This window comes from Manis pentadactyla, chromosome 2, assembly GCF_030020395.1.
Source record: "Manis pentadactyla isolate mManPen7 chromosome 2, mManPen7.hap1, whole genome shotgun sequence".
In the NCBI taxonomy this organism is placed as follows: domain Eukaryota; kingdom Metazoa; phylum Chordata; class Mammalia; order Pholidota; family Manidae; genus Manis; species Manis pentadactyla.
The window spans coordinates 103,627,948-103,700,036 of NC_080020.1; the positions used below are offsets into that span (position 1 = coordinate 103,627,948).

The window sequence follows — 72,089 nt, forward strand, 5'->3', positions numbered from 1 at the left end:
CATTCATCATTTATTAAGCACCTATTATGTGCCAGAAAATGTGCTACTCGCTGAAGACAAAACAATATACTATACAGACATCTTCTCTACCCCTGCAGAGCTTAGATGATTGGAGCATTTAAGAAAAAATAGGAATAAATTATAATAATTGCTATGAAGGAAAGGCAATGGTCTGAGAAAAAAGGTAGAGAGTAGTCAGAGAAGGACTTTTACAGGTGGACCATTAAGCCAGGACCTAAAGGAAGAGTGGGTCCCATTCTGGCGACATGCGCTGGGATGAACTTTCCAGGTGGAGGTGAGAACATCTACAAAATCTCTGGAGAGAGAGAGAGCTCAGATCTTTTGAAGAAGGAAAGGTTAGTGGAATTGGCACCTGGCAAATGAGGAAGAGTGGTTAGGCATGGCTTGGACCACATAAGGGTTTTTAGGCCTTGGTAAGAAGTTTCAATTTAATTCTAAGTACAATAGGAAATTACTAAAGGGCTTTTACAAAGAAAGTGACATGGTTCTATTAACATTTTGATAAGGCCACTTCTCTTGCCAAGTTGTAATTGTATTAGAAAAGAAAAGAGCTGGTGAGGACAGAATAATGGTGGTCTGGGTTAAGGTGACAGTAGTGGACCTGGAGAAAAGAGAATGGGTCCATATCTCTTCTGTAGAGAATATAAGCAGGATTGCTCATAGAGAGAGTAGGGCACAGGACAAGAAGGAAACCAGTGTTGACTCCAAGCATCTGACTTCAACAGCAAAGTGGTGGATGGTACTATTTAATGAATCAGCATTGCTAGGAGAACTAAATGAAATGAAGAATTAAAACATCCGTTTTGGACATATGAAGCTTGAGGTGATTGTAACCCATCCAAAAAGAGTTACCAAGTAAATGGTAGAATGCATGTGATCCATGTGACGTCTAGAGATGTAAATTTAGGAGTCACCAGAATAAACACGTATGTAAATGTATCAGACTTAATGAGATCATCTAGGTGAGAAATGTGGAGAAAAAAAGAGAACCCAGTGCTGAGCTTGAAAGAATGTCAGTATCTGTAGTTTGGTAGAGGAGAAACCAACAAAGGAAGCTGAGACAGAAGGGTTAGTTATGGAGAAGGAAAACCAGGAGAGAGGTGTGTCCTTAAGGCATTTCCTGTAAGCCAGCAGAAGACAGTATCTCAAGTAGGAAAACACTAAATTGAGGACAAAGCGGCATCTACATATGGCACGTGCAAATTATTAGTGATGTTGACAAGAGCAGTGTGAGTGTAGTAACTAGAGTAAAAGTGTGAAAAGTGAATGAGCGGTAAGAAGGCAAAGCCATGTAGACAGTTCTTTGGGGAAGTTACTCAGCATAGGAGGGAGGCTTAGATTTTTTTTTCAAGATGGGAAATACCACAACGTGTTTGAATGTTAATGGTAATAAGCCAGAAGGAAGTTAAGAGAAAATGATGCAAGAAAATTCCAAGGAAGGAAGAACTTGAGTTGGAGGCTAGAGATGGGACCCAGATATTTGGTGGGAATAGAACATTTTCTTCCATTTTAACAAAAGTGAGGAAGGAGAGCACAGACGGGAGAAAGAAGAGATCTGGTCGGGGGCAATGGTAGTTGGAGTGCAGCACAGAAACACTGTGCCTTGGCGCCAGGCAGAGGGGAGTCAGGGCAACATTTTGTTGTACCCCCTCATTCTAAATGGCAAGTGCAATTAAATGGTAAGAAAATAACAGTTTTATTTCATGAGGCATACATGCTAAAATACATAAAAATGTAAATATTTAAATAATATATCACTGTGGAAAATGGCCTTTAAATCTGTTTGTATTTAGAATATAAAGCTCTTATTTAAAGTTCACTCTAAATCTATAGCATGAGGGAAAATTACTAAATTTTTGAAATTGCTCTTTCTGTCAAAAGATGATAGCTGAGGGGCTGATTCTACTGTCTGAGTCTGCCAAAAACAAATCTAACACAAGGATTACAGCATTTTATTCATGATTAATGTAGCTTTTGCTGTATTGTGTGGCTGTATGATCTCTCTCTCACACACACACACACATACCCCACATACACACACACATACACATGCACACACAGACTGAAAAATATTTTTCTTCAGTTTTAGTGCGGTTTGTTTGCTGTGCTGCCTCCTAGCAACCAGGGACTCTGATCATGGAGTGCTTCAAAATGTCTCCTTTGGCGTCTTATTTCTCCACCCCATTGCTGTCCCTCTTCAGCTCTCTGTCAAGAATAGGATAAATTTGTATAGGGCATATTTTCATTATTCAGCATCATAGTAATATAATAAAAAATGGCAATGATAATGATATAATATTAGTAAGTCTACATAACCACATGAGATATTGCAAAAACAAAGAAATATTCAAATGCACATACGCTTTATTGAATCATCTATACAATTTAGTCACAAGCCAAAGTAGAGATAGTACCTGCATTGCCTGTATAACTGTCCAAAATTCCTCATGTCTCTTTTATATGCAATTTGACTCAAGGTGTTCATTCCACATTTGTTGGAGATTAAATTTCCAGTATATATATAGGAATTGTGGAAACAGCAGGAGAAGAAGGAAACCCCCTCAAGATTTATCCCTCTCCTATGACACATCTAATAAGGAACTCTGCCTTTAACACAACAGAGGATCATCTTTGAAGGCTACAATTTATGTATTGATATTCCTTGAAGGCATCACACTTACTTCAGTAAAATATTCCACTAAAATTGGCAGAAGTTAATATACAAAGATTATAATGACATTCAATAGGCTGACTTAAATGCATGTGCTTCCTGAAAGGGAAAATTAAGAAAATATCTGAACATAGTATTATTGTAACTTGGTATTCTTAAATAAAAAAAAACATTCCATTGGTTTTAATACTGTTCCTGTTTCAATCCCGTAGGTGTACACCACACACTGCCTAGCCATTAAACTTAACATATGCTGTAGCGTAATGTTCAGACATCAGTCACAAATAAAGAAACCAAAACTAATATTGAAAAAAAGAGAATTTCCACAAGTCAGTGTTCTTTCTGAATTCCTGCTGTCTCCATTCTGAAATCAGGACACAGGTAATAGATTTTTTGTTTTCATGTAAAGCCGACTGTAAACTTATGGATTTTTTTCTTATATTAGGTTAAAGACACTTGAATTAGTAATTCAAATAAGGAAAGATTTTGTGAATAATCTTCACTAAATTGTTGTGAGGTCTTTCTCAGAACCTTAAAAGCTAAGTGAAGTAGTTTGTGTTAATATGCTAAAATTATCAACAATATGAAATATTTTAAAAATATGTAACCTAATTAACCATTATGAAAAATATAAATATTTCTGCAAATCCTATGATTATTACCACTATTTGGTAAAAAAAATCATTATTCCTAAATTCTAAATTTTTATAATAAGCATGCATTGGAAAAAATTTATGGCAAAAGAATTTTAAAGGCTTTGTCATTGAACTGAGAGACACTGTATCATATTAACAAGTTAACTTATATTAAAAAATTAATAGTGTCCTCTATGAAGTATTAAGAGTGAATTTGTTAAAAAATAATGACAATTTTTGGTGAAAATACAGGATACTAGGTGGCCATATGTGATTGTCACAACTATAAGTTGGTACATTTCTAGAAGGCAATTTGACAATAGAGATCAAAGATTTACAACCATATAAATACTTTGATTTAGCAACTACAAATGTAGAAAAGAGTCCAAGGAAATAATAAGATTGGTTTGCAGAAAATACTCAAAGTAGTTTATGTATAAAAATGTCCCAACAAGACACTCTTAAGAGAAATTAAAGAGGTCACTAACAAATGGAAACTCATCCCATGCTCCTGGCAAGGAAGAATTAATATTGTCAAAATGGCCATCCTGCCCAAAACAATATATAAATTCGATGCAATCCCTATCAAATTACCAACAGCATTCTTCAGTGAACTGGAACAAATAGTTCAAAAATTCATATGGAACCGCCAAAGACCCTGAAAGGCCAAAGCAATCCTGAGAAGGAAGAATAAAGTGGGAGGGATCTCGCTCCCAAACTACAAGCTCTACTACAAAGCCACAGTAATCAAGACAATTTGGTACTGGCACAAGAACAGAGCCACAGACCAGTGGAACAGAATAGAGACTACAGACATTAACCCAAACATACATGGTCAATTAATATACGATAAAGGAGCCATGGACATACAATGGGGAAATGACAGTCTCTTCAATAGATGGTGCTGGCAAAACTGGACAGCTACATGTAAGAGAATGAAACTGGATCACTGTCGAACCCCATAGACAAAAGTAAATTCGAAATGGATCAAAGACCTGAATGAAAGTCATGAAACCATAAAACTCTTAGAAAAAAACATAGGCAAAAATCTCATGGACATAAACATGAGTGACTTATTCATGAACATATCTCCCCAGGCAAGGGAAACAAAGGCAAAAATGAACAAGTAGTACTATATCAAGCTAAAAAGCTTCTGTACAGCAAAGGACACCATCAATAGAACAAAAAGGCATCCTACAGTATGGGAGAATATATTCATAAATGACAGATACAATAAAGGATTGACATCCAAAATATATAAAGAGCTCACACACCTCAGCAAACAAAAAGGAAATAATCCAATTAAAAAATGGGCAGAGGAGTGAATAGACAGTTCTCTGAAGAAGAAATCCAGATGGCCAACAGGCACATGAAAAGATGCTCCACATTGTTAGTCATCAGAGAAATGCAAATTAAAACCACAATGAGATATCACCTCACACCAGTAAGGATCGCCATCACCGAAAAGACAAACAACAACAAATGTTGGCAAGGGTGTGGAGAAAGGGGAACCCTCCTACACTGCTGGTGGGAATGTAAATTAGTTCAACCATTGTGGAAAGCAGTATGGAGGTTCATCAAAATGCTCAAAATAGAAATACCATTTGACCCAGGAATTCTACTTCTAGGAATTTATCCTAAGAATGCAGCACTCCAGTTTGAAAAAGACAAATCACCCCTATGTTTATCGCAGTACTATTTACAATAGCCAAGATATGGAAGCAACCTAAATGTCCATCAGTAGATGAATGGATAAAGAAGAAGTGGTACATATACACAATGGAATATTACTCAGCCATAAGAAAAAAACACATCCTACCATTCGCAACAACATGGATGGAGCTAGAAGGTAATTTGCTCAGTGAAATAAGCCAGGCGGAGAAAGACAAGTACCAAATGATTTCACTCATATGTGGAGTATGAAAACAAAGGAAAACTGAAGGAACAAAACAGCAGCAGAATCACAAAACGCAAGAATGGACTAATAGTTACCAAAGGGAAAGGGACTGGGGAGGACGGGTGGAAAGGGAGGGATAAGGGTAGGGAAAAAGAAAAAGGGCATTACGATTAGCATGTATAGTGCATGGGGGGCACGGGGAGGGCTGTGCAACACAGAGAAGACAAGTAGTGATTTTACAGCATCTTACTACGCAGATGGACAGAGACTGTGAAGGGGTATGTGGGGGGGACTTGGTGAAGGGGGGAGCCTAGTAAACATAATGTTCTTCATGTAATTGTAGATTAATGATACCAAAATAAATAAACTTTTCCTGAGGAAAAGCAAAAAAAAAAAAGTCCCAACAATGAGAAGTCAAATAAATAAATGACTAATTAGTGAGTGGAATACTATGTAATTTTTTTAAGGTATTATTGATATATACTCTTATGAAGGTTTCACATGAAAAACAATGTGGTTACTCGCCCATATTAGTGAGTCCCCCCATGCCCCACTGCAGTCACTGTCCATCAGTGTAGTAAGATCCCACAGAGTCACTATTTGCCTTTGCTGTGCTACACTATCTTCCCCGTGCCACCCCCCACACCATGTGTGCTAATCATAATACCCCTGAATCCCCTTCTCCCTCCCTCCCCACCACCTTCCCCAACCCCTCTCCTTTGGTAACCACTAGCCCCTTCTTGGAGTCTATGAATCTGCTGCTGTTTTGTTCCTTCAGTTTTGCTTCATTGTTATACTACACAAATGAGGGAAAATATTTGGTACTTGTCCTTCTTCGTCTGGCTTACTTCACTGAACATAATATCCTCCAGCTCCATCCATGTTGTTGCAAATGGTAGGATTTGTTTCTTTCTTATGGCTGAATAGTATTCCATTGTGTATATGTACCACATCTTCTTTATCCATTCATCTACTGATGGACACTTAGGTTGCTTCCATATCTTAGCTATTGTAAATAGTGCTGCAATAAACACAGGGGTGCATATGTCTTTTTGAATCAGAGAAGATGTATTTTTCGGGTAAATTCCAAGGAGTTGTATGCCTGGGTCAAATGGTATTTCTATTTTTAGTGTCTTGAGGAACCTCCATATTGCTTTCCACAATGGTTGAACTAGCTTACATTCCCACCAGCAGTGTAGGAGGGTTCCCCTTTGTCTGTATCCTCAACTATGTAATTTTTAAAAATGATGAAAATCTATACACCAGTGTAGGGAAGAAACAAAGTCATTAGTACTTAAAACTTGCAACTGGGTTTTACCCTCACCCTGAATAAGCCAGTCCCTAATAAGAGCTCTGGTCACATTATGCCCACTAACAGTCATAGCAAGAAAAAAAGCATTTGCTCAGTAATGTTACATTGAAGTTTGTCTGCAGGAACAGTGGGGCAATTTCTTTTGGAATTGTACAAAGGTCTTACCAACTTTGAGAATTTAGGGCAAGGGGCTGAGGACCTTTTTACTTTCCAGAAGATCCTTTGTGTGGAACTGAGTGTCAGGCTCCATCCAGAAGAACTGTTCACTCTTCCTTCATGAAAAGAATATAGCTCAATGTTATTAGAAATTTCATTATCAAAAGTAATGTTGGGCATAACCTAATCTAGCCTAAGATGGAGAACAAGCTAAAGGGAACCAGTATTACAATACTTAAGAATTGCCAATCTAGACAATTTGCTATTGTTTTAATAATAGTTTACTTTGAGACACTTAGTGTCCAATTCTAGGGACTTTGTGAAGTGATACTAATATCCATACATATATACACATGTGTATATACAATTTAATTTTTTGTGTACTTAATAGATTTAAAGCATTGGTGAAAAGAGTCATGTGACAGTTTGTGCGAGCTAAGGAGGAGATTAAGAGTCATGGTTCTGCAGTTCTATGTGAACAATGATTTGTGGTGGGATGGCGGGCAAAACGGACACATCAGAAGAGGATGGAAATCCCTGGAAGCTTTGCTCATGGAGGAATTGCATTTTTTTAAAACATCACTTGGAAAGAACACATGATGACTTACAGTTTATCCAGAGTCTCCCCATAACTCCTTTCCTTTGACCTCTCCTCCTCCACTATGCAGTCCAGATAAAGCTAACTTCATTTGCTAAATATGTGCTCTGGGATATGCATGCTAATGTAATTTTGTCAGTGTCAGCATATTTTTCTCATTTTAATTTCAGATTGATCTTTCTTACTGCAGAGATTCATAAACTGGAATTTAAATTTCTTAGTACCCAGTCATGCTGTCAAAGAGGTAAAAACTAAATTAAAAGAAAAATACACAAGGAGGTACTGTAATTAAGTATGCTTTAGGAAAATGCAGCAATCTTTTTGTGATAGCAAGAAAATACTTCCACATTTATCTGGGTTTTCAACTACCATAATGAGCCTTCTAAAAACTGATTTGTAAATAGTAAGTGTCTCAAAAATCACCTTTTAAGATACTTCACCATTTGTATTATTTTAATTAAACAAAGGCTGTCTATTTAATTTTGATATAACACTTATGGCTAGTGGGATATATTAGAAATTCCAATGGTAATGAACATCCACAAAAATTAAGATCCCAACAATCATTAATATTCTCAAGTAGGCTAATTACTATGTACCAGAAGACACACCACAAAATGACTGAGGTCTTTGATTGGAAGAATACTGTATCAACATGGGCTTTTAATACTGTCAGGAGCTTTACTAAATACTAAAAATGTGAAGATTAATAAGATCACTTATCTCATGAAATTCAAGGTTTGAGGGGAGAATAGACATGAACAAAGAACTACAGCAATGAGATAAATGGTGCAAGAGCATGAACAGGTGCTTTCAAATCATAGCATTTAGCCTTAACTGGTTATCTAGAAAGGCTCACTGAACTAATGATGGTATTTTAGTTAACAACTAAAGGATAAGACTTTTCCAGGCAAACAAGAAGCATAAAGGTGTTCAAGGTAGAAAGGTCAGCATGTGCAAGAAAAAGCACGGCCCCTTTTGAGAACTCCAAGTACTTTATAATTCCAAGAGACTAGATCATGAAGGGTAGAGTATGTGAGCTAAGAAGTTTTATCTGTCCTGTAGGTAATGGAGTGAGTACTTTAAGAGTTTTGCATAAAAGTAAATACCATACTTGCATTAGCCAGGTATCTCCTGATATCATGTATGTATATGTATGTATAAATAGATAGATGATAGATGATAGATAGATAGAGAGAGAGAGAGAGAGAGAGAGAGAGAGAGAGAAAGAGATATAAGGAATTGGCTTACATGATTATGAAGGCTGATAAATCCAAAGTTTGCAGGGTGGACCAGTGGGCTGGAGGCCCAGGAGAGTGGATGTTCCAGTTTGAGTCTGAAAGCTAACTGATGTAGAACCAGGAGGAGCTGATGTTGCAAATAAAGTTCAAAAGCAGTCAGCTGGAAAATTCTTTCTTGCTTCTGGGAGGCCAGTCTTTCTTTTCTAGTCAGGCTATCAACTGATTGGATGAGGCCCACCCACTTTATGGAGGGCAATCTGCATTACTCAAAATCCACCAATTTAAATGGTTTGTCCAAAAATACCTCACAGAAAAGCACTAAACAATGTTCAGCCAAATACCTGGGCAATCCATAGTCCAGCTAAGTGACACATGAAATTAACCAATCACAATACTGTATCACAAATCAACATGGAATGTGTTATAATACCATGTGAAATAGATCACCCAGCATATTTTATTAATTTATTAAAGCTAGAGGTTAAAATATGTTTCTCTTTATTTGGGCAAAATAGATGTAGACCATCTAAATCTAACATGGAATGGCTGCCTGGCTTGGTGAAAAGAGGAAATTAGGCCTCTTTTTACCACATTAGCAACATGTTTTTTCCTGTCATGGCCATAACTTCATGGAATTACAATCTGAAAATACGTATGGATTCTACAACCCTATTATAGAAGAAATAAATATCATACTCAATAGCTTTATAAGATGAGTGCTTGTGACAACCTCTGTGATCTAAAGTAGAAATCCCTTAATGTTCAGAATAATATTTTTGGACTATACAGAATCAATATTACATTTTAACAAAGGTCAACTAATAATTTTTGACAAACTACAATAAAATAAAATATAAAGATATAGCACTTTTTAGATTTTGTTTAAGAACTTTTACTTAGAATTTTTGATATTAAGATATTCTCAGTTGTTTTTAAAAGATCAGTTAACTTGTCTCAGAAATATGATCCTAATTATTGTGAATGAACCTAAAAGATTCTCTGACATAGAGTGAGAGGACATGTACTGACATAAGAACTCATATGTATGAACTCTTTTAATACTCACAGAAAATTTAAATGCTAGCTATTATTGTGGTCTCTGTTTTACAGTTGATAAAATTAGAGCACAAAGAGGGTAAGTGACTTTCCCAAGGTTATACAGTACAAGCTGGAGCTAGGATTTGAGGCAGGCAGACTGCCACCATCTTCCATGCTCTTAGCTACACTGTTATACTGTTTTCCCTTTTTGCTGATAAGAACATATGAAAAAATTAAAATAACAAACTACGTGAGCAATACGTGGGCTTTTGGTTTGGTTTGGTTTGGAGGGAGAGGAGGGTGAGGATTGCAAACAATGTTATACCTGTAGTGAAGTATCAGCTTAACCCCAAACTGGGAGTCAGATCATATTTGGCTATGTCTGCCAAATCTGTGGACCCACAACAGAGGCTAAGAAAATGGTGCTATTAGCTTGGCATTCAAGATCTGACAGACTGAAGACCCCACCGTGGGTTCAATATTAGCGAGCACTGAAAACCAGCGTGACAAGAGAGGTGGGTGCACATGGCATTAGACTGGCCAGATTACACAGCCAGGGTGATCAGAGCAGACAGTCAGCAAGAGCAATCAAGCTATAGACTAAATCAACTGTATTAAGTTTAGATCTTTGATTCTAAGCCCTTTTAGATGGTTTTCTGATCACAGGTACTGATTATGATTTTTTTTAAAAAAAACAAAACTATCTTTAATGAATTGAGCTCCTGACTGGGGAAAAGACAAGTAAGCTCTAATCACCACATAATGATTTTAGGACATACAGATCATTTTTTCTTTGTAGAATGAAAAAAAGACTGCAAACAACTGAAGCTGAATTATTCCACTGGTGTGATAATTCCTGCTTCCTGGACCCTGAAATCTATCCTAATTCATTTCCTCCCAAATAACTGATTTTTCAAGACTCTGCTTTCTGATCTGGCAGCCAATTAGTATTTCTTTTTAATCATGATTGATTCAATTTTGTTACTTGCCACCAGAAGCCAACAACCAATACAATACCCCAAACCTTAGGTGAGAGATTTATCCTTCATTTTCTATCAAAATCTCACCTTCATTTGTAACCCAAGGTCAGTCTTACTTTGACTTCCATTAATCTCTCTCAGTTTGGAACCCACTCAGGAATAAATCTAATACATAAACGCACATGTGCATATTAATATTATTCTGTAAAGTGTAGTGATCCAAAATATTAGTACTCTTTCCCCAGTGACATTCCCATTTCCCCAACTCTATCATACAGAATGGTGCTGAGTAAAATGATAAGCATTCAACAAGTCCATATTGAATTTAATCATCAGTATCAAATATTATATTATTATAATAATCTATAATTTACTCTATATAAACATTTTCATCATAATAGGAGTCTTATTTTGTAGTTCACTGCAAGTTTCTTTAGCAGGGGTCTGGGTATTTGTTGTTCAGCACGATAAGAGCACTCTCAATCTAGATAACACATTATGGCATTAAATTCAACCTTATTTTAAAATGCATAGATTTTCTTTATAGCTTAAACCACAGAAAAAAATTTTGGACACATTCTATCTTTCACGTTCTCCAGTCCAATCCCTACTACTGAATGCTGAGATACAGTAACACTTCAGTTATTTTAAGATTATTTATCTTGCAACCCAGCCTAAGATCAGCAAATAGAGTTCCAAACAGAAGTCACAAACTGTGTAACAGAATCTCAAGCAAGTTAGTTATTTTCTTTGAATTTCAATTTCATCAGCTGTAAAATGAAAATGGATAATAATTTCAATCTTGCAGCATTGTATTAAGGACTAATTAAGACAAAGTTGCTAAAAAGATTGTTGCAGATGGTGACACAAACATCAATAAATTTGAAAGTCAGATTGAGATAAAATAAATGGCAATAGAAATTACTAACAGAACAGCTTTTCAGATTTGGCTCAAAAAAAAAGTTGTACTCATTTTTTTGTACATAGAGCTTACATACCCGGTTGTCTAGTTTCCATTCTATAGCAGATGAGGCAAATTAAAACACTGGTAGGGGAAGCTCCACGCAGCCATTGCCGTGGCTGGCAAACAGAAACTCGTCTGTAAGTATCTGTTACTGCTGCCATCGTCAGAAGCAAGGAAGCTGAGACCAGAAAACATTTCCACATTTCCAGCTACCCTGTTGAAACTGAGGAACCACATATAAAAACTATTTTAAAAGAAATAACTTATTTAAAAGAAATGAACCCAAAAAGAAGGTATCATGCAAATACAGACCTGCACATTTCTATAGATTTGAGAGCCCAGAATATTACCACACAACAGAAGTATAAAAGCAATGGGTCTAGATTTTGGTTCAAATCATAGATCTACACCTTATAAGCTGTGTCTCTGATTTATTATCTCTGTAACCTCAGCGGTCCCAGCTATTAAAAAAAAACAGTGACTCCTCTGCAAGGTTATATTTAAAGATAAATAAATACACACACACACTCACACTCATATATATATATGCATATGTGCCTGACATATAACTATATTAAATACAGTTTGCACAAGGATGTAAAGAGGTGGATAATACAATTTAGAAAGATTGTTTTCACTTAAAAATTCTTGTTTTTCAAATTTTGCTTTAAAAAAGGAGGCTCATGGAGAACATAGTCAATTGGTCTGTCACATCTTTCTGTGTTGACAGAGGAACTAACTGCATCAGTTAGAATGAGGACTTAATGTAACTGCTGAATCACTGTGTTATATACCTGAAACCAAGATAATAGTGTATCAACCAAACTTCAATTAAAAAAATAAAAAGAAAAAAGAAGACTCAATTATTTGGAAATGTTACTAAGATAGAATTCCTCATTCTTTGACAATGCCAGATAAATAAAGCATTACTACCTATGAATCATAAATGCATACATCATTTTTACAAGTATCATAAACACAATTTAAAGACAAATGATAAAGTGGAAAAAATATATTTACAACATATATTACAAGGGATTAATAACCTTAATGTGTAAAAATCTCCTAAAAATTAATGAGAAAAAGTTGGACCAAAGTCATGAACAAGTAATTTTAAAAGAAGAATTACCACTGGACTATATATTTTTTAAGTGCTAAAAATATTTTTATATATATTAAAAATATATTTGTTAAGTGCAAAAATATTTTTACCTATAACCTTAACAAATATTTTCTAAATGATAATGATTAGAATGTGGGGAATCAAGCACCTTTACACACAAGGGAGAATAGAAACTGGCAGTCAGCCTGGAAGGCAAGTTGGTGATTTATATCAACAGGCTCAAAATGCTGTTTACTCTCTCATCCAGGAATACTAGTGAATGTACACCAGGATTAATAATAGACAATATTAATTTCTTTGAGATATTGGAAAATCTTAAGGTTTTTTTCAACTACTAGGGAAATAATTAAGTAAATTATAAATTATGTTCCATTCACAACATATATATATTAACTTATGCAATCCTATAAAGTACATGTATTGTACATAAAAATGTATTGTACAAATGTATTGTACATTGTAAAGTATGTAAAAATATGATCACATTATAATATTAGGGGAAAAGGGAAAAAACTACATATTGAATATTGTACACTGCAATAATAGGTATATTTTTAAAAACTACATACAGAAGTAAAAGTTCAGGTGAAAAGGATATAAACGAAATAAACAATTAATTGGAATGATGACAGGTGATTCTCAGTTCCTTCTTTTTCGTTTCTTTTGATTTTCTGGTTTGTTTTTTTTTTTTTACTTCACCATGGATTGCTTTTGCAATAAGATAATCAAAATGAATGCATATTGATTTTTATAGAACCGGAATATAAACAATACCATTTTAAGTAGAACGTATATCTTCAATAATCTACACTTACATAAGATAAAATTTGTGATACTTTTTCATGCAATGTTGTTTTAAGCCTCTGTGACATATCAATTATCATCCCAATTTTAAGGATGAAGAAACAAAGCTACTTCAGTGAAGTCATACCACTGCCACATGTTAAATGCAGTTCTTCTGAGTGTAAGGCCACAGCCCTTTCCACTGCACAGAGAGCTGCCTCCCACTTAATCATTGCATGGCAGTAAAAGAAGCCAACTGTGCATTAAAATATAGTATCTTTAGTACTTTTATTCCAGATGCTTGTAGGAGCAAGCCAGCATATCATTATTTTTCATTTCATTGAGTTTTTTTAATGACAAATTTTGACTGCCAACTCTTCTTGGAGTGGAGAGTTCAAATTAAAATGTCAGTTTTGATTCAGTGAAGATGCTTTACTTTCAAACTATTTAAGGAAAATATTTTCATTAAAATCAAGATGATTGTATGTTAGAGTATATAAATGTCATGATAAGTTCCACCATTTAGTAAAAAGATTTCAGGCCCTATTAGACAAATCTTGAAACTTTTTAATGCAGGAAAACATTCATTTCATTAAAAACATACATGTGCATATTTACAGAAACATTTAAAACCTATGCAAAAGGTCAAGATCCTTATAGTGTAGTTTGTCAGTGTCTGTGACAATCCAATCTGTTGACAGTCTCCAACAATTATTGACAATGATAGTACCCATTAGACTTCTGTAATACTAATAGCTTCCACTGATGAATTGCTATGTATTTGCTAAGCCTCATTTCTTTCCATATATACATGTTAACTCCTTTGTAGTCCTTTTCCTTTACAGGAGATCAATGGAGACTTTTGAGGGTCACTTTAGTCTAGGTTGACAGCCTCCAGACAAACAAAACAAAATTTCCACATATCTGTCATTACTCAGAACAACTTCACAATTCATGATACCTTGACCACGCTACCCCACATAGTTTAGCATTTCACAAATAACTAGTAGAGCTGGATCTCATAGGCAGTTCGTATTTTATTTTAATTCACCCATAGCTGGGTACAAATCTTTTCAACCATGGTGCGAAAACCACTCCTGTTTCAGCGAAAAGGCTTTTACACAAACTCCATTTCGCCTCTCCTTCTTTCTCTCTTCCAAGAACTAGCTGATCCCCGCCCCTCTCTCTCTCAGCAGCATCTTTCTTTGCCTTCACTCTTCCCTGAAATTTTCAGTAAGGATAAGAAGGAAAGGGCTTCTTCAGGACTTCCTCCCCTGAGAATTCCTGAGTACTTTTCCCAGATTACAGGGAGCTAAACCAGAGCCAGACATAAGTTGATATTGAAGTCTTAACATTTTGTTACTTTTTCTCCTCTCTTCTACCTTTCTTCTTAGCCTTCATCTTTATTTTTATGCCTCACACAAACACCACCAGCTCTCCTTGAGATCTCCCTGATAGATCTTTTCCTAAAGGAAATTGAAGGAGATCTTCCAATGACATACTCTAGATCATCACAATCTCAGTTGCTTGTTTTGTTTTCCATACTCTAGGCCACTCCAAGACCCCTCCTCAGCCATGCACATGCCTTAGCAAGGGTATTGTGTGTGTCTTACTTATAAGTCGTCTTATGCACATGTAAAGTAATGCAAAAAACACAATTACAAATATTTTCTCTTTGATTCAAATTGCTAAAATACTTTAAAACAGATACTCAATGCAATTTAACCAGATTTCTTTAATCACTGGGTTTAGGCATGATAAATCATGATTGGACAGCTCCATTGGAAAGCAAAGAGGCTTTTGGTAATATCTAATTTCAGAAGGGTTCTCTTTGTCAATCCAAAATTCAAGTAACAATTATTTATAGAGTACTTAGATTCTAGCACTATTCCAAATGCATTGAGCATTACAATAGAAAAATAAGACAAATTCATTGAAAACTCAGGAGACACATACACAAAAAATTCAGAGGACAATGCAAAAAGATAGTGTAGAATTAAAAAGCAGTCACCAAGGTAAAAGCCAGAAGTACTAAAAAAATTCTCTTAAGTGAAATATTAGTAAGAGAAGTTTTGTGGAGAACATAGAAGTCAAAATGGGACATGTGAATGAGAAATATTTCAGAAAAGAACAAGAGAAAGGAAACAGAGCTGGAAATAAACCACCAAGTGAGGAAACTAAACCTGTAAGAAGTAGATGAGTGGATTCACCTATCTTTCACACACATCCCTCAATGTGGGAAATTCAAAATGGCCATAAATTCTTCCCTTTTTATCAACCTCTAGAAGCTCTCTCTCTACCCCCTAAATCAGGGTTGTGATAGTGACTTCCGTTGGACAATGGGACTTTGTACTTTGGTGCTTGCCTTCTGCTGCCCTTGGTATGCTCAGGCCACCATGGATAGGAAACGCCCAAGCTAGCCTGCAGGAGGGTGAAAGTCCCCAAGGACAAGTGTGGTGACATTGACAACTGGACAGCCCCCAAGCCGAAGCCTGCCAACGGCCAGGAATGTGAGGGGAACCAACCCGACAGCTGACATGGACACAAGGAGACCCAGCAGAGAGCGGTGGAGCCAGGCCACAGAGCTCCTGTGCATCCACAGAGTGCGCACGTGCACACATACACACACACACACACACACACACACATGGGCTTCTTATTTCTTCCTTCAAAATTACTATCACACAGTTAACCAAACAAGTCTCCAAACTGATCACTCAGCTTTTGGCTTTTCCCTCCAAGATATTTTAACCACTGCTATTAGATTAACTTTTCAAAAAGCACACTTTTGATTTTCTCATTCTGATTGAAATCTCCTAATAAGTCTTCATTAATTCATTTAACTCCTATTTATCAACCATCTGCTAGGTGCCAGCCACTAGTCTAGATGGAGGAAATACAGACTTCAAAATATTGTATAAAGTCCCTGCTCCTCAAGGTTATCATTTTCTACCATAAATGCTCTCCAGTCTGGCCAATGAACAAATTTTTACTCTGAAAAATGGCAAGTAAGAGAAAGATTCATGTACTCTTTCCCTTTCCTATGTAAACTGTGCCACTTCTTAAGCAACTAGTAGATGAGAGGAAATGTCTCTACATAACTATTCCAGCAAATAAATGAATAAATGAAGAGAAGAGAGACTATCATCATTTTGCAATTTCTATTAAATTAAGGGCTCTAGTAGTTGATCATCAGTGGTTACTAACAGTTCAATAAGAAAGGCACACGTCACTACCTAAAAATTAATCGCAAAAACCAGAACCCAAATCTTACCAAAATTCTAGATCGAACTACCTATAGATGACTAGAGAATATGTGAAATGATATAGGAATGCAATCAGTAAAATGCAGGGGGAGGGAAGCTCTAGGACAACCTAGTTTCTTGAACAAGAGAGAGAGAGAAAAAAAAGAGAGAAGTAGAGAGGGAACATATAGATTAAAAGAGCCTTATCAACCCACCATAATGTGTGGGCTTTGTCAAAATCCTGATTCAGACATCCTGTAAAAACACCGTACACATACACACTCCCATTTATGAAACAGTAAAAATTAGAAGACAACTGGTTATTTCATGATTATCAAAAAATGATTGTTTTTCTACGTGTTAAAATATCATGTGGCACTCTTACATCCTTACTTAAGAGATAGATACTGAAATGTTACAAATGATATTTTGTAATGTCCAAAATTTGCTGCGAAATAATGTAGAAGTTGAGAAGGGTGATCGGGACACAAATGAAACAATGCTGACCATGAGGTCACAACTGTTGAATTTGGGTGATGGGTGTGTGGTGTTTGCTACACTGTTCTGCCTACTTTTATATATTTTTTAAACTTTCCATAATAAAAAGTAAAAACTATCCACACCAATGCAAAGGTCCCACCCTCAGAGATTCTAATTCAATTGGCCTGGGGCTCAGGTATGAAGGAAAGAGAGAGACAGAGAGGGGGGAAGAGGAGGAGGAGGAAGGGAGGTGGGAAAGTGAGCTCCCCAGATAATCCTGGTGGGCAGCCTGGGCTAAGAATCACTCTTCTGCCCTCCAGCTATTTCACTGTTTCAGTTACTTAGCCATGTCTGTGCTTCTCAGCGGTCCTATGGAATTAACTGGATCCATGTTATACACCCGCTGACTCCTGGGCCTCATCCCAAAGGGATTCTTGGGAGGTTGGGCTTCACAGGCAATTCTACTGCCAACTCCAGGTGAAAAGCCCCCTCTGGGTTTCTCAGAGCCGAACTTCCCATTGTTCCCTGCACTCAGCCCTGTCCGCTTTATCACTCTCTTGCCTTTGTTCATTTTATTCCTTCCTTCTTCCACATGAAATGTCTTCCCCTTATCTTTATCTGTATCATATCTCCTCTATTACCAAGTTCAAAAATCACGCATCTGTGAAGCCTAATCCCTTGCTCCTGTGAATGCAGCTGCTGACCCAGCACAGGCTTATCTGTGTTTATGCATAATGCTTCAGCTCCCTTACTCCACAACAAGCTGCTTTAGGTCAAAGGGGCTTTTTAGTACAGATCTTTATAATTTCGCCAAATTTAGACAATGTTAAGAGTTCAATAAACATATGCTAAGTCAATGAAAACATAATAGCTGATGGTGTCCAGAATACTTACCCAGGAAGCTCTCTTAAGGACTGGTTTAACATTGCCATTCCACCTGCAGTGGGGAGAGAAGACCCTCTCCAGGAAAGGTAGCACTGGGGTGAAGGCAGTTTAGGACAAAGGATTACCAGCGTTTCTCAAGAATCAGCTAAATCAGCTATAAAAGTTTAACTACCATCTAAATCAAAATGCCATGCTTACCATTTTTACACGCTAAAGAAACTGGTTTAAAGAAAAATATTCTGAAGTACTATTTTACATATAACTGTGTCCAAAAATGTTGAATATCCTAAAAGGCCATGTTTTATAAAAATGTAAGTAAACATGCCTTTATGTATAAATGCGCCTCGATTTTATGAGGCTTCTAAAGAAAAGGGATATGTTTTTATAAAGACCTCTACTTCAGATTCCTGAAGGAAAGAAAAAAACTTTCAAACTTTGGGGGCTTTATCATCATAAATTAATGCAACGCGCTTTTCAAGAGCCTGCTGTGCTTAGCAGTTTATCAGATGTTCTCAGTCTCTGTGAGTGAGGCTTCTCCACGGTGTGTCAGTGAGACCTGGAGAGGTTGGGTAATTGCCCAAGGTCACTCCAGAGGCAGAAATGGGATTCAAGCCACTGTATGCTAGATTCTTTCTTTTTGCAGACCTTTGCTTCCTTAGAACTCTGCTACTATTGAAAGTAAAACCGCAAATGGCTGGGGCAGGGAAGAGGAGGGAGGGTGGATGAGAGGATGAGAGACAAGACTGGAGAGCAGAGCGAAGGACCAGGCTGTCTGATAATCGAGGTTCACATCCTACTGCCTTCCCTCTGCTGGACCTCTCTGATGCTCAGCTTCTTTCTCTATGATATGGCCCATTTGGAGATGTTGTGAGGAGCATGTAAGATAATGCAAATAAGAACCCTGACTCAATAAATGGAAGATATTGGTAAAAAAAAAAAAAAAAAAAAAAACAGCTGGTGTGGTCGACTTTGGTCCTGTCATGAATAGGGAGTCCTTGCAGATTTCTTGTTAGTGGGTCATCAGCTAATTCAGTGAAATGAACTGACTGATTTTTTGCCTTTCACAGATTCTACTGAAATCACACTGACACCATCTACTTTGTTGTCATTCTTTGGGGAGTTGTCTTGTCAACTATCTTAAAGCAATATATAAACTAAGTGTTCTCAGCAACGTCACCTCCTGTGCTCTGTCATATAGGAAGAAGCCTCTACTCCGTGCACAAATCTTGTCCAGAGGGATGCAGCCCAGGAAGGGTCAATACAGCACACCTGTCTCAATTACTTCTACAGCAGCCTTTCTGCAGCCTGCTTTGCTTCACCCAGGGATAATGATGGTCATTATTTTGTCCTCGAGCAATCCTTCCTAAAGGCTCAGAGCTGGCAGAGGGAATGGTGCAGGGAAGGCACTGGGGCTCACAGCATACCATTCCTCTCTGTGTCTTCCTAATTTAACTGGTTTTATCCTAGATCAATGAGTAAGTTGACATTTTAGGATGTCTAAATTAGAAAAAAAAAATTGTTTTCTGGAATCTATCTGTACCATCCACTCAGAAAGTACAGAAGGGATCTTATCGAGAAGTCTGAGTCCATGGTTAAATACTGAGGTGACCAAAACTTAAAGATGCAAACTCTTCCTCCTTCAAACTGGTTCGAAGTTTGAGTGATTGAGACGATAGTCAGAGGTACCCGGAGAGACTGAGTATTACTGATGAATGAATTTTTGGTTGACCAATTATAACCACAGATACTATTTATAGAAAAATGTTTATCATCTCTACATTGTGAGAACATAAATTGCTAACCAATATAAGTAATTTGCAATTTGCTTGTCTCTGTGCACAATTATTTTGTCATTAAAACAAGGCTAGCACCTTTCTGGACCTGAATTGAGGAAGAAAGTAGTAAAATTGTCTAGTTATAACTTAGAAATAACTTTACAAATATTTTGACAGAATGATTGAGATCCCCGTACTAATAAGCATACGTAATTTTTTTTCTGGCAAATATGTGGCTCTCATGCCTCCACTATGGCTGAAAGTCTTGCTCTCTGGAGAAATCTTGCACCTACAAATGTATTCTCCCTTTATTCACAGAGAGCTAGGATTGAAGAGTCTACCGTTTTAACGTAGTACAAGCATTTTGTAAAACTTAAGATCATCTATATTTTTCTAAAAGGTATGTTCAGATGTTTATACTTTTAATAATGTAGCTATTTTTTACATGAATACAGAAGATGTAAGACATAAATACAATATTAAAAGTAAAGTCTTGCTATGAAACCAGCACTAAAAAAGGATTTTTATTGTTAAAATCTTCCTGAAAGCACTCTGCATTTACGAGATTAAGCTGCTGTGAAGTCTGTTTTATCTATCCCTGAAATTATTTTGTCAGTCTCTTTAACTATCTAAGTATTTTTTACAGTTAGAATTAAAAACCCAAACCTATCATTAGTATTCTTATAAATCCTTAGTAGAAAATCCATTTAGCAAAGAAAAGAAACAGAAAATGTCTTCTTAAGCAGAGAATGTCCTACAACCAGAAACTCAGCATAAAATAATGTAAATTACACATTTTTCAAAATGTATATTTTTTCTATTAGAATGATATAGAAGAAAAATTATAACCAAATATGCACAAAGAGCTTGGTCATACTTCCAGTACAAGGACTTAAGCTTCTTCACTGTTCCTGTCTACTCTACGCTGGTTGCTGAGTAACATTAGCATAATCCTGAATTATTAAGAAAATGAGAGGTCAGATTTACTTTACAGAAGAATTCAACCTATCTGAATCAGGACTGAGAGGGTCATAGCATTCCAGATGTGAGCTTGGAGGTAGGTGTAAAGTGCACCACATGTAGAGAATGTTCACAGTAAGGAAAAAGACAAATTACCCAGAGCTATTACTGTCATTAGTTCCATCAGCCTGGGAAGCCCTCCCACGGCATTTTCAGTGGAGTGTGTGGAGCAGGCCTGGGGCTTATCACATCTCGCAGGGGGTCGTCTTCTGCCAGGCATAGTCACATAGCTTGACATTTTGGTTTAAAAAAAAAGACTGGGCCGTCATTCTCCATGCAGGCTCCTGTTTCTCAGCTCTACAACCAGTAGCTGAAATAAAGGGAGCTAGCCCACTGAAGACTGCAATCATTTATCTGATGGCAGAATCACTAGCTTGTCTAGAGGTGCACACTCTTTTTTCACATAATCAGTTTTAAGTCCATGACAATAAGTCTCTGCTACTATAGTGTACCAGAAGCTCCTTTAGGGGTGGTTTCATTAACCTTCTGACTACTTTGCCATAATTAAAAGGTTAGGAATCAAACATACACAATAACGTTAGATGGAATTTAACGTTTGGGTTGTGCAATAGTAACCAATGGAAAGCCTTCAGGGACAACTGACATAGCAAAGGCATTTTCCCAAGATGTTTTTGATTCTGAAAGTGTACATGGATAATACTTATTACAGATTTTTTTCTCAAAAAGATCAGAAAACAATATCTATTACATATATATTGTAATATATATTATATTTATACAGAATATATATGTTGTATTCCATATATAATATGTGTATACATTATAATCATAACTATAAAAATATGGTGCAAGTTATATGCAAAAAAGAAATGGGTTGTGGCAAAGTGACATGATTTTAAAAGTTATCTTTTAATTATTTGCTAAAATCCCTTTAATGTTGCATATTCTCCTCAGTTAAAGGAAGCCATAAAAGTATACTTATACAAGCATTCTCATGAAGGAAATAATAACAACAGAAAACAGTTGCAAGAATATAAAGCATCCTCCACCCACTTAAAAACAAGAAAAGACATACTCAGCATCTATCTCAACAAGAAACAAAGAAAAAGACGTGAAGAACCAAGTAAACTCATTCAAGAAAATAATGCTTTTCTCACACCCGTCTTAATCATCATCATCTCGCTATAAGTTTTTCACATAGTAGACACACATCGAACTAGTCCAACAAGCTTTTCTTAAACACGTGGAAACTGTGGTTCAGAGAAGTGAAGTAACATGGCCAAAGTCAAACAGCAAGTATTCATGGATCGTCCAAGCCTACCCGACTCCGTGTCCTGACCCGCTAAGTCACGGACCACTCTCTCCCTGCCTCTCTCTCCCCCTCACTTGCCTCCTCTCCCTCTTCCTTTCCCTCTCCTTCTTCTTCTCCCTACCCCTCTCTTCATTTCATTAAGTTCCCATTAGCATTCGGAAATAGCCCTCATTTCTATTCCTTCCTTGCAGTTCTCATCTAATTTTGGTGGGTCTGATATGCACTCATACTTTAATTTATATACCATAAATAAACATTTGAATACCTGCTCTGCACTGTGCTGGTTCTGGGATACAAAGCTGAAGTAGACACCCTGGGAGCCTACAGGCAAGTGGGAGATATAAACATGCAAGCAGGCAAATGCAGTCTGTTATGGGAGCACATAACTGGGGCACATGGCCTCGGCTTCTTGAGGAACTGCCATTTGAACAGAGAAATTGAAGGATGAGTTGGCATTAGGCAGATGGTATAAAGAGGTGGTACACATACACAGTGGAATATTACTTAGCCATAAAAAATAATGAAATCTTGCCATTTGTGACAACATGGATAGACCTAGAGGATATTATGCTAGGTGAAATAATTCAGACAAAGACAAATACCATATGATTTAACTTTTATGGGGAATCTAAAAATTTAAAACAAACAAAACAGAAATAACTCACAAATACACAGAAAAAAATGGGGTTTCCATAGGGGAAGAGCAAAAATAGAGAAGGGGGTAAGGAGTCACAAGGATGAAAATTATAGCATGGGGAATATTGTAATAACTTTGTATGGTCACATATGGTAACTATACTTATGGTGCTGAGCATTTCGTAATATATGTAATTGCTGACTAATTGTGTTGTACACCTAAAACCAATATAATATTATATACTAACTACACTTCAATTAAAATAAAAAATAGTAGCTACAGTAGAAGAGTTTAGAAAGCCAAATGCCCATAAGTCTCATTTCAGTGACAAAAGGAGGGAAGAGCCACTTTCTCATCTGCCTCACACTTGGTTCCCAATCCTGACTGGCTCTCCAAATACATGATTATTTTACTAAATAGCAAACTTCAACTAAGCTAATAAATCAAAAGACTTCTTGTCTTTCCCTTACTTCATAACCTTCACATTTAATATACGAATACATGCTAGGGATTACCACTATAGGCCAGAACAGAAAGAAGCCTTGAACCAGTCAGGACAAGGCCTCTAGGGACAGTTGGGACATTTCTAAACTCATTCACTGACTCTTGTCATCTAGCTACCCATCCAGCTTGCTATAGATCTAATTAGTTCAATGCCAAGGGGCTTGGAGACCCTTGTAGAGAGCTCAACTGTCATGAATTTATCCTAGCATGTTTCTTTCTGAGACAATTAATTGCATTATACTTTACAAAACCAAGACTTTTATTTAACTCTACAACGTCCCAGAATATGTTGCTTATGTATTTTTGTAAAACAATACTGAGTGATTCAGGAGACCATTCTGAGATAGTTGGTGGTAGGGAAAAAAATGACTCTCATTAAAACTCAAGTATAAAAATTGATTTATCATCATTCATTTTGAAGAAAAATGTCTTTTTCTCTCTAGAAGAAAACCAATTTCCTGAAAACAAATATAGTTTGGATTGTTGTGGCATTTATTTCCATAAAGACAATCAAGACTTTATCTTTGGAAAAAAGACAGTTATCAGGTGATACCAAATTAATCTAGTTATAAAAGGTGAATTACATTTACACTATTAATATACTTTGTACATGATATGAATTTTAGAGAGTGCATGAGGTGAACACAAATGATATTTCATTCCAAAAAAACCCCTCAAAGATTAGACTGGAAAACATCTTGTATGCTAATTCTGGATTCCATAGGAATGGACTAATTAAAACGTTTACAATTACAAAAGGTAGCTTCCTTTTATTGCTTTATGCACTTTAACAATCCTAATATTAGAGCTCAGGAGGAAAAAAAGATGAAATCCCTATCATTCTCGGGAGGAAATAGGATTAAAGAAATCACCATGACTAAATGTTTTTAAAACTTAGTATGTCAACTACCCTCACTGAAGTCTTTTGCTTCATCTAGACACACTTCCATGCTGCACCTTATGCATTTAGCCATCAGATGAGTGTTTCCTTTCTATTCGCTTCACATTGGCCCTCTATATCAAGTAAGCCTTTTCTTGCCTTCCTCTTTCATTCTTACCTTTACCAAAGATTTTGGTTTATCCTCTTGTGTATACTCCAAAGTATTGAGTGGGAAGTAATTAATCCTTAAAAATTATTTTGAACTACAAAATAGTGTGTTTTTCATGTGTTACTAGATTTAGTCTTAGATTTCCTCCCAATGGTCTTCCTATAGTTGTATACACCGTACCATTAAGCACAGAGTTAAGGTAAAACTAAGAGAACTATAAATTCTGGTAGGAATCCACTTTAGGAGAGCAAATTATGGCAGACATTATCACTGATTTTCTTTTACCATGGATACCTCAGTGATGTGAAATGATATACATCTGATTGCCCAGTGTTTTCAGACAAGCAAAGCATTAGCTGGATGACAGGTCACAATACAAATATTGAGGACTTTGCTTCTTGCCACCCGAATTTCCAAAAGCTGATCTCTTTTTTTCTTATGTGTTTTTCAAACATGTTGCTTTTGTGCAAAGGCTTTTCAGCTGCAGTTGTAATAGTATGTTAATAAACTGCCCAACGAATATTACCTTCTGATGGAATATCACATATTTTGACCTGGTGTCAGCAAAACTAAGCAAATTGCTAACCTCTCAAAACAGTTTTACAACATGCCAATAGGCTTTATTTCACTAAGATTTTTGCCTAGATTCTTATAATTACTGGATGATTACCTCTCCTTACTCACTTTTTCTTGTGACAGTTTAGTTCTAGCCTCTGGTATGTTAACATCTAAATGGTTTGTCTGCTTAGACTGTGGATTCTTGAGTCTTCCTGAATTCAGCAAAGCCAGACAGCCAAGCGGGTTAAAAACATTTTAAGTAGTGCCTGTCTTCCAGAGCCCTTCTAAAAGGGTTAATGGAAGTACCAGACTCTGGTACTACTTCACAGACCTGGTAACTGGACTCAGTGAATACTTTGGTTATCAGAGTAGAGCTCAATAGAATCACTGCACTCAATAAATGTCCAATAACAATGGTGAAGAGTTAGATGAACTATATTTAAAATATTCTCCCCTAATTCCCCTCTTAAATCTGGCTTCCATCTTTGCCTCTTTATGGTATCCAATGATCGCAATTCAGCCAAGTTCAAAGGCATTTTCTCTGTCCTTATCTTTCTTGATCTTTCTGATGTATGGGGCACAGCTTTTCATACCTGCCCCTTTGAAGACTTCTGGCATCAGTTCCTGAGACATTTCTATTGTCTTTTTTCTTCATCACCACCCTGATTTCTTTACCTATTTCTCCTTTCCTTATACCTATTCAGCCTTTTCTCTTTCAACATGTCTTTGATAATTACCATATTCCTTGTGTCCTCTTTTTTTCTGCACAGATTCTTTTGTTTTCATTAAATTATGAAAGGGCGTAACTTATGGATACTTTTCTCACATTGATCTATTTCATTCTATATAGTTCTAGATACATTAAGGGCACCTCAGAACTCAGTTTTGATACAGAATCGATGCAGTGCATCCAAACCTCATTTTCACTTTTTCAAGTGCTCACCACCTCTTCAAGGCACCTCTTCAGAGAAGTCTTATTTGATCACCTCAGATTCTCTAACTTAATCTGCTTGATTTTTCTCCACAGACTTTATTGCTACCTTCATTATAGTGTGCATTTATTTGTATGTCACTTTAATGTACCACAAAAATATATGCTTCATGAATCCAGAACTTTTTGCCTTGTTTACTGCTATATAGCCAGCATATAGAATAGTGTGTGGCATGTAATAACAACAAATATTTTAATGGGTTAATGGATGAGTAAATAAATGCATTTTTCACTCAGAATTTTTCATGCACTCTCAGAACCTTAGAGTCATCCTTGATTGCTTATTACCACAATGTGTTAGTCTATATCCTTTTGTATTAGGGCAAGATTAGGCTGATGTAATAAATAGGCCCAATAACAATAATTCAGTGGTTTAAAGAAGATAAAAAAATTGTTTCTCATTTATAGAGCTGAATGTTTCAGTTTGGCAGGCAGTTCCATTCCCCAGTTATTTAGGACATTAGTTAATTCCATCAAGTTGTTCCACCAAACCTATAGGGCACTTTCATCATCTGCCTGGTTAAAGCTGGACTTTCCTGGGTTCCAGCCAGTTGGAAGGAAAACAAGAACATGAAAGAAGCACATCCCAAACCTGGAAAAACCTACATTATCTCTGTTTAGATTCCATTGGCAAGGTTGTGGTCATGTGCCCCACACACACACCTATAAGGGAACCTGGGATATACAGCCTCTCCATGTGCTAATGAAGAACGGAAAACAAATGCCGATGGACAACTGCCAGTCTCCTTCACAACAGTCCATTTCTCAGAATACCTCTCAGACCAATTCCTTCCTTTCTCTTCATGCCATCTATAAAAAGGTTCATTCCCTGCCGAAACCACTATGATCCTGCCTTATTTTCTTAGCTTCCAATCTTTCATCTTACAAGCCTATCTCATTCCAAAAACCAAGTGACTTTTCCAAATTAAAACTATTTTCAATTCCTTATCTCAAAATGTTGTAGCCATCTATGTCAAGTCTGCATTGTTTGTATGGATTTCAGTGCTCATCAACCTCTACAACTTCATAGGATAAAGGACAAAAAGATTTCTAAAAGATAAAGGAGTGCAGCACATATTACATGCAAGGTCCATATACATGCATCTGTCTCTTCTATGGTTTTTTTTTAGAAAAAAACCTTAAATTTAAGTTATATAACATCACAATATTTTTTTTCTTCAAGGCCCTGGATGTAAATGAGTTTCAGATGTGTATTTGTTGATGGAATTGAAAAGTCAAATAAATTGTCACATAAAACTGTGACCGGACTTCACTTAAAAACACACCTGTATCACTAGGGAATTAGTATAAGCAATTAAATTCCCTCAAGCAATAGTTTCTCAATAATCCTTTTATAAAAGCCCATTTTTAAGGTATAGGTTCTCACTATGTGTTCTGGGGACTTCTGAGGGGATGTGTCCCTGAAAGTTTTACAGGGGGTCTGTGAGGTCAAAGTCTTTTTATAATAATGCTGAGACATTGTTTACCTTTTTACTTTTTACAAGTGGACACAGAGTTTCCCATAGGCTACGTGATGTCTGATATTGCTGCAGGTTTAATGAGAAAGCAGGTATGAGAATTAAGCTGTCTTCTATTAAACCAGATATTCTAAAGATTTACAAAAGTAAAATTCCACTCTTCTCACTAAATTTTTTGTTCTATAATCTATACTTATTTTTCATTTTTATTTACAATAACACATAGTATGCTATTTTAAATTAAAAATAAATGTTTAAAACATTCATTTTTACCTTTTCATACAGTAAATATTGACATATCACATAAACAAAGGCTTTCCAAGATGCTCAACAATTTCAGAGTGTAAAGGGGTCCTGAAATCAAAAAGTTTGAGAGTCACTGCTTTAAGAAGATAAATCATACTTTTGCTGTTTAGTGCACACATGCACCCTCCACCCTATCCCTGCTTCACCATTCATCACCTCCCCTCAATTCCTGGAAGGAGAGTGGGCATTACTGAAAATCTCTGTAAACTAGTTTCCATTGTCTGATCTAAGGTGGTCCTCACTGAAGTCATCAAGGACAAAGTATTGCTTCTTTGATGTTCTGCTCTTGCACATATGAAGGAAAGACAAGGGAATTGAGAACTGCACAGAGAAACAGGTACAGAGGTCATTAGGAAAACGGGCCTCTGCCGGCTCTCATGTATAACTAATGACTGTAAAGTGCTTTACAGATGGAAAAGTGTCATGTCATGGCAGAAACAACTGTGATGCATCCCTTGCTATAGGAGAAACTGCCTCCTTTCTTGATGTTTCCTATAAAGAAGATTTAAAATATTCTTACTCTATAAAGTGATTTTAGATTTTAATTTGAATAACAAAAGAACCTTCATGATGAACAACATTCATCATTGATTCTCTTGGACCATCACTCAATTCTGTAATGTTACAGATTCTATTCTAATACCAGCTACTTAGCTTTGCGCTAGAGAAAACTCATGCCATGGCCAAAGATTGTCATAATACACATTACAAATGCATACATTTACCCACATGAATGATTTCATAGAGCCCATCACCACTACAAAATGAAAACAAATAAAGCATCACTCAAATTCCAGGAAATAATTCAATGGAAACAACTTTCTATATGGTGAGTAAGCATATACAACCAGCTTTGGTCTTATATAGAGAAGCTGTACTATTTGACTGGCAGGAAGATTTCTGAACTATCAGTTAATTGAGGGTTACTCCTAAGAATCCAAAAGGTGAGGGGAAATATTTTCAGGCCATTTTTTAAAATAATGCATTTGTTTTTAAAGTCGATTCTCATCCTACCCCTTTAAATGCCATTTTCATCTGTGAAACTAACATATTATCAGAGATTAGATGTGACTGAAATACTTCTTAGGTCGTTTTAGCTCTAGCATTCTTCTTATAAAGATATAGCTGGGTGAAATATCTCTAAGCCTTGTTTTGCACATGACACATAAGGACATTTTCCATTAACATCAGTGAGACTAATGAATTCATTGATGGGATAATAGAACTAATAGGTGAGTTTTTATTGGTGATACACCATCCTTCATCCAAGTGTGCAACTTCTGGCAATTATGAAGAAATTTGCCCATGCATAAAATGCAAGAATGACCAGTGTCTCTGGACTTGTAAAGACTTCAAGGATATATCAAGTCTTAAAAGTATGAAATGTACTTTGATCCAAAAACAGAATTCTAAGTAGTATTCTCTAACTTATTTCTATATACTACTGAAGAAAGAAAATGATTTCAAAATTTACTAAGCATTTTCATTCTCCAGAAACTGATAATCTGTATTTTTCACATTTAATCTTTTTAAACATCAGCATTCATTGTTAGTGGAAGCAAATTGTTGTATTTTACAAATAAAGTCATTTATTTTGTTTTATAAAAGAATTCTTAACTGTTTTATAGATTGCCAGGCTATTTTAATTTCAAATATTTTTTCTTGAGAACTGATATCCCATAACAAAAATTCTTGGACTACTGATATAAAACTTTTAATTATTATCAGTTATATTCTGTGACTTTAAAATGAGATTTTTTCACTATTTGGTCCATAAGTATTTTTCCCCTTTATTGCTTAAAATATACTCTTGCAAAGTATATACTCTTTTCACAAATCTAATTGATTTTTTTATTATTTCCTGCTAGTCCTGCCCCAGAATCAGATACAACTTTTCCTTTGCTAAACCTTCCTTAAAGGAAATTTCCTGTATATAATAAAAAACAAATCAATGCTTATTCTAATAAGTATTGAAATTTTTAAGACAATACATGTTTTTACCTAGGTGTGGACACTTTCTTTAATGAGGGAAAAGAAAACCCTTAAAACCAATTGTGAATATAAATAAATTAGCAAAATAACTGCAGAACCAAACTGTATAAAGTAACATTTTGCTAATCCTATCTTTACTGCATTGGACAACCAATTTACTGTTTCATGTTACAGAACTGTGAGGAAATAGATACACCATTTTGAAGAAATATTCATTAAAAAGCTACTGGGAAAAAGTAAAATCCTTCATAGCCTTTAAAAGTTGATTCCCACCATCTTTTACTTTATCATATTCAGTGGCCTGTCCCGTATTATCTCCATATACCTGCTAAATTTAACAAGTTTCAAACAACACATTGTATTTGTGACAGATCAAAATAAACAGCAACTCTTACCCATGAGAAAAAGAGAAGTCAGTGCCTGCATTACAGTTAAGGATTATTTTCTGGAGAAGGACTTTTTTTTTAATCTTCCTACAGAAATTCTTCGATTTCACGCAACTTGGGTTTCGTTTTGTTTTGTCTTTTTTTCATCTGACACAGTTGTAAGGCTAAGATCAGGCAGGGAAAAGGCTGATTGGGGTTTGCCCTATCTCCAAAGCTGGGAGATGGTGTTTGTATTACCATCACATTAAGCATAGAACCAAATTACTCTCACTTACATGTATGGTTAGTTTACAAACAGAGGCGATATTATCTATTCCATGCCAGTCACACACACACACACACACACACACACACATACACACATTTAATATTGCTTCTTGCAAATTAGGAAAATAGTGAATAACAAGCTGTAACTAGAAACTCTCCCTTTATGAAAGAGAAAAATCCCATAAGGAAGGACCAACATTACAATTAACTTAACCTTACTAAATTAATATGAAATGTGAGCCACAAAATCCTTAATTATAAATCCCCAAGCTTGGCTATTTATTATTCCAAAAGGGGCACTGCAGGCTCTATCCCCATGGTCCGTTGCTCCCAAGTGGATGACAGTGCCAGCCTCCCTGGGGTGGAAGGCAGCTGAAGGGTCCAGGAGGGCTTCCCTGGTTTGCCCCGTGAAGTGGTCACGAAAACACTGGGAAGTCACGCCACTTTTGTACTAGAGGGGCAAGAAAGGGCGCTCCGCCACTCGGAGACACCCTGTCCAAAACGGCGATGCATCTTTCTCAGTACATTCGGGGATAAAAAGCAGCTTATTACTGAACCAAATGTTTTTATTGATCGCCCTTAGGTCAGAGCCCACTGACCCCGCAAACCATAAGTGGCTATAGCGGAGAACTGTCATTTCCAGGCAGAAAGAGGAGATACCGGATTAGCCCAAGACACCTCGGTCTTAGCTTTCTCGCCCAGTGCCTCCACCCTCTCCGCCTCCGGGTTCTGCTGGAAGACGCGGGCTGCGGCTGGGGTTCCCGCAGGCCCCCGCCGGGGCCTGGGAGGCAAGGAGCCGGCGGGACAGCGCGGCGCGCGCTCGGCCGCGGGGTGCGGGAGCCACAGCCCCGCCGGAGTCTGCGGCCGGCCGCAACGCCAGCGGCCAGGCGCGGGTCCGAGAAAGTGACTGTTCTTCAGCATTCCCCATTAAACAATAAAGTGAGCTGTAAAGCTTCAGGTGCTGTGTTTGTTATGTTGTCTGAGCCGTGCGGTGGCTCCTGCCGGGGGGAGCCAAGCGCTGTGGGCCCGGGGAGCGCCTCTTCGGCTGATTCCGGGGAAAGATAAGGAGCCGCCGAGCCACCAACTCTGTCTAGACTCGCGACCTCACAAGTCAAGCGCCTTGTTTGGATTAGCCCTCCAGATCTGCCAACCTGATCAACTCCTGAAAGAGAAGGACCCAGCAACACCCTTTTTTCCTCTCTGGGCCACGACTGTCCCTCATTTTAGGGATCAAGGGCTGACTTGCCCGAGGGAGTCGCGGGGCTGGTTAGACCAGTGTCGAGGCCCCTACTCCTTGCACCTACCCACCCCAAACTGAGTGCAGACAGGCGCTGTCCTGCCCGCTGGACGCAGGAAACGCACCCGAGCGAAGAACCACTAAGAAGACTGGCAAAAATAAGCAGGCAACTCAATCAAATCCACAAATAATATCACTCTGAAATGAACAGGAACTTTTGATCAATTGAAAAGAAAGAGGAATCCAGACAAGGAGAGGGCTAGGTGGAATCTCCCATAGGGCTGTCGTAAGGACGGTCAACGTGCCTTTCCTCCCCACCTGGCGAAAAGCAATCTTACCCTGTATCTTTACCCCCAAATGTAGGGCATCCCTTTAGGGGGACAATTTGGTTTTCTTTTTAGGACTCTGTCCTTATCATTGCTGAGCGCATTTGCAAAGGTATAATTCAGCAGAAAGAGTTGCAAAATGCATTTTTAAGAAATAAAAAGACTCAAGTAGTCTTAAGTGCGGCTCCGGGGAGGGACTGGCTTCTCCAGGGCACCGAAACTGGCTTCTTGGAGCCAACAGCTTAAGAGCCATAAAAATTAAAGGATGTGATAGTAACAATGCTCACAGCAAACATTCAGCAGCCTACCCTCCCGCCCTTCCCCCTTCTTCACTCCCTGTGAACCAACTTCTCTGTCTACACTTCAGAAGTCTCCGGGAGGTGTGGAGAGATCCTCCATCACGACTTGGGACATTGTAAGCTGTGAAGTTTATGTTTGTGGCGCCTGGGCTCAAACAGCCATTCAGTGGCTTGCTTGGTTATCAAGAAAACAACAATCAGAAAAGATCAGTAAACAGAATCGGCTGCCAGTGCCCTGAATTAACTACTTGCATTTTAGTTTAAAAACATTGACTCACACTGTACAAGTTAATTGCTTTTAAATAGTTAACGAACATCCAAGATTTGGGGCCATTTTTGAAAGTAACACTTACTAAATAAAGACATTTAAAAAATCCCTTTCCCCTTTCTCCCAGAGTCCTCCAAGAAAATTTGACTTGCCTTGTTGTGACTAATGGTTAATTGTTGATTAGCAGGAAGGAAATAAATAGTCCTTAAGAATAGAACTCAAGCATAATTTAGATTATAAATCTCCTTTACAAAACTTGACTGAACTGAATTTTACAAATAAGAAAATAAGGACTTTCTGCTTAGATAGTTTACTTACGTTGGGGTGAGATTAAAAACCCAAACTGGCTGTGTTCCATCCAAACTTAGCTCTTCTGGTTTGGAAGGAGTTTCAGCTTTTTTTTTTTTTTTTCCTTTTTAAGAAAAGGGGAAAGACTAAGTAAATCCATGTGGGACACATTTCAGTGAGAACAATCTCATGGCTTAAAAATTCAAGGTGCTAAAGAAAAGTACTTCTAGGTAAAAAGACATTATGTTTTTGGCTAGTAGTCAAAAGAATAAGACAGATCAGAAGAGGGGTCAATATGATGAATTTAACAAGTTGATCAGGGTGAATAGCAGCACAGTATCACAAAGTCATCTATTTAATCTTGAATTCCAAAAAAGTTGTGAAATGTTAAGTGGGTATACACACCCACATAGACTCTCAAGTAACCAGAAATGTTATTTTAACAAAGACAAAAAAAAACTTCAAATATGATTCTAACTTAGAAAGGACATTTTTTTTAATGGTAAGAAGAACCTAGGTCCTTTTGATGAAAGGGAAAGAGGGACAGTAAACTGATAGAGAAGATATTATTACTCTGAAACAACAGAGCGGGAAATCCTGTCTTTAAGAGTATAGATATTGATATGGATTCCCTGACTTAAGGGAAGCATTTTGGATGTTTTTAGTTGCATTAAATTTTAGCTTGCAGAAGCTGGAGGAAATGAGTCATAATGTCCAGAAGGAAGAATTCAGAGTAATAAGGGGAGGGAGGATCAAAGATAACAGCAAACAGGAGGAATTTCATTAAAAGAACACAGCCCAATGCTGGGTCTCCAGAGGTGTGCAGGAAAGAAGAGAATGTGTACAATAGATGGTTTGCAAACAAGAAGACATTTCAGCTACACATTTTAGAGCACATGCTGAGGAGTCTAGAAGGGAACACAACTTTCATATGAATAATACAAGAACTAGAATGCTATCGACCCATCAATCCATTCTCAGCCATCAGGCAACAAATATCTTGAATCTAGCAAATGAAACCAAATCATTCATCACTCCCCTCCCAAATTACTGTACTTAAATTCAAGCTGTGGACTTCAGAATAGACTGACATCTATATATGTAAAACATCACCTCCTTCCCCACCTCCCCGCACACCCCTAATCTTGCAAATAAATGTCAGGATGAAAAAGCATCACAAAGATATATGCCTCACTTAAGTCCCTCCATTGCATTCAAACCCTAAGTAAAAATATTTCCATCTCTAGGTCTGGTCCTAACACTCACAAGAGCCCACCAGAGGCTGTGGCTGTGGAAGGAGATGTAATGGTTTCCAAAACAGGGCTTGGGGGATCTAACTTTGCACCTGTGACACCGATATTCACATTGGACCTGCCATCCTACATATATTATATATCTTCATTATACCCAGTATCATGGTGAGGAAAAAAAACAACTGAAAAACTAAGCAAATAGAAATAGTGAACAGCAGCTAACAAGAGTGAAGTTCGGGGCAGGAGATTAGAGGAGAGGGGAGAGAAAAGAGAAAAGAAAGGAAGAAATACGGCCTTTTCTGGGGAAGATCTTGGTGAGATAAGACATTACTTCTGTTTTTCTCAGCAGAAGAGTACAAGCAAATTATTACCCCTCTGTCAAGAATTAGACACAACAATCAAAGTAATCAACGGGCATGTCTAATGCACTGTAACATTTTCAATGCAAAGTTTGTTTTCTCTTTGCCCCCATGTTAGAGCCTGTAATTAACCCTTTATGTAGAACCATGCCAAACAAAAGACTAATTGAGGCTCGTTTCCCGACTTGAGGCAGGTTCGGAGAGGGTGAAAGCGACTTGGGAGCTGGAGGGCCGCAGGGGTCGCCTGGTCCCCAGCCCGGCCTCCGCCCTGCGCCTGACAGAGGGGTCCGAGGGGCACACGCCAGAAGACACACGGTTAAGGTATGTTAGCTTTCGTATTTATTAAGAATTGTCAGATATTTAAAACGACAGTACACTCGCGCATACAAATGAATCCAACTTCTAAAGAGTCAAACTATCTTAGAGGTGGGGTTGGAGGGGAGGAAAGGGGACAGGGTGGGGCCCCAAATCCCAACTCTACAGCCGCAAACGAAGAAGCTTGGAGAAGCCCGATTTCGGGCAGGGCCATTTATCCCTGGGTTCTATCTCTCGCACAGACCCTACGGCTAAATGCCAGGGGCTAAAAGGTGTTAAAAATCTTGCACGTCCGCGTGACTGCTACCGCCGCTGGAGGCCCGCAGAGCACGCGACCCGGCCCCAGCCCCTAAAAGGCTGGTCCCCAACACAGCCTCCGCCGCGGTTCGCCGCCCTAGCCGGTCCTTCCAAGGGTTTCGGAATTGGAGTTGGGGGAGGAGGGAACGAGTTGGGGGCGGGGGCTGCGAGAGAGGCAAGAAAAGACACACACTGACTGGTCTGGGAATTGCTAAGAAAACTCTCCTCTCTTGGCGTGCTCTTCCTGCGCAAATAAAGCAGCATTTCTTCATCGGCTGACAGCCGCCACTGGTAAATAATGGTCATACCTCACTGACGAGGCAAGAAAGCCTCTCTTTTAGCAAGAGCTTATACTTCAAATACAGGTCATTTCAACAATCCTAAGCAGACTTTGGCATAAAGCACTATTCTAAGGAAATAGAATAGTGACTCAGAACCAGTTTTAAGCAGCACTCTTTTTAGGTGGGGTGGGGAGGTGGGTAGAACAAGAGAAGATACATGAAACAGAAAAGGCGGGGAGCAGGACGAAGGGGATAACATCTCATTTCAAAAGACCGGTAACATTTATTACAGCTGAGAACTAAATCCTTCCAACTAATTTTGATTCAACTACTGAAATGCAAACTGGCAAGCTCAACCTTAACTACCTGCATTAAAATATTACACCTATTGTATGTCAGTTTATCGCGATTCACATGCAGTTCTTAATTTCAGACATTTTAACGGCTTACTTGTAAACATATCAAAGAGGGACCCTGGATCATTGCATTTATTTATTAATCTATGCCAAACGTTTATTAGTGAAATAGTCCTGAAGATATATTTCTACATATGGCGCTTTGATTTCACATATTTAAGAAAAAAGACAAAACACATAGAATTAGACATATAATTCAAAGACCACGGTATAACCATTATCTTCTCTTTTTTACTTCAGCAAACAAAAAATAATGTCAAATGACATGAAAAGTGGCAAGTCTTCTGACAATAAATAATAAATTACTTTATAATTTTTGCAATGCAAGAGCAAACAAAAAAAAAGTTTCCTTTTTTTCCTCTTTATTTCCAGAGAGAGAGAAAACAGTCATTTAACCAATAACTATACACATCTTTGGGGGAAAAGTTCTTGGACAGACACAAGTCAAACACAATCCCGAGACGCTTGTGGCAAAATAGAGGTAACCTTGTTGCAATGCTTTATAAGTTGGTTTTTAAATATGAATTCAAAAACCTTTAAAGTCGCTTCAGACTTCTTGATAGAGGATGGATCTCAAAAAAAAAGAGAAGGGGGGGCAAAAGTAAAAAAGAAAGAAACCAGCTACAGGACATGCTGAGAGACCCAGGATTTCAATTAACCGCTTCTTAAAGTCAACTAAAAACATAGCAAACCAACGCAGCTCCACCTTCCTTCTGCAAGGACTCTTTCAGCCAAGGAGGCCAGTTTCTTCCTGCTCATTTGTTGGAGCTCCTGTTTGGCAAGGCAATGACCAATATAGAAACAGCACCATTCAGAATAGGATGGACTAGAAAATCTCTATTTCTGCTTTTCTCTAGATGTACAGTGAAATGAAAATGCTTTTTTTGAGATCCTTGAATATAAATCCTCTACGTTTTAAAAACGTCTTTTTTTTTTCAGAACTCCTAAAGTCACTGGATAGCGTATGTTAGGTTTGCGTTTTGTTTGTTGTTTGTTTAAATTCTAGTAAAATCCCATGATTGTCTTCACAGTGTTGCTACCATATCACCTTGTCATTAAAACAGACTTCGTGCATTTCATGGAGCATTCATTTCTCGATTCAGATTCAGTTTTCATTGACTGGGTCTTTAAATACTTTTGTTTCAGAGTTCAATATTATACTTTCCCACTTTCTCCAACAGGGAAAAAAAATACATCGGAATGAATGTTCCTCATGCCTCAATAGGGCTGGCTACCATGCTGTTAGGTGTATCTGGGAGCTGAGAGGACATCGACGCCACTTCACTGCCAGTGGAATTAGAGCCTGGTCCTCCTTCTGAAAAATTTACCTGCGTAGAAGGTTGAGAAATGAAAAAGGGGCTGTGACTGTATTCATAAAAGGACTGCAAATTCAACTTATGTGTATATGTACATACATATGTCTGTGTGTATAAACAGATACGTAGATAGAGATACCCACATAGATAATTGAATTTCATCAGGCTTAAAAGAAAGCCTCTAAGGAAAAGAACTTCCCATCTTCCAAGAGATCGCTGTTTTAACTGAAACTGAATTCCCAACATTATGTTGCATTAAATTATTTAAGAATAAATGTGTTTCCCACTGTAAAATGGCATTGCAACTCTACCATGCATGCTTGAAATAAAATTATCCTGCTAGCTACATGTTGCCCTGGGAGCAGGCGAGTTCGCAGTCTCTAGGCATCAGAGACTTCTTGAGTTGGAAAATCCGTAACACAAGCTCATATCGTGTGATGGGAGGTTTAGTGGAGGCTCCACAGAACAATGATTAACTCCGCAGAGGGCTCACAGCCTGGGCTTTCCTCCTGGTTGTGTTCCTGCCGCCTTTTGGCCTTCCTCGGTCTCTCTCTCTCTTTAAATCAGGCTTTTCCCTCTGAGAGGAGACCCATATATTATAACGTCATCGCATGATAAATATCTGGCTCCTTTTAAGCTGAAGGTATTGTGTCGCTGTTGTAAACCTCCACCCTGCTTCCCGCCCTCTCCCTCCTACCCTGGCTTCCCTTCCACAGCTCTCTCATCTAACAGTGAAGTTCCAGAAGGTGCAAACACTTGGCTGCCCTGAACTCTCCCCTTACCTGCTTCCTGTGGTCCAGGTTTTGGTCAAATAACTCATAAGATTAACTAGACTTAAAAATAAGGGTTTTTTCACCCTAATTCCAGGGTCTACCTTCCTTTCCACCCTGGTAAACTTTCCCATCATGAGGTCAAGGGACTTCTCAAACTTGCCTAGCCTTTAGATTGGCCCACTTACATACACACACACACACACACACACCTGGGCCAAGCCCTTTTAACCACTGCTTCTGGCCCATTACCTAACTGTTGCCACAGAGAAAAAAATTGCCCTCTGGGTAAATGTGAGGTAAAAAGCTAACTAAAACTTTATTTTCAAAGAAAGGAACATGTTTTTAGAATAGATCTTGTCTTATAAAACAAGATTCCATAGGGCTGTTTGCTATTTAAGAAAGAAAGTCACATGTGTACATACACCATATCACAAAGAACAGACATTTTATAATCATGTTTTGACCCTTAGCCTTTTGTAGATAAAAAATGAGTTAATTTTCTCTGGATATAAAACATAGAAACACTAGAACAAGTTTTCACATATTATCTCTTTCACATGTATTATTCACATACATCAATCACATATGGTTGGTAGAACTCATGTTCCTTTTGCTATCTATACATGCTCCACAGTACATGACTGTGTACAACATTTGAATTTATACACTTAAAAGATGTTTAAGCAGTCCTACATTTTAGATTAAGATTGTTCCTTTCAAAAAGTATCAATTATATCTTTGAATAACTGAACGCTTTATTGATATATTTGAAAACTGCACCCAGACAGGTGTCTGCTACCCACTGACAGTAACATTGATTATGTATTACAACACAAATTATTATTACAATCACCTTGATTTAGGTCCTTACATATACCATTCTCTAGCAGCTAAGGAGGGAGTAATTTACTAATTGCTGATCAAAATGTCAAGATGATCTCTAAAGTCCTTCCAACTCTAAAAGTCTAAGATGTATGATTTTGCAACTCTGTACACCTTCCCACCCAGGTCTAGTTAGACATCCTGAAGTTAGTCCCTCAAAGCAGGCTTAACTGACAGAAAATTCAATCTATGTGGTCAAACTATGAGCTCTCATAGAAAAGACTCACAAGAGGTTTGTTTTCCTTGAGTGCTTACCCCCTCTTCACCACAACTCCTTCATCTCTCCCCAAACGCTGGGGCCAAGAAGGCACCCTCCCCTCTGAATCTTTCATTGTGTGGTAGTTAAATCAGAATCTCTTTTCTGTTAGAGATTCAGCCTTCTCACTCTGGGAGCTGACACTTACCAGTTGCTGAAAAGCAGGCTGATCTATGTCACTCTGCAAAGCGAAGTCACTCAGTACTTTCCAGGGCGGCTGGTAGCTCTGCACCTCCACTGGGTTTGCCTGTAAGCCACCATCGTGTCTCTCTGGACTGGCAGCCACCATGGGAGTTCCTGTCATCCCCTGGATATTCTGTGAATAGCCCCCCCAACCCCAGCATGTTAATGAGCAAATTCCCTCCCTCCATTGTCTGCACAGGCTAAGCAAATACACCCTGGTATTATCTTATCTATATAGTGGCCTTTATTGACTCAGTTAATCTGCTGCACGTATGAATATAGCTGGAGTTCAGTTTTGTTTTATTCTGTTTTGTTTTTCAGCTTCTGTGGGCTGGATTATTAGGTCTGCTTGGAATTTATGAAACCAAATTCTATTACATCTTTCTTCTTTCCCCTTTACTCACAGTTCATCCCAATTCCTCCCAACTGCCTTCCCAGGCCATAGCATTCCAGAAGTATAAAGCTAAGGTAGGACAGGCCTCCTTTCAGCCTCTAGACATGGCATTTTCCTGGGCAGTTTCTTTTAGATTTTTGGTTAGATTTTTTTCCAGGGAGTTCTTCCCACAGAGAATACCCCCACTCCCAAGCATTTGGGTCTGGTGGCTCTTATGCAATTATATGCTAGCTAACCAACTTAGAAAGTGCCCTGGCCCACGGGCTTGGCCGCCTGCCTCCCAAGTTTAATGACAGTGGGTTTTATGGCATTTAAAAATAGGGCCAAAGCAGTAAAAAGAAAAAAAAACTCTTCAGCTTAACTTAAGGAGGAAGCCTGCGGGGTTGAGTGCTGTCATGGACCTGTGATGATAATGGATAATAGTGCCAGGATCCTGATGTCTCTGGAAGTGGGTGCCTTAACCTTGAGCAGAGGGCGCCCTGTTTTCGTGGGTCACCATGGGGGACCTTGCCTACCTGAAGGCGATGTTGCAGGCTCTGATCAGTACATGGGTGAGGGCACCCAGGATCCCCAAGATGACCCTTTCACCGAACCCCTGGGTTGGGCAGGCAACCAAAGGGTGTTGTTCCTTCTGTCCTTTCCCATGCATGAGGAACTGATGACCTTAACTTTTGTGAAACCAGAGCCAGGCCTCACTGCCACCTGCCCCATGGAAAGGGCTACCAATGGTGTCCTTCCAGTTGGGGGTGGGGGTGACGTTGAAGGGCACAAGCCCACCCTTGGCATTGGGGAGGGGTTCTGCGGGTGCTGCTTCACCAGCAGCTGGAGAGACCTTCTAACCCAGCCTGCCTGGGCCTGCTCCAGTTGACTCTCACTGGGGCATGGGTGGGGTAAGGGACCTGTAGGGCTCCTGCTCCCTAGCAAGGCTGAGCCAGAGGGGCCAGTCTGGGCAGTCAGCATGCACAGCACACCCAGCCCTGCTACCGCATGCATGCCCTGCCGGGGCCACGGCCACTCACAGCTTTGTCACTGGGCTGCTGCTGAAGCTGCTTCATCATTATACTCCGCTTCTTGTCCTTGCACCGCTTGTTTTGAAACCAGACACGGATCACGCGGGGGCTGAGGCCCGTCATCTCCACTAGTTGCTCCTTCATGAGCGCGTCTGGCCGGGGGTTGGCGGCGTAGCAGGTCCGCAAGGTGTGCAGCTGCTTCTCGTTCAGCACAGTCCGCACACGGGTGGTCTTTTCGGGCTGCTTGTGGACGTGGGGCCGCAGGGCCGGCTGCCGGGCGGAGATGGGCTCGGCTGTGGGGCAATGGGAGCTGTGAGAGCAGGCAGAGCTGCTCCCCGCCCGCGTTGCTCTCGGACAATGGCCAAGGCTTTGTGGCCTCAACAAAACAGGGGCGCCAGAAGTGAGGGTGAGGGGAGTGAAAGGGAAAATAAAATCTGGCTTTTTAATCTCAGAGGTCAGTACTGAGTAATTTGGGCCTGGACGCTGTCTCCGCCCTGCTCGTGTCAACACAGCGTTAGCAAAGGGCCACACAGGTCTCAGAGTCTGTATCCAGGCTCGAAGCAGAGGTGGCATCTTTTAGCCTTGTTTCTCCTCCCTCGTCGCCTAGCACGTACCAAGACCAAGCCCAGATCACACTGAATATCCCTCACCTCCAAACTCTTGGACGAAGGCCATAGGCGATTGGAGGAAAGGAAACACAGAACACCCTAGTAACAGGCAGAGACGCTACACTAGCGGGAATGCCTGCAATGCGAAGGCTGAGAATTCTGCCAGAAAACCTTAAACTTCGGTCCCATGAAGGCAGTCAAGGCAAGGAGTTAAAGAAATTAAGTATTTCGGCCAGCACTCCAGTCCTTGATCTTGCTTAGTACAAATCTACCTGGATGTTTCTGAGCTGAACTGACCCAAAGCAAAAGAAAACCGAAACCCTATTGAGCTGCCTAGGCTCAATGTAAACGACAGCTGGTAAGTGTTCTGTCTCCTGACTCCGAATATTTCAGACTCTTCCGTGTTTCCCCACAAGCAGAGCACAGGTTGCACACAAGTTGCCACCTCTAGGACCTCCCCCCACCCCCACCACCGTGCAAGCCAGTCACACACATTCCCCCAGGACGGAATTCTTAGAGCTTCTAGAAAGCAGGGGAGGTGGGGGAGAGCTGTAGCTTTCTCACAGTCAGTATTTAGTGAGAATTGATACTTTAAAAATACACGGAGCACACCTATTCAAGACCAGAAGGCAAATTTGGAAACACTGTCTGCTAATTACCCATGGCCTCTTCCTGGCCAACCTTGCTCTGTTTGTATTCTCCTTCCTGGGGAAAGAGCTCTCTGATCTGTAGGGTACAAATCCTGCTCCTTTCAGGACCCCTTAGGGTCAGGTCAACACCTATGGGGTCAATTTAGTGTTACAGGGACAGGCCTAAGATGAAATTCTCACCAAATCACATAGAATGAATGGTTTAAAGAGGCAGGCTCCCTTTAAAAGGCAATTACTGCAGATTAGCTTGTTGACAGTTTTAAATTACAGCTCTGTGCATTGGCCTGCAGTTATTAAGACTGTATCTTTTCTGCTCCACTTTCTCACGAAAGGATAAAAATAGATATAAAAAATTTTTTGAGACAGTTCGCAAGGAAAAGGATTTGAGAGGCTAAATGATTTAAGGTCACCTAAGCTTCCTTCATTGGGTTAAAGGAGGAAGCTCAGGGGCCCATAGCTCCACCCCTTTAATTAGGCAGCGGCGAGAATACCTGGCAGGGAGCTGAAGCCCTTTTTTAGTAGGCCACGGTATGCAGGCCAAGGTGAACCGGAAGTACTGTTTGGGCATGTGTATACCTGTGTATACAAGTGGGTTACATTCACATATATCCGTATGTAGACACACAGGCGTGTAGGGATGCCGAGGGAGTCAAGGGAGGCAGTGAGTACATTGAACCTTCCTCAAAAGCGGGAAGCACGGTGCAAACTGCACCCAGAACACTTCATTTTAACTGCCGCCCTCCGCAACCCTTAACAAGGACCACCCTGTGGCCACGAGGGTTGCTGCGGCCTCAGGCGCCGCTGGCAGGGGCTGCACTGACCTAGCCCGGCGCCTGCATCCCGGAGCCAGCCTCCCTCCTGCCTAGGAGTACCTGCCATTTGCAGCGGCCGCGCAGGGTGCAGGGGACTGAGCGGATCGCCGGCGCCCAGGCTGGCCCTCTCCACCACATCGTGGTCGGCGCGACAGAAGAGCCCATCCTCACGCAGCGCGAACTCGTCCCCGGGGATGAGCTGGCGGCTGCAGGCCACACAGCGGAAACACTCGATGTGGTACACCTTGGAACGGGCGCGCATCACGAAGTCGTTCTTGCTGAAACCGATGCTGCATTTGGCGCATTTGATCCCGTACAACCTGCGCAGGGGCCGGCCCGGGCGGGGAGAGAAGCACAGGAGGGAGAAGGGGTCACTTCAGGCGGGCACTGCCCTGCTCCAAGATTGCCGACGACCCCAGCCACAATGCCTTGAGACATTGAAATCAGTATTAGCGGACTAGCTGGGAATGGGAGCATAGAAATCATCAGGTTTCTCTCTCTCTCCCTTTCTTTCCGGTGAAACTCTGTCTAGCTCTGTACCTCTCAGTTCAAAACACCCAGTCCACACCAAGGAAAAATGTTTGATGTGCTCGAAACTTGAGCCGCTGTTCTAGCGATCAGCCCCAGTTAGCCTTTGAAGGTCTTCGCAGAGTCCAGGGGGGGCCCCGTCGCCACTGGCCTCACGCTTTCGCCACCCTATCCCCCAGTTTTTGCTGCTAGAAACGTCTCTAAAAACTGCACAGAAAATCCTCCTTTCAAGAGAAAAGGAGGTTGAGGGTTGAAATTGTCACCCCACTCGGTTTGTAAACACACAAAAAAGCACAAGCAGAATGACGAAATGAAACCTCTGAGGGTTCCCAAGATCCCCTTGGGCACAATACGTTGCAGTTTTACTCCAACTAAAGATTTTTCAGCAGGCAACAATTTTAATAGAAAGTTTCTTCTCCATTCTTTCTTTTACTATTTTTAAAAAATCTGCTCTGCTTCCTCAGTCTTTCAAGTTGTTGAGGCATCTACGTCTATTTCAGTTTTCTTGAGAGCCTCAACCAGCCAGAAAAATGAAGATACCCACTTCTAAGGTCTTCCTTCCACTGATCTTTTCTTAACTAAGGGAAACCTTTGTAGGTTCCATTTAGGCGACACACACTGCCCTGGTCCCCTCTCCGTGTATCAGTAATAATTGAAGTGGGAGCATTCCTACAAGCAGAATTAAAGAGAGGAAAGGATCCACCCAAAGGGGGTACGTGGACATCTCATCACCCTCCCCCAAGGGGTAAAAGACTTTCCGAAACCTAAGCGGTCTATTATTTTACAACTACAGGATTTCAAAGGGATACACATATACACACAATTGAGGGAGAAGAAAAGGTGAAAGTGATTGGCTCCTACAAATGTTTATCCAGATTTAGACTCATGAAAGTCTGTATGCAACTGAGCAAAATACTATCTCCATAGAAAGATGCTCCCAGAGGTGCAAAGTGAGCTCCTCCTCTCCAGCATCTTCAGTTCACCGACGAACCAAGCAAACAATGAAAAAGGCTCCACTGCCAGGGGTTAGAAGGTAGATTCAAAAGTTTTTCCTCCGTCTCCCTACTCTATGTGAGATCTTTCATTTCACAGGACAAGGACCTTACCTTGCCTATGACCAAACAATTTAGAAAACCCCTCCCCCTTCCTCCAGTTCCTCACATACCCTATTTCTTCCCATTCTTCATCACCCCCCAGCCAATTTCATCACAAATACACTTTTAGTCACACTCTCCTATCAAGATTATACTCTACACTTAATGATTTTAAAATAAAAAATGCTGGACACTAAGTGAGCAGGAAATAATTGTGACAGCATACGTAAATCCAGACTTAACTTTAAATTCTCAGATCCAGAAACTCTATGACTTGCAAAAAATAATTTGTTAATAGCCACTGGAGAAACTTTATGTGTATGTATATATATATACACACACACACACACACACACACATATATATATATAATTCTGATATTATTTAACAGAATAGATAAGGTATTATCGCTTCTGTTTGTTACTAAAGCAAAAATATTTTCTTTATTCTACAGGCTTCCTAAGGTAGAAAATGAAGTCTTTGACATATACATAAACAGGTCAGAGAAATTTTGAGTTTAGTGAATCATTAAGTTTAGATGCAGAATAAATTGAAAGGAAAAAAATGTAGGAAGTTCCTTTTGTGGTTTTAGTCTTGTCAGTATGGGCAATTCACTCATTTTATCAGTTACCAGATTTTAATGTGAGAAAGGAAGCTGTTCAATTATCTAAATATACCAATTGTTCGTAGACAGATGATGGGCAATTTGATCTGCTCTGTCTAATTCATCAGCTCAGATAAGATAAGAAAGAAAAGACTGTCAGATGTCACCAAAGGGTTAATATTTTAAAAGATTAAATTTCCGGTCTTTTTGCAGGGAGTATTTTTGGGTTGGTTTTGAAATTTTCCAAGGAGTTCTTACTCAAACAGTAAAAGAGCAATATCTCTACTTACTCTTTTAAGAGTGCAGCCTTTAACCTGCTCAGATCAAACTTTTATTTCACTCATTTCATTGACGTATCCAAAGAATTTGTAAGCTACTAAAAAAATACTGAACTAAAAAGAAAAACTGCACAATATAAAAACAACTTTAAGTTTAGAAACTCCAACTTACCCATTTTTAATTTTTTTGTTTTGAAAAGGGGAGTGTGAAAGAGGAAAATAATTTGAGTATCACAAATTCCAAGCACAATTAGACATGCTTCAATACCACACAATTTATGAAAACCACTATTGAATTGTGTGTGGGGGGAGAGAGGGATTCCCTAAAAAGTGAAAGGAACAGCATAGTTTAATTTATGTAACACACTTCAAGGGTAACTTCTGCACGATAGACCCCACTTACACAAACTTCGCAGAAAGACAAAGCCACACTAAATAATAAGGAATGAGGAAAGAAAGGAAAATCTTACAAAATTAAGGGAACAGTATAAATGGCGTACCTGATATAATCTCTTTTACAGTAGGTTTTTCCATCTCTAACAAAGCATGTACAGCTCTCGTCCAAATACTGATTACACTCCGCACATTTCAAACATGCCGCATGCCATTCCAAATCCGGAGAAACCCTCAGAATATACTGATCGTGAATTTGATTGCCGCAACCAACACACAGGGAAATCAGACGTTTTTCTGAAATGAAAATAAATACATGATTGACTAACCGTTTACTTCCTACAGAGATAACCACACTTTTAGTGTCGTTCTCTTATAGGGCATACTCGGGGAGTTTTTTTTTTTTTCTTTCTGTCTGTCTCTCTTTTTAAGAGTATTTCACTTTGGGATGGTAATTGAAGTGTGCCATCAAAACCTTGACTCATTTTAAAAAGGAGGTGGAATATATGTAAAATGCAGATTTGAATAGTCTACATTTGTACGCCTAAGCACGCTATCAAACCCGTTCATTTTGTATTTCTTTTTCCTCCCTCCTCCCTCTTTGCCATAATCACTGGGAAAGATTATGGAGAAGTCAAGCCAAAGAAAAGGTTTTGACTAGAAGCGTTAAATGAACGCTTATATTTTCCACGAAACACGCTCTTAAATAGCACATAGGACTGGATAGCTAGCAAGAGCAGGCATTAATACAGTTGTCACCCGTTCTCTTTTGCAAGTCTAATGCTAATTCACATCTCCGGGTATTGTGTGTTGCAGGCAGACCTTGACAACAGAATATCCTTCTCGGAAAGCTCAGGGTTCCCGAAGCAGAAAACCACCGCTTAGTACTAGAAGGCTAAGGTTCTGGAGGGCACACAGGCGAATTCAAACACAAGGTACGATCAGTTTCCTTAAGATCAGAATCGACAGCAAGCATGCAGGCGTGGCGGCAGCAAGAAAAAGCCACCTTCTCTCGCTCTCTCTAAGCAATGACTCCAACTCCGCAGAGCCCTTGGCAGCCGTGCCTGAGAGAGACCCCCGCACAAGAACAGCGCAACGAGCCCCACAAGGTAAAAGAGCCTCTTACTTTTTGGTGGATCTCCCATGTCTCCCATATCTGTAAGAGGGAGTAATGTCCACAGTGAAATGGTGGTTGTACAGTTGGTGAACAGCCCACAGAGAGGATGCTGGAGCTGCGGCTAAGTGGGGAATAGTGGCCCCTGGGGTTGCCAAGGCTGAGAGAGCCGCTGCCCGGCTGCGCCGCGCCCTCGCGGATCCGAGAGTCCACTTTAAGCCGGCGGAGTCGGCGGAGCGGAGGCGCTGCGGCGGCGGCGGACTCGGAGCGGCTCCGGCACCTCTCTCTTCCTTATCTCTTACTCAAACTTCTCTGCTCCAACTCAGCTCCATCGCCATTGGTCTGACGCAGAGCGCGGGGACGTCAGGCGAGCGCCGCGCTCATTGGCTGCGGGACGCGCGGCGCAGCTGTTCTGATTATCATATTTCAGCCTTGCCTCCGCCGTAAGCCACTGACCGCTCGGCGAGCCCGCGGGAGAGGATTAGGGCTCCTGGGGCAACTTGCTCGGGGCTCAGGCCGCACTCCCCTGATGTCGGGACTGCCGGGCTGCTCTGGCTTTTGGCCTCCCTCTCCTCTTCCTCTTCCCGGCCCCTCCCTCGCTCCTTACCGGCCGCGCCACCAGCGCCCTCGCGTCCTGTCGCGCGGCTCCTCCGCTCTGCGCTCCTGGGGTCCCCGCAGTTCGGCTGCCCGTGTTGCACGGGGCTCACTTTTCTGCCGCCGGTGGCGAGTGGCTGGTGGGTAGGTCTTCCTGATGCCGAGGTCCTTCCCGGGTGCTAGGAAATGGGGCGACTTGGAACAGGCCGTTTGTCTGGGTTTGGTCTCGCGCTTTGGCTGACAGCTCAGGGCCTGGCCGGGCTTAGCTACCGGGGAGGGTGAGTTCCCCAACTGGCTGCGCTGGGAGCTAGCTGCCTAAGGGAAGAAGAACTGGGATTGGGGTGAACAGCCCTAGAGGAATTGTCTGCTGTTTACTCCACTACTACGTTACCCCTGACCTCAGATTTCCAAACACCTGGGGTGGGAGGAAACGGGCGCTTCTTGACTTAGCGGAGAATCAGGTTGAAAGGGTACAGCCAAGTAAAATCAAGTTAACTACGTGGACTGCGCTCCTTGCGATCCTCGAGGTCTGTTTTGCAGTTTAACTCTAGAAATAGGAAGCGCACTAACCCGAGGCCAAAGAGTGAGATGGTTTTCCAGTGGTTTTAAAGATTGTAAAGAGATTTTATCATGTCCAATTCCTCTCTTTCCTGATCTGCCCTTTGTTTTTGAGCAAACGTGTGCAAATAGCTGATGGTATTTTGGTGATTATAAGAACACGTCTCCATCTCTCTAGAGATTTAAAAAAATGCGTTAGTCTAAGGGCATGAGTAAGGAGGGGTCTAATACAAAAGAACAGTGAAATAACCTATTTCACCTCATCAGGTGTGTTTATCTAATAATTTTCTCTCGGGGGATGGGGAAACCTAGTTAAAAAGTACTAGCTGCAACTTGCTAGTAACCGTTTTCAATTTATTACGTGTTCCCGGCATCTCTTACAGTCTCCCCCAAGCAAAGTCACAGGAAGGCCACGAAGAACCCTCACACTTCTCCCAGAGCTTCTGAGTAGCTATTTCTTATTTAATGTGATTGCCAGTTTTATCTAAAATGGCCCGCAAACCAAGTTGTAGAAGGCTTAATTTCAGTATTCCGTTGCCGCGAGAAAGCCCAGTGTTAGGAAACTCCTTTGTACTTTTCCCCAGATCTAACCCTTGATAAGAGCTGTGAGCTCTCCATGGCCTCAGTGGCTTGGTTTGCATGGATATGCTTCTCTAGAGCGCAAAGAAAGGCTAAGATAAGTGAGTTTCCTTCTGACCTACCTAGTGCTTTAGGAAGACATATTGTTTTGTTTTTTCTCTCAAGGAAGATCTCTAACTGGATCTCATCCCTTCTATTTTTAATTGTAAGTTAGAGTGCATCTGTGAAATTGAAAGTTAGATAGAAATAAGTTGATAAATTGATCAGATTTTGTTTTGTTCTGTTTAAAGTTTCTAGTTTCTTGTATTATATACATGAAGCCTTTTGTCAGGCTACTTTTGCAAAAAACTAATGCTGACAATCACAACAGGAGCAAGTCTTCCCTACATAAGGTATGTTTCCCATATAGACAACCAAGTTGACTCTAATTAAAAAGAAAAGAAAAAGATACCACTATATACCAGAAAGTAAATAAAGGATTTTAACTATATTCCACCATGCCATCTTTATAACATGGAATTAAACAACAGAAGCTGCCAGAAGCCTGATGACTTGTATTTGAGATCCACAAAGTGCCCTCACTATCCATCCTCCTTCAAATCTGCCACACATTCACAGTGTGGTATTTTAACTCCCTAAACTAATAAGCTATTGCAAAGAATTACTGCCAGTGATGGCAGCAATTCCAAATAGAAAAACTGGCATGTAGCTTGGAGGAAACCCTTTAACAGTGAACAATTTATCATAATGGTAAAGAAAGCTGTTGGTTTTTTTTAAAAAAATTTCAGCCCACATTGTTATTGTAAACAAATACTTTCTTAATAAATTCCTAAGCTGATAGAGGTAAAGATCATAAGAAGTATCCCCTGTCAAAGGGACAGATTTGAGGGAACCGAGTAATTATGTTGTTCCATGATGGATGTGCTCTGGAGTTCTATGTGTCTGGCTGATACATTTTGCATTAAAATCGAAATTAAAATAGGTATTATTGTTTCATTTCATCTTGATTCAAGTGTGATCACAGATAATTCCCGTTTTCTTAGCTGATTGCTATATGTGCATCTAATGCATCAAATATATCTTTAAAAAATTGTGATATTTGTATAGAATACATCAAACTGTGATTAGCAGTATTTCCCCCATACTTGAGCACAGGAGTGACCTCTTGTGTTCAAAAGGGGGATTAGACCTCCTGACAAAAATGGACTCATTTTGATCTTTCCATATTCTGTTGGGTCAAAAATAACATCCTTCAAAACAGCAGTTGTGTGACTCCCTTGATGTGAGCTCCTCTACTGATGAGAGAAAAAGAATATAAGTAGTAAATGTAGTTTTTATTACCTCTAAGCCACCCCAATATACTATACAGTGTCTGAATATGAAAGATATGCTGAAATTTAATAAGCTCCTCTTGAGTCTGTGGTGTCTGTCCATGTGCGCTTGTACACACCTTCCAAATGCAGCTGTTACACCTAAGTTCCTGGGTGAGATCAGCATGTGTTTTGGTGCGCTGTTGCTTTCTTTCTCTGCTTTAATTAAATTTAAACATTCCAAATCAAACTTAATGCTAAAGATTCCTGACCAAAAATCATGTTCTCTAGCTATTTTTTTAAAATCTAAATATGTTTTCATTGTAATTGAAAAGTAGCATTATACATAGAATTTATTTATTTCCCAACGACCTCTGGCAGATGTGTAAGTGAATTGTGAATTTTAAGTTGGATCCTTGGGAAATAATGCTCAGAAAGGGAGAAAGCTTTTCCCTTCCTGGCTAACCAATATTGGAAAGGAAAGGGTCTTTAATCAGCTTTCCCTGAACTATGGATTTGTCTGGAAATTTATTCCTTGGGAGGTGATGCTCTGTTTAGCTCACATCAGAATCAGGTTTGAGAGAGGAGAGTAACTATTGGGCTGCCAATTTCCATGAGTAAGGTATTTGGATAGGAAAAATACAACTAAAGGATTTATCTTTTCTGATATCCAAAAACATGTAATTTAGGGACCAAAATGAAACATGAACCTTTTATTCACCTCAGAAAATAGATATATGTATATACCCAACTCCCTCTTTCTGTTTTTACATTTTCTGTGTAATCTAACCATGTAAAATAAGACTATAAAAACCATCAGTATCTTAAGTAATGTACAAGGGTCAGATAAAACTATATTCACTTAAAGGGAGTGACGATAAACCACTTATATTCCACTCCTCAAGAACAGAGGTGTGGGTGTTAGAGCTAATTTGTTCCTCTTCCAGTTGTTCTTGGTGATGGCTTTTAGAGGAAGATTGAGGAAATATGCACTCTTATTTCACAGAAAAGGTGAAGGGATCTTCTTTACCATTAGGTATGAAATATCTTTCTTTCCTTTTGCTTGATGTATTAAAAATAATAATAGTAAGCAATGACAATAATAAAGGTAGTTCTTAACAACAAACCTTTAGTTGTGATTCTCATTTTATTGATGAGGGCTTCTGCTGGGAATGTGGTTTTGTTGAGTATCAATTGCTTTATTAACCAACCAGTTAAAACAATCTAGGTGAATTGGCAAGAATTTTCTTCTGCACGCAGAGCTCCCTAGCCTAGGTTTCTGAGTTCAGATAGTTGTTTCTGTCACCAGCGTTGCTGATATTCTTTACCGGCAGACAGCAAGCAACCTGGGGGGCAGCCTCGGTTCTCAGCCAAGATAGAATTCCACTGTCCCGGCAGCGGCAAAGCCACAAACCTTAGATCAGTCTTGAGAATTCGAGGTTCCGCAGCTCACTGCCGGGAGGAGTTCGACCAAGAGAGGACAGGAATTTGCACACTCCCTTTAAAATCGTTCTTTTGTAAGTATGATTTCACAAAAGCGACTGGCAGTATCAGGTGAAACTCTCCCCCACCCAATATCCATTTTTTATTATTGTTTGTTTGTTTCTTTTTTTAAAAAAAGGCTAGGAACAGGTAAGTTTTGACTGGACCGGAGTTATGCGCGCAGCCGGTGACTGCAGTGTGCTAAAAGGCTCTGGCCCAAAGACGCACTTAACCCTACATCTGGCAAAGCCTTTATGAAATGTATCAGATTCTCGCGGGGGTAGTGGGAGTCTGGAGAAGAGGAAAAGCCTTTATCTCCCAAATCCTGGGCGATTCGGCTGAAAGCTACGTATGCACTGAATCTAGCAAAACACCCACGGGCCCCCCGAACCGTCGGGAAATGCAGAGCAAGTTAACTCAGTCCAGTTGATCAAATAACATTCTTTCTTCAAAAAGTGACACCCCGTTCCCCACTGCAGGCTTGTCCAAAGAGCAGCCCTGAATTTTGCGCCAAAGGATTGATTCCCAACGCCCGCTGGATGTTTACTGGGAACGAGCGGGGGAGGGGAGGCGAAGGTACCTTGGAGGAGGTCAAGAGGAGGAGGAGGAGGAGCAGCAGAAAATTACCAGCCAAGATGGGGAGAGAATTAGAAGCCCGGAAATCTATCAGAATGCCTCAAATAACCTTCCCTAAAGCCTCAGAATTCGCGCTCGAAGAACAGCCTCATAATAGTGTCCTGGGCTGCAGACTTCGGGTGGGCTACGGAGGTGATGTCAAGAATTATAGCTACTTTCTATGAATTAAACTGGTGGCTAAGGCCCCAGCATGTCGGGGCCGTTTAGTGTAGCTGAGAGATGCGTGGGTGGGCTGGGGGGCGGGGGCGGTGCGCAGTTTTTCGGGTAGGGGCATTCATTGGTGGCATCTACAAGCAGATGCTGAGTGTAGGAAGAAAAGGTGGTTTCAGGGCTGGAGAAAAAACTCCCAATACTGGTAAATGGCTAATCAGATGGTGAGATAAGATTTTTAGGGACAATTTTGAAGGTCGCCGTCTGCAGCAGAGGTGAATGAGAGGATGAGCTTGGGGCGCATGTGCATTTAGAATGATCTATGCCCCCGGATCCACACTGTTAAGAAAACTGATCAGTTCTTTGCGATTTAAGATTAAGAGATGAATTTGCCCTGCCCCTCTACCTGCTAAATAACCAGCTGAGGAAACGCGCCCAGGAGACGACCCCTGTCAGAAAGAACGTCATTTGATCAACTCTCCTGAGTTAATAACTTGCTCCTGAAAGGGGTCAAGAACGCCGCCTACCCTACCCACTAGCGCAGCCCCGGCACCGAGGGCGACCGCTCTACCCTAGGCGGCCTCTCATCGAGGCCCAGGCACTCCTATCCTAAGGTCCTCGGGCTCAGAGCCCTGCGATCACGTTGCTGGAATATCCAAGAACCCCACGCGCCTGCTTTCAAGCACATTGGTCTCTAGAAATTTAGCCTATCCCGAGACCAGGGACCAGAGAGGCACGGAACAAAGAGCACTCCTCCCCACCTCCGGGCTTTCGGCCTTCTCCCTTCCGGATTTCCAGTGCCAACCTTCTAGCCGAATCACTCCCCAAACCTCAGTGTTCTGCGCTCAAGGGCAGTTTTCAATTCCATCTTCTTGATAGAAGAGGAAAAATCGAACTGAATCTACGCTCCCTGCCCTAACTCCTGCTCGATTTAAGGACCAAATCAACGTCCGGCAGACCCCGCTCAGGACCGCGCCGACGAGCGCAGCGGCTGGAGAACATGCTAGGTTCGTTAGTGTGAGCCCGCTTGCCACCCACATTTGGGACCAGAGCCCAGGATAGCCTCGGTCGCGCATTAGTGGGCCCGGGTGGTAGCGCGAAAGCAAAGGTGAACCTCGCCCGCGCGGCACGGATCGCTGAAAGAGGAGGGGTCCCTACCGGTCACCCGGGGTCCATCTCCTGGGACACCCTGCAAACTCCTGGAAGTGAAGAGCAGAGAAGGAAGCGCAAGTTGTGGCAGCGATCTCAGAGATGCAGCCCTTCGGAAAGGTTAAACTTTTAAGTCTTAGGTTGCTCCCTTCTCCGCCCATGCCCCAATCCCCCCTAGTTTCCTCCCAAAATGAATACTCTTGTGGGAATGAAAAGATCAAGGTACCATTTTAATTGCGTCAAACCCTGTCAGATCACCTCTTCATGCCATCTGTGAAAGACTCAACTTCTGAGTAGCTATTCCAGAAATTTGTAACGATGAAATTCCCTCTGCATTTGCCTTGGTGGCGGCGTCCAGAAATGGTAGCATGGTTATTGGTGCAGAGTATTTGAGGGAATTTTTTCATTCTTAATCACACCCCCAAAATACAGATATCCCAAAGTATTATCTGGCATTTTTTGGCCAGTTTTTTTTTAAAATTCACCTTGTGTTGCAGACGTTTGAATTGGAAAACAAGAGAAACCCCGCAGTGTAGATTCATTTCTGTGCTCTACTGTCAGGCGGGGGACCCACACCGGCTGATTAGTCAGAGAGGCGAAGCGGGCTCCTTTTTGTTGATTTAAGAGTTCACCAGCCAAAACGTAACAATGACCTTGTTGCCTTTTCTCAACTGTCTATTGTTGACTTATATCTCAAATGCTTCCATTGTACAAAATTTGATCCAAAAAGGAAAAAAATACATTTATTTAAGTAAAAAAGTAATAATGGTAATGGAGATCTGGCTTTGTTTATGGATTGTATATGCATCACACATACACATGAAAGATTTCATAAGTATATAGCACATATTCATGTATAATTTTTTATAATTAGATGCTAATGATTAAATCATCTTAATATTACAAAATAATTCCATAAAGAAAAGTTTGAAGTGCTACTTGTAATACACATAACACCCTCCTTCTAAGAAAACAGTGTGCAGGGCTTAAAAATGATATTCAGGGGTGCTTTTATATAAAGAACAAAATTCTGAAACTTCATAAACCAAAATCCCATCAAACATGGTGTCTGTCATTAGGTTGTAACAGGTTAACGCTACAAGAAAATATTATGTTTTGCACAGTTTATTCCAGTAGTGCATTTAAAATGTATTTTACCACTTACTATTCTGAAATCTCCAATAACAGCATACCAGCAAGGAAGAAAATCTGAAAAGCCCTAGATAATGCTTAAGAAATGACTGCAATTAACTTTAGGGGTTTGACAATATTGTGCTCTTTATTTAAATGTAAATATTAATACATTAAAATTAAAATAAATAGGTATCACCACATCATAATTTATAAGAGATTAATACAAAGTAAAAGAATAACACATTTCTTTACTTTTTATAATGTCTAGTTCTCTAGGGTCTATTACCAAAAAATAGTAATAATAATTATTCATATGTGTAAAAAATATGTAGTTCTTCACTCTGCTATCAGAGTGTTCAATCTAGTTATAAAAATATCGAGCTGTTTTATGATGGATACTCTCACTTGAATGTAGCTAAATTCATGCTCTGCCATATTTTAAGAATCTTCCCCCTATTCACCAGATACATGTAACAGCCCAGAAAGATCACCGCATCTTGAACAGTAATGTTAACTCAGAAATTATACTATTACCCATAACTAGCATCCTACTGATATTCTCTTAAATATCAGGACCAAAATGGTTTTATGTCTCACTTCAGAATGTGGTACAGTGTGCTATTTTGTCTTCTTGGCCCAGTCTTAGTATTTCTTTTACACTCTCCTGTTACCATCTACACAAACTATTGGTGATGGTGATGAGAGGCACTGCATAAGGTTTCACTGGCTATGGCCTCCCATATGGTATATGAGAGATTAGAAATCAGATCTTTTAGATCTTGCTGGTGTGTTCCGTGCAATTCTGAGATGTTGAGTCAGCTGTCCCAAATGTTTCATGATGTGCCTTTCCATGATTCTGTACCCAAGCCGTTGCAGATCTGCTGACATGATTTTGGAAGAGCCAGGGCAAATATATTCTTTGAATGATGTGAGCAGTGGAGAGGAAACATGAGTACAGCCCTCAAAGTGGAAGAAAAGGGAAGTGGATATAAAATCACTCTTTTGAATATGGTGGTGGGGAAAAAATTGAGTGTGTATGACTTTATTAGCTATCAAAAAAGAGGGTAAAAGTAGGTGTCAGACTAAGATGAGAAAAGTATTCAATTTTGAGAAGAGAAAGAGAAAGCTTACTGAGGAAAAGAAAAAGAGTAAATGCCAAGAGGAGCAAAAAAAAAGAACAGGCCTTGGTGACCCAGTTTAATATGATAGACTGTATATTTAAGGGCAAAACCCAGATTTTTACTAGGTTAGGGAAGTAGTGGCTGACTGGAAAAAGTAGACTTTATAGCTATTTTAATCTGGCATTTAAAACCTTAAAACTCTTGATTTAACTTTTTTTTTTTTTTTGGAGAAAACTAGACTATTTGGCAATAATTTTAGGAAGTTATATTGCATCTTGAAACGTAGTATATTAGAATGCTTACCAAAAGTAAATTCCATATTGGTAAAGTACATCAGCACAGAATATACAAACTAAAGCTACTAGAGATAACATAAAATGGAATCTCAGTTTTTTTGTAACTAGGTTCATTTAGCAACAGGATTCAGGACTCAGGTGAAGACTAGATCAGAGAAGAAATTTTAAAAACTGGCTGAAAGTTTTCCAGAGTTTTTGTCAGCCATTGCCCTTTCTACAGATTGGATTATACCAGAAAGTGTAATTCATATATTTGAAACTGCTCACTTAAACCACATTAAAAACAGAAAGATGTTGTGAAAACACTGCCTTATGTTCAAATTCATGCCAGGCAACTTGAAGGGCTGCCAATAACATCGCTGTTTTGTTAGCATTTCTGACCTGGCTTCACATTCTCCTAGACTAGTTCTTCTGATGTGAGAAGAATGCAAGCCAAAACCACAAGGGAGAATTCTTCGCACCCATGCACTTGGGAAGAGTTTTGGTGTCCAAAATGCTGGAAAGGTCGGATAGGCTTGTTCTCATAGAATCTATTCTGAAGGTCATGGGGTCAGGATGTCTGCATATGTGCACAAACCAACAGGCCCATAAAAGCCTGATAGGAGGCATCAGTGTCACATAAAAGGTCACACCCAGTCAGAATCCAGCAACATTTGAAAGGCGTCTGCTACAGAAAAGAAATATGAGACTGACAGCAGCAGCAGTGAGAGATGGATGGGGATTAATCATGGTAAAATACTGAGCAAAAAGAGACAGAAAATTCTGCCAGCCATGAATCCTGCTTTACTCACACGTTTCACGAAGTACACTCGTCAGAGTACAAGCCGATTGGCCAAGGTCAGGTCGGTCTTTGCTAGGCTAAAAGAAGCAGCTGCTGAGTGTCCCATGGCTGATGGGGAACACCTAAGGATTCTTACTCTTAGAAAAGAAAAAAAGAAAAATTATTTGCAGTTCAACAGTAGAAGTACTCCTGATGTCACATGGTAATCAAAATTGCATTCCCTCTCTGTCTCACGCTATTCACTTTGAGGTAATACTGATTTACACAAATTGTTAGTTACTGTTAGCCTGTGGATCTCTACGACTTTTCTTTCTAATGTATACCCCTTGTACTTCTAAATTTAACATCTTGCCTTGTTTCATAATCTCTCCTCATTGAGGTACCCTTTGTAGAAGCAAAACAAGTTACATGCGCAGCCTTTGGCCGACTGACTAGGTAGCCCTGAGCGTTGCAGGTTAGAGGGCTCCAGGCAAGGCCACCATGGCTGAAATAGCATCCCTCCATTCTGTCAAGGCACTTGAGATAACTTGAGCAAAGGCTTACTTCTTTGACACTCATAAAGGCTCTTTACACTTCAGATATTTTTGTGCCGTTTTGTTGGGTTTTAATACAAATACCAAATCTTTCTGTAGGTGATTTTCCCTGTTTCTCTATCCTTTTGTACTATTATGAAAATTTCTGTAAGAAGCATGTTGGCAAGAAAGAAAAAAAGGAAGAACAGGTGTCAAAAAGGAAACAGGTGATAGACATAAAAATGAATGGTGTACAGTGGAATACCACTCCGCAAAAGGAATAAACTCTTGGTACATGCTGTAACATGGATGAAACTCAAAGTAAATAAGCTAAATTGAAGAAGTCAGAACAACAAATGGGCACATTGTGATTCCATCTATATAAAGTTCTTGGAAATACAAATTAATACACATGACAGAAATTAGATTAGTTGGGGCTTAAGGATGGGTGGCTGGTGACAGGAGAAGGCAGCAGGGAGGGATTGCAAAGGAGCAATGGGAAACTTTCCGAGGTGATTCATCTTTTGGAGGTTTATTGTTTTGATTGTGGTGATAGTTTCACAGTTGTATCCAAATAACAAAGCCTACCAAATTATACACTTCGGATATGTATACACAGTTCATTTTACATCAATTATACTTCAATAAAACTATTAAAAATCAACCTCAAGAAAGAAACTAGTATTGTGCTCCTTCTCCCTTATTTTATTGTTGCTGTGATTATCATCATTGCTATATACCTTTAACAGTTAGGGGAAAGGGCAAATGCAGAGCATAGGCTGTGATGAAATAAGGTAGCCTGACTGTTATTTTGTCAGTAAATACTCAGGAACACCGATCTGAATTTTCTCTTCCCTAATCCTATCATTTTAAGCACTTTCTTTTCCTCTGATAGTAGGGATCCCTATAGGGATCACAAGTTAAACTTTCAAGAAGGCTTCTCAAATATCCTGTTTTCCCCAGGCTCAATTAATTCTATAATTTATAACACTTTGTAAGTAATAGTTTATGACACACCACTTACTATTTTGTTTAGATATAGGTTTTCCACCATCTTGAAAAATTCTGAAGTTTTTAAGGAGAGTCCATATCTAGTCCATTATTATAAACTACTGGCTTCCTATACATCTTCAATGAGTTATCAAGTAGCCAGCCACATTGTTGGGGTCCTGCCATCTTTGGCTGAACCTCCCCAGATGTCAACAGCTGATTGACCTGAACAAAATTTCTGGCACTATGTTCTGTCACCCAGTTGCTTCTGGGTTTGTTTAAGCCTTCATACCCTTTAAGCACTGCATCTAACACCTGGCTGCAGCCCAAGACTGTTCAGATAGGTTAGCTACCTTCCTTCTGTCCCTTTTGGATGGGCCTCTTGACATGCCCCCAGCTCACTCCTTCCTTGTAAACTTAAGTTTCTATGAGCTGACCTCAATATCTGATCTTTAAGTAGTCATGTTTGTTCTATCCTTAATCACTCAGCAATATACAGGCTTTTCTTGAGGCAGAGAGAAGGAAAAGGGAAATTATTTAAATCTGACAGTGCTTAAATATAAGATTTAATTCTTTTCATGTTTTGAATTTGGGGGTTAAATATCATTGATCAAGGAAAGGATAAGGGAGTTTACCTATGGCTTATAATTGTGAGTCTTTCCACAGAGCAGGACTTGTGCACAGTCGGTGAGCAAATAGCTCTATTAAAGACAGGGCAGTGTATGGGAAATTTGAGGGTAGAGAAGATGGAGCAAGATCAAGAGCATTCATGCTGACTAGAAATCTTTGTTCATACTGTGATCAGAAGCTTGCCTTTTAATATACTTCTGTTAGAAACACATAACACATTTTCTACTTAAAAAATTCTTCCTACCAGAAAACTTTTAAAGCTAAAAAAAGGGACTTCAAAAGAATGATGCCAGGAAATTATTTTCCTTTTTCTTTTCTCTCTGTGGAAGAGATTTGATATTTGCTCAACAAATGTCCATGCCCTTCCCATCCATCTTCTTCCTTGCTAATAGAATCCTGATTGATTTTTGTCCATTTGTCTATTGGATATAGTCACAGCTAAAACACTCTAGCTCCTAGCCTCTCTTACAGATAAGAGGGGCCAATAAGGTATAAGTGGAGGTTTATGTGTGGGTCTTCTGGGAAAACTACTTGAAAGGGTAACAGACAAGCAGCATGTACCTCTCTTGCTCTGACTTCCCTTCACTCTCCTTGACTGGAACCTGGATCTTGTGGCTGGAGCTCTAACAGCCATCTTGTGTCTTTAGGATGACCTTGAGGAGGAAGCCAGGCACAATGAGCAGATGAAAGTGTTGCCTGAATCTCATATTATTTTCTAAAGCCATCATACCATCTTTGAACTGTTGTATTAGTTACCTGTTGCAGAATAACAAATTACCACAAATGTATCAACTTCAAACAACTCCCATTTATTATCTCAAAGTTTCCTGGGGTGGCTCAAAGCCTGAGCATGGCTTAGCTGAGTTCTTTGCTCAAGGTCTCACAAGGTTGCAATCAAGATGTCAGCTAGGCTGGTTGGGGAAAGAATCTGCTTCTAAGCTCACTTAGGTGATGGCTGAATTTGTTTCCTTGCAGCTGTAGGACTGAAGTTCCCACTTTCAGGCTAACCCTTGAGCAGAAACTACTCTTAACATCTAGTTCAGGACTTTGACTCATGTGACTTTCCATATTCACAACGTGGCTGTCAGTTTCCTCAAGGCCAGCAGAAGAATCTTTTTGCAGGAAGGGCCTAGTCTCTCTTTTAAGGGCTTTCACATGATGAAGTTAGTTGACCCAGAATAATCTCTTTTTGATTAACTCAAAAATCAACTGATTTGGGACCTAAATTGGATCTGCAAAGTTCTTCTCCTTTGTCACATACTGTAACCTAACTACAGGAATGACATCCCATCATGTTCCCAGATTCTGTCCATACTCAAAAAGCATGAATAGCAGGAGGTAAAAATCTTGAAGGCCATCTTAGAGTGCCTACAACAATCCATCTACTATCTACCTGTGGGCTTCATTTACATTTGGAGGATAAAACCTCATCTTTCCCCAAATAAAAAGGCCTATCTCTAATACTTGCAACCAAACACAATTCTTGACTTACAATATCTGGAAATGTAAGGGAGAATATATAAAGATAAACTGGACGAAAAAAGTAATTTCAAAATTAATACAAAAATATGTTTTAAAAACAAAAGAGTCAAAAGCAAAAGCCCTCTGTCAAAAACCCCAGTATCACTTCATTCCTAAGGGTGGATACTCTTTACTGCAGTCCTTTTCTCTATGTGTTTATACACACACACAACCATATTATGCTTATATATATATAATAAAACATGTAATTATGTATTTATACATATGTACACATCTATATTTATTAAAAATTGAATCATTGTTATAAATATTTATGTATATTAATGCCTTCCATCCAAAGACCACCAGGAATTCACCTGTAGTTGAACAAGTTGGATTTATTGTTCATTGCAGCAAGGGAGACTATACCCTATGGAGAACAGTGGAGTGTCTTAATAAAAGGGTGTTAGAAAGGATTTGTGCTCTGGTTGGGTGATTTGTGGAGAATTCAAGGAAATGGGGGCTTTCTCACTCCAGGTTGGATGCTATCAGAAAGTGGGGATAATTCTATAGATCTTAATGTATCTTTCTAGGAGGGAAGTTTAGAAGGAAACTAAAGCTGTAATTGGTAAAAAGCAGTGATCACTTAAATTAGCCAGGAGGTGTTTGATATTTCTGTGGTTTGCACAGTGACCTAGCTTTTGTCTTATATTTAGACAAAATTATGAAGTGGTCTTGTTCTTCGCAGTCACAAGGCAACATTGTCGCATGTTGATATTCTGTAAGATTGTTCTGGTGGGTCAAACAGGAAAACACTGAACCTTGGCTGTGAAGGCCAGCTCAGCTCTTAATAACGAGCAATACTGAGGCCCGGCTCTAAGTGTCAGACCAAGTTCCCAGATGGTAGGGGTTGTTTTTTCCATTCTCCCAGAGAATCTCTAGTGAAAGAAAAAGAAAGATACAAACGAGGTGATATATTGCATTGAATTGGGCATAGCACACTCATAAACTATCCATTACACACATAATTATGTTGTAGGAAAATAATGTAGTTGATAATTCTAGGCTTAATTGTACACATTTCAATGTTTTGTGAAAATGTCCTGTGTTGGTGGGATACACCCCCCCACCACACACATATATGTCTGAAATACATGTTTTATACATGTTATCATATATATACTTTTTTAGAGAAAGTATTACTCTAAAGATAGCTATATACATGTGTATTATACATATACATGTACTTTATTAAGAGCAAACATTATTAAATATCATATCCTGAATCAGTGTATTAGTTAGAACTTCCAGGATTTATCTTGGTCTTTGTTTCAAAATTATATAAAATAAACAACTAGCTGCTGCTGCTAGTATCAACAACATTTTCTAAAAATATGTTAAGTATGTTGTGTCCTTCTAAATATTTATCTTTTTTAAATAATCTCAATAAGCTACATTTTGGGAAACTTTTTGGGTGGGCAAATAAATACTTCCAACTGAAACAAAATGAAGAACAGTTCAACTGTCCTCTAGCATTCATAGAGATTCCCTTATTAGCTACTAATTGAAATGTCCTTGGTCCAAAATAGATTTGATTTATAATGATTTTCTCTCTAAAGTTGGAGGAAGTGAGATTCTACCCCAGCAACCAGCCTGGTTTCTCATCTTTCTATTTATGAAAGAGGCCCTGTTGGTAAAATTGCAATGTTTCCAGAATCTCTCTCCTGGCCTTAATGTATCTCCATTATCAATAGGTGTTCCCAATGGGTGGAGAGAAGTAGCCCATCTCCATATTTATAGGTGATTGCAAGGGAGAGCAAGGGCACATCTGGACTGGAGAGGTTGGGTGGGGCCCCCTTTTTGCAGCCTGGTCATGAGAGACACAGGTGAGCAGAAGTGGATGACTGCTTGTAGGCAATAAATGGGTTTTTCCCACTTTATTTTTCCCTTTGTCTGATTTCAGCTTCAAAGGTAATTTTCCCTCACTGGGAACTTATTTTCCCCCAGAGTTACAGGCCCTTTCCAAATTCATCCTGAAGGTTCAACTGGAGTGTTGTGCATTTCTCACATTTCTAGTCTTTCAAGTGTTATAAGCTTTGTCTACAAAATGATTACAGTTATCTGAAAGGGAATGTGCATTGTTTGTCTAAATTAGGATAACTGGAAATTTCTTGGGGAAAAAGTCAGATAATGAACGTTATCTCTGAGTATTGGGATCGAAGTTCAATATTAAAAGGACAAAATCTTCCACAAATCTTTCAATTTAATGTTGTTGGAAAAGGTGTAATAGAAGCACACTACTGTACTTTCTTTACTCTCTGTAATTCCTGGAAAGATGCCAGAACATGTGTTTACATCAAGTCCTTTCTTGAGGTGAGTAAGCAATTACCATCAATCAGCTTAGCAGCCAAAAGGGCACCAAATTCATTATTCCATTTCCTGGTCCTTGTTCCTGCCTGGTGTTCTATCTACTTGTCTCTTGAAGTCTGTAAACTCAGATGCTGCTTGCATCCAGGTCACCTGGTGAATCAAAGGAAAAAGGAATGAGAGTAGCTGCCTCTTAGGGAGGCAAAATGATGATGGAAGTTGATTTTTAGCACCTTCTACTATGGTACTGTTGCTAGGATACTTGAGGAGCCATCCTGACAAATTCTGAACTCTGGGAAGTGGTCATTTGGGTGCCTGTGCTGGTCCTGATTGAGCCCAAGTGCCCAACATTGTGTTCTGGATTGTCATATAGTAGGGTACATTCTTCCAGCCCTTTCTGTCCATTCTAGGTTTGTTTCCTACTCCTATTTGGCCACTGAGGTACCCTCTTTGCTCTCAGCTGATGCCCCTGGTGAGCTGAGGCAGCTTTACATTAGCTAAAGTTTGGTCTTCAAGCACCAACCCAGGAAAAGCATTTTGAAGGTATCTGCTTCAGATTTCATAAAGGCATGCATGGAAGGTGTACTCATAGAGAAAGTAAATTTTAGTTGCAAGAGATACATGAGACAAACCCAGTTTTCCTTTCCTACCACCTGCAATGCATACCTCTACCATTAATGATTATATTTTTAATATCACAAGATTGATGTGAAAAATAAGATCATTGATGTGAAAATAATGTGTAAATACAAAATAGATTGGTTCTGTAGGCATTGTATTTTGCAGAGCAGTTACAGTAGTATTATTATCTACTATGATTATAGTTATTATTGGCAGTAGTGAAAGTAGTGGCACTAGGAAGGATATAGTAGATATATTCCTGTTGAAATGGCAAAAGAATTAAGGTTGGGAAATGCACTAAGGATTTAATTGCTAGTTAATAGTTTGCTAATGATTATATTTTTTCTGGCTATGTAACATATCTTTTTATTTTCTTTGAGATGCTAGGAAAGTGTTATATATATGCAGTATGCAAATAAATACTACTATGAGCACATATTCATTAATGTTGTGCATAGGTCTTATAAGCACTATCCATGATATAATAATATACTATCACATTATAATGTAGATTCCACACATATTATACTAGAGTACACATCAAGTTAAAGTAGAGCTAATACCTCATACCAAAGTCACACCAAATTTCCATACCAAAGACTACCAAGTTAGAATCCCATCTTTAGTTCTCTTGCAAAATTCTAATTGTTTTCATGTAACACTGTGTAAAACGTTGAATTGACCTTGGAAATGCAAGTATTCACACATATTTGTGTCCTTTAAGCACATTACGTTTTACTAGTACGTAAATCTAATGAAGGCAGCTCAGGATAGTTCAAGCAAGTGATGAGTACAGACAATATGAACTCAAATTATTACTGTTCTTAATATGCCTTAGAGGTAGAAGCCTATTTTATAGCTAAATGCAAGTTCTAAAATTATAGTCTTAATGTGCATATTTAATTTGTTTTATATTTTCACAATCCTTTCAAGCCGTTTTAAAATATGCATTATCTAGAGAGTGAAACCTGTTCTTGTATCTTTGTTTCAGTGAAAATCTAGAACTGACACTGTTGTGTCTCTATGTCTAAGTCTCTGTGGCATTTTAGGAGCAGTCATGTACTGAGTCATCCGCAGTCCTCTGTTCTCCTTTGTGACATTCATCCATGAATAAGGTGGGAAGAGGGTGTAGCATTGAGTCAAGGTGGAATCTGTAGCAAAATGGCAACTGAAAACAATTTTAATTAGTGTAACAAATCTCAAGTCCACTTGGTGGGGAACTTGGGTTTTATTTCCCAGAATCTTCATTATCTGCCTTTACAGTGAGAATTAACCTGTAGGGTTTGATATTCATGAGATGGAGAAAGAATTTTATGATTTACATGAAACATGGCTATGTAACCAATTTGAGAGAACTGGCAGAGGGTTTTAAAAATTATGCCATCTTACTACTTTTTAATATTTATTTAGTTCAATGGAACATGAATGTTTGTGATTTTAGTACCTACAGAGGAAACTTCCTTCTATTGGGAACTTTGACCTAGCTCTTACTTGGGCATAATGAAGTGAGCTATCTATACACATAGTACAAAATTTAAAGCCAGCTGTAAAGTGACCAAAGTATTTTGGATATTAGTCATTTTGGATATTTATTTTCCATACCATAGCAAATCTCCAGAAGACTGACTAAGTAGTTTTAATCAATTCAGATATTTGGCATTGCATTGATATAATTTCTAAAAGCAGCTATGGTAACTGTTTTGGTAGATTATAAATAAAACAAAAATGTACTCCTGATGGGCACATACAGTTTTTATATTAACTTTGATTGATCATCAGTTTATTCCTATAATGATTCTGTTATGTCTAATTGACCTTCAGCATCATAGTGAGTTGTATTACTTCATGAAAAGTGTCTCTAGTCTTCTTTGTGCCTTTGCTGATTAGTTTTTAAAGTATCTAAAACACGTTTTTTGCCCTTTGAAGGTAAGTTTCATAACATTTTTTCTAAATGTTATTTTTTTGTACATAAATATGAATAACCTCCGTGAGTGGACTTTTCTTTTTAATGAGGGAGGATTCAGTTTTTCTAAATTGGGGACAGATGTAATAACTCCATCTGAGATAAACAAATTAAAATTTTAATTACTTATAGAGGACTGTACTGTCTTAAAATTTTTTATGCTTTGTATTCTTTCAGAGCACCTCAAGGAAAATTTAAGACTCAATTAACTGAATTTTAAATGTACAGTTAGAAAAAAGATATTCTGTGTTGAATCAGACAGAATACTGGCAGCAAAGAGATGGCATACTCAAAAAGCTTTACTGCAGAATTATTAATGAAGGGACTGTTTAGGGAAGTGTGGGCAGAATTAAGGAAACCAGCAGGGATAGTGAAGCATTTGGGACAGGCAACGGTGGAGAGTTGTTACCACCCCTCGGCCTAGGATCCTGGAACCTGTGGCAGGAAGGATGCCTATCACAAGGAGGGACTGAAGGAAAACACCATCAGTGGCCCACACTGCAGTGCTGTAGGGGTGGAAGAGGAATAAACACTGCAGCCTCTCCTGCGGACTTTCCATCGCCTGCCAATGCCTCTCATTCGTTGTTTTTTGCTAGAACCAAAGGGCAACCTCCTAAGGTACAAGTAAAGAGGGAGAAGGGTGGAAAACCGATCCGGTCCGGGGAGTCAGAGAGAAGCAATTAGGACAGATCCTGGATTAGTTTCTTATTTCTGCTGTAAGAAATTACTGCAAATTTAGTGACTTAACACAAATTCAGTATCTTATAGTTCTGAACGTCGAAAGGCTTAAGTTCAAGGAGTCTGCAGGGCTGCCTTCCTTCTGGAGGCTCTAGGGGAGAACTGGTTTCCTCACCTTTTCCAGTTTCTAGTTTACACCCCTTCTTCACTCGTGCCCCACCTCATTCCAGCCTGATTTCTGTACCAAGGGCTCCTCTCACTTCAACCCTCCCACCCTCTGGCCTCCCTCTCCTAAGCAGCCTAGTGGTTACATTGGGCCCACCCAGCTAATCCAGGATAATCTCTTCATTTCAAAATCCTTAACTTAATCCTATCAGCAAAGTTCCTTTTGCAGTGTAAGGTAACATACAGATTCTATGGATCAGGACACTGGCATCTTTGGGGAGCCATCTTTCTATCTGTAGACCACAGACCCTCGCCAGTTATGAATATGAAAAATGTTGATGCCTCTGTTACAAGGAGATTAAAACTAGAGACTGTTTACACATTGTACAACTGAGAAAGAATTAATTTTTGTAATTTGAGAAGTATTTTTTTAAGAATGTATAGAATTCTTATTTAATCTTAATATTGTTGTATATATTAAGCCTTTATGTTTTGAATATCTTCTAAATTTTTAACTTGTCAAGTTACCATCTCCACATCTCTTGGCATGAATGCTTTGACATTTTCCATTAAGAAAATGGGTTTGGAAAAATAGTAATCAGTAAGGTTTATTGAGTGGTTATGGTTTTCTAGTCATTTTGACACATTATTTCCACAATATCCCTATAAGGAAGATACTATTATTAACTGTATTTTTAGAGATGATGAAAGAGAAACATAGATTAAGTAATAGTTTCAGGCAATATAACTAATGAGTGGATATGTTCAAAATCATTTTCCATTTGCTTCCCTAGATCAATTTTCCATGCTGCCCTGCTCTGTGAGACTGAACTATTCACACTGCGTCATCCAGGCTCTTTTTTCCTGGCTTCTGGATGTCTCACCTAAAGGGAGATCTCAGCAAGAGTCATAAGAGTGAAAGGAGAGAAAAGGTGTCTTTTCTCCCTACCCTACTGTCACTTCCTGCTCCCTTCCTGTCTTACTGTAGAGATGGTCTGCTTCCCCATACAGCTACAGCTCCTGTTGACTGCTCTCACCAAATTCTGGGAAAACTGCTCTTGAGTTCTTCGGAAAGTAACAATGGCTTTCCATTTTTGTTAGTGCCTGGGTTATTCACCATCCCTTTTTCTTTCAACTTTCCCACACCTCTGCAAATAATCCTTTCATTTAATGCTTTTCACTTAAAACTCTCCAAATGTACTATGTTTTTGGTCCCTTTGGAAGTGGGCTGCAATTTGATTAAAGGAATATTTGACTCAGAAGCTAAGCTCTTAATCATTTCAATCTACTGTCTTTAACAAAAACCCATCCCCCAAGCAAGCGAATTTGCAACTTGAAAAAAGTTAGTTGCATTTAATCAACTGCACATATACTTTTTTATAGTCACTAACTTTTAAAAACTGACTAACTCATTAAATAAAGCCAGTTTATTAATTTTCAGATGAGGACAAAGTATACCTTATGTTGGGTAAAACAAGTTGTGAATATCAGGCCAGTTCACTCTTGTTATTATTCTGCCATCAGCAAGCATTGTTTGTAGCATCTTATGTGTCATGCTCAGATTTTCTGCTTTGCAGTCCATTTGGATTCAATGCATTACATGGAAACTTATCCAAGTTCTCCCTCAGAGAAGAGAGCTCGTCCTTCCACAACATTCAATACACTTTTACTCTTTTTCAGATTTCTTTTCACTATTTTCTAAGTGAAGGTGATGCCTGTTTCCTTGACAACAAGACAGTGTGAGCACTGAAGTGATACCGAGGGCATGTCAGATGCATTCATAAGGTGAGTTATAGGTGTTCAGAAGAAATACATCTGAACAACCTTGTCTTCCTCTGTGAGCAAAAATGCTAGTGAAGGAGCTTCATGATTTCCATGGAATGGTAGAGATGATACTCAACACTGGCCCATCAAATTTTTGTCTTTGTTTACTAGTAATGTTCACTTTTTTCCCCATTATTGTTAAGTCACAGATAATAACCAATTAGTTCAGAACCTGAAAGCTAAACAAACACTCGTCTGTTCCTTTTCAATTATGGGATATAGTTAAGTGATAGCATCCTCTGTGGTCTTTGCCCCTAGAGCATGTAGCTCAAAATTTGTTATGACAGTATGACAACCATTCTGTGATCCAATGACACGTCAGTCAGAAGCCTCCATTGGCAGTTGTTCCTGCACTTCTGAATTAGATTGTCCGTACTGATACATATGTGATATAAGATCCTAAAGGGAGTTTTGAATCATTAAAAAAAAACCTATGAGATTATTTTCTTAGTCACCTAGATATTAAATGTATAGTGATACATTTGAATTCTTTGAAAGTTGCAATTCAAACATAGTACATATGGGATCACTATTAAGGAGAATATGATTAATTGACACATTCTTTTTCCTGATCATGACAGATAACAGAGAGGCTCTCTTAAGCTGGTGGAAATTCTAAGAGAGAGTGCAAACAGATCCAAGAGTCTTCAAGACACCTACTAGCTGGAGAACTATTTCTTCGGTTTTGAAGGGAGAATTTGGGTAGGACAACCCAGTATCTCTGACAGTCCAACTCTTGGGCTATTTGTCTCCAAGTGCTTTATGTAAGGCCACAAGCAGCTCACTCAGGATGCTGGTGGGCCCCTTTTTCTCAGGAAAACAGGTGAGAGGAAGTTCAATGTTTAATCTTAAAGCCCCTGCTGCTGCAGCTGGTCTCAAGGCAACAACTGAAACAGCATCTCCCTCTGCTTCTATATGTTCTACATTTGCCTCATCCTCAACAGTTCTGCTGGTCTAGATGGCTTATCTGGTGGGGTGCTCAAACCCTCACTCCTGAGGGGTCTAAACCCCTGATGACCATACTCTTGTGAGGCTGCTGTGCATATCCAGAAGACATTCCATTGATGACCTGGATGCCAAGCAGATTCATTCCTTTCTGTCCCCGTTGTGTAATAGTAGCCCTCCCTCTTGTTGATGATTTAGGTTAATTATTCCTGCCAGGATGGCAGTTTTTATTCTTGTTTGCTGGCACCTTGGCACAAAGAGTCCAGAGTGCCCTGGGGACAGCTGTAGCTTCAAGTTTAATGTGCCTCTTTCTACGTGGTAGAGTTGCCGAATTGGGAAGCACAAATGCTCTAAGTGGTTCACTGAGAATGATGGTAAGTAGGACCACTCCTAATTCTATCATTTGGTCCCCGGACACATGTATTCTATCTGTTGGGGTCATTGCATGCTCTAGTAGTCATTGATTTAGTGAATATATTGTGTCCTAGAAGATAGCACCCATCATCCTTACAGGGTAACATCTCCAAGCTGCCACCTTAGCTGTGCTTTTAATAGGCCATTACATATTCTATGAAGCCATCAGCTACTGTATATGTGGTATGTGACAGGACCAGTGGACTTCATGTGCTCACTATCACATTGCTTTTGCTATAAAGCAGGCCCATAGGTCTGACCCAAAGTTATAAGCATGATGTGTCTGTGTGCCAAGCATTCTTTAAGCTCTGAAATAGTGGTGCTAGTTAGAACTCTGTGGACAGTGAAGTCATGCTCATGCTTGGAATGCATGTCAGTTACCAATGAAGTCTACCATTTTTCCTTACTATAGTAGAAGAGATCAAATGCAATGGACTTACCACCAAATGGCTAATTGGTTTCCTTAAGGGGCAGTGCATTGTTAGGTGTGCAGCATAGGCCTGTGCTGCAGCAGGCTGGAATTCTTCTGCAGTAGTAGCTGTATCAGCCTTGGTGAGTGAGACCCCATGTTTCTCAGCCCACACTTAGCCACCATCCCTGTCATCATGGCTACTCCATTTAGGTTTCTAGTATATCAGCATTGTGGTGGTGAATGACAGATTTGGATTGGTGCCAACTGGCTGAATTATTCTGTCTTGGTTGTTTGGTGTCTTTTCCATGGGGGTTATTTTAATGATCAACAGCTCTGGGAAAAGGGAATGAAGCAGGATTGGGCTGTGGTAAAATTCCAGCAGGGTCCCAGCTGATCCCATGAAGGGCTTGAAGCCTTTTTGGCCCTTCAGAGTTGCCCAGAGTTGGGAAAAGAGAGCTTAGCTTTTGTAACAGTGAATCAACCAGCCATTGGCTTTGCACTGCCCTGGGAAGGGGTTGCAATTTTGGGCAAGGTGATTGTCTTCAGCCTATTTTTCTAAAGTGATTACATGATGGAGGAAGAAAACCTTGACCAAGAAGAACTTGAGATTTTAGGAAAATTTCTTTCCTCCAAAATTAATCTTCCAACCCAAGCCCCAAATCAATCTGGATCATATTCCCCAGTAACTTTTAGATGTATGAGAAAGGAGCCTTTTTCACTGAGGATTGGGATCTAACTAAACAGGCCGGAGACCTATGCTGTAAGATAGACTTCCTTTAGGAATCAGGCCCATCTGAATAGTTCCCAGCTGCCAGCTGTAGAAAAATAGGCCATTGGTGTCTTGCCAGCAGAGACTAACATGTAGGGAGCTCTCCCTGGTGCTGCTTAAAACCTTGACCAGACTGCCTCCTCTGCTTAATCTTTTGAATATTACTCATCAGATCTGTCTCTTGTATATCTTATTTAAAATATATATACTCACCATTGCTTACTCCCCATCCCACCAAATCTCTTGAAAAACCTCTGTTGCAATTGTGACCTGATCTGATTGTAAACATCTGCTTGGCTCTAGTCATCACCCAAGCCTACCACCCAATGGCCAGTTCCTCTATCATCACCTCACCCTGTATTATCTTACCCAGAACCAAGAAATAATCTTGTATTATGAACAATGATTGGTTGATTCACTGTTATAAAGTCCAACCTCTCTTTTCCCAACTCTGAGCAACTCTGAAGGGACATTAAATCATTAAGTAATGTGCATTATTCTTTTGAAAAACAAAAAATTCATTTGATCAAAGTGCAAGGTTATTCAGTAAGGAGATTTTGGTTATCAAATGAAATGGGAAGATTAAAATGCCTGCTAAATTCTAAGTTAAATACTTGTTCAGGATTTTACACAGGAAGAACAAAAGTCATACAGCAAACTAAGTGAATTAAAATTAAGCTATGTTAGGAAACACTTTCTTCCTTTGTATGTCAACCTTTTAAGATGCCACTTATCACCTGTATGGATTTAGCTATCTAGCTTGTCATTTGAACATCCATTACACCATGTGTAGCCCTTGAACAGATTGGCCTGTCTTTTCAGATTGGGCAGAACTGCTTTTCTGTCAAAGGTCTTCAAGTTTGCTTGACTTTACTGGGAAAATGTTGGAACACAAGAATTTTGACATCCAGATATGGTGGAAGAGCATGCCAGAGAGAGGGAGCGCATGAGCTTAGGAGCAGAGGTAGGAAAGCGTGAGAAAATATTTGGGAAAAAGTGAATGAAGAGTATAGTCAGAACACAAAGGTGGGAGAGAAGGCAAGAAACATATAGACACTGATGAGAGTGTTAGAGACCCTAACACGTAAGATGATTGTAAACAATAATCTGATTAATGGGGGAGAGATGCAGCATTAACATGGTAATGGAAGATGAAGAGACAATAGAATCATAGATACTGGTTATAAGCTCTTATAATTTCCTACATATGCAGTTCTGAAGGCATAATCTAGGATTTTGTCAGTAAAGATAAAAAGAAAGGGATAAGTGGAAAGACATTTAAGAATTAGAACAGAATGTGGTGAACAATTTTAGGGTTGAATAGATTTTCAGAAGAATAAGCCAAAGAAGGCCAAAATTTTAGCCTGGATGACTGAACACTATATGAGTGTCTGCTTATTTAAATAGAACTCTTAATGAATAATTTGGTTTGGAAGTTGCAGTACTTTTAGTGGTAGCAGAGCATCAGGTGGAAAGAGAACCAAGCAGTTAGATAAGACTAGTGTTGAAGAAGGCTGGGCTGAAAGACTAAGTTTAAATTGTGAGATACACAGAAATAATAGTCGAGCTAAATTAAATGAAAATGAATAGGTTGATCTGCTAGTCTATTCCTTGAATCCATCTGGATTGTGGGATCGATCATGTGTCCGTAGTTTGGAGGAATTTCCACAAGGGGGTGATTTATTCTTATTAGGTAGCATAGACTTGAGACCAAAATAAGTATTTAAGAGGAATCTAAAAACAACTATTTAATATGCTCTCTTTGGCAGCGTTTTGTTCTTTACTAACAAAATATAACTATATAATTTATCTTATTATTTTCTAAGATATATCCAAAGTGTAAAGGTTACTTGAAGTAATAATTAAACCAAACATAAAAACCTAGAATCATGTAGGGCTGTCCCAACTTCCCATGTGAAAATAAAATGACGTCTTCTCAAACTTTTGGCATAATTTGTCATACAATCGCTCTATTTGTTTTTATGACAGAACATTCCTTTAGTCTTCTTACTTTGCAGATCAATCTTTTTCCCACTGGTCTCATATTTT

The 72,089-nt window shown here is 39.3% G+C and overlaps 1 protein-coding gene across 1 annotated transcript; it reads right to left on the bottom strand.

Moving 5' to 3' along the window:
- Window positions 1-34,635: 34,635 nt before the first annotated feature.
- On the bottom strand, window positions 34,636-46,912 carry ISL1 (ISL LIM homeobox 1). The gene is made up of 6 exons (XM_036900390.2): window positions 46,512-46,912; window positions 45,493-45,682; window positions 42,549-42,808; window positions 40,428-40,711; window positions 38,980-39,147; window positions 34,636-36,932 (listed from the first exon to the last, which is right to left on the bottom strand). Exons 1-6 carry the CDS (start codon window positions 46,537-46,539, stop codon window positions 36,816-36,818), a joined length of 1,047 nt encoding a protein of 348 aa, XP_036756285.1. The 5' UTR covers window positions 46,540-46,912; the 3' UTR covers window positions 34,636-36,815.
- Between the last annotated feature and the right edge of the window lie 25,177 nt (window positions 46,913-72,089).

Bases quoted from the DNA above. Each gene is read 5' to 3' on its own strand.
- ISL1 (XM_036900390.2), bottom strand. From the start codon at position 46,539: ATGGGAGACATGGGAGATCCACCAAAAA. The intron at 45,683-46,511 runs GTAAGAGGCTCT...TTTTCATTTCAG, and splicing joins CATGGGAGATCCACCAAAAA to AAAAACGTCTGATTTCCCTG. The intron at 40,712-42,548 runs GTACTCCTAGGC...ATTGCCCCACAG, and splicing joins GCGGCCGCTGCAAATGGCAG to CCGAGCCCATCTCCGCCCGG.